This window comes from Eschrichtius robustus, chromosome 16 (genome assembly GCF_028021215.1).
Source record: "Eschrichtius robustus isolate mEscRob2 chromosome 16, mEscRob2.pri, whole genome shotgun sequence".
Taxonomy (NCBI): domain Eukaryota; kingdom Metazoa; phylum Chordata; class Mammalia; order Artiodactyla; family Eschrichtiidae; genus Eschrichtius; species Eschrichtius robustus.
This window is the reverse complement of record NC_090839.1, coordinates 46,101,971-46,169,740: the sequence shown is the minus strand read 5'-3', so window position 1 is coordinate 46,169,740 and position 67,770 is coordinate 46,101,971. Positions and strand designations below refer to the sequence as shown.

The window sequence follows — 67,770 nt, the reverse complement described above, 5'->3', positions numbered from 1 at the left end:
GGTTCCCCTCAGCGATAGTTTTTCCATGTCCAGGGTTGTAAAATCTGAGTCTGGATGTTCTAGCCATGTCCTTCAGAAAGCTGGAATGACACAGAGGACCTCTAGCAGAGTCCTATAGGAACCTGGAGGTGCACGTCATCTCTCATTTTATTTTACATATAAAGTTTCTCTGAAATACATCAATTGAAGGATAATAGAGGAAAGAAAAGTTGTTAAAAAACCACTTTTGTTGGTCCAACCTGCCCTCAAGGTTAGATAGTAAACTATATGAGTTAGGGCGGAGGCAATAATGCATCTTCATTCAATTAACTGGATTTGGAAAAAAACTGACTAGGAGAAAAGGGCTAGAGAGAGGGACGGCAGGAACACAGAAACCAGCCAGGGTGGGGCAGGGCAGGCGGGCAGTGCTAGTGTGACGTTAAGGGGCCTCACAGGGCGTGGACAGCAGCCTGTCTGCCTGAGTCACACACTCTTGCTGCAAGACGGCGGCTTATGGCGCCAAGGACATTGAGGTGACATGGCCACAAGGTGGCAGCCATCCACCAAATTCTGCCCAAGTTGGCATTTTCTCCCCCATCAGTCTCTGGGGTGAAGCTGGAACCCAAGGAGGCCAGTCATGTGGAGTTGGTCCTTTATCACTAACAGTTAACTGAAATGATTGTTTATAAGCAAACTTTTGATGTCATTCAGCCAGATTAGTGGACAGAGCGGGCGCACCCCTGGGTAGCTGGGTGACAATCGCCTGCTGCCCCGTGATTGTGTCCATCTGTACCTCACAGAGGGCAGGGAGGGGATGCGGTGGCCGTCTCTGCTGGGCTCCTGGTCCCCCTTCTGGGTTTGACACCCAGCTCCTCCTAATCGTGGAGTCTTGGTCAAGCACCATCCATACTCTCCAGGCCTCAGTTTCCTGACCTGCAAAGTGGGCAGAATAAGAGTGAAGCGGCACCTGTGAAAACATTTGTATCATCATGATTATTCCTATTATTATTTAACTAACGAGCCTAACAATGAATAAGAAAGCACTGTGCACTCTGAAATGTTAGTTAAATTTGCCACCAGTGTTTTAATTTCTTCACACACGCGGGGTGTGCTGAGGGTCAGTGTGAAACCTCTTGGCACCAACCCTGCAAGCTGGATAGAGCCGTCCTTCGATGGAGAGCCAGAAGCCCTGCATCCTGAGGTCCTTCCAGTGGCTGCCGGGACCAGGGTGGTGGTCCTGCCCCAGGCCCCCTCCCCTGCTGCTCTGCCCTGAGGTTTTCTGGGGGGGCTGTCCTCCCAGGGGCCACCCCAGAGAGTGCCCAGCCTTCTCACTGGTTTGACCACTGACTTTGGGGCAAGGCAGTAGGGAGGGAGGAAGAGGACACAGGCAGAGCCCAGGGAACAGATGAGGGTCCATCCATGCATTCTGAGGACCGTTGTTGCAGACTAGGGGGTACGATGGGGCTGCAGCCAAGTTGCCTCCCTGGTCCCAAGGATGCGAGGGAGACAGGTGAGAAGCCACCTGTGGCTGCAGCAGTGGAGCCGGTGCAGAGCAGGGACCGGGCTCCGCACATGCTGGGCGCTGACTGGGGACCACTGGGCATCCTCCAGCCAGGAGGGGAGGAGGGAATGGGGACAGAGGCTCCTGGGACTTCACTCTCCAACCCAGCTCCTCCTGGGGAGCACCAGCAATGCTTGGAGTCAAAACTAACAGCCCTTTGGGACTTCCCTGGCGGTCGGTAGGTAAGACTCCGTGCTCCCAATGCAGGGGGCCCAGGTTCGATCCCTGGTCAGGGAACTAGATCCCGCGTGCATGCCGCAACTGAGTCCACGTGACGTAACTAAAGATCCCATGTGTCACAACTAAGACATGACACAGCCAAAATAAATAAATATTTAAAAAACAAACAAACAAACAAATCTAACAGCCTTTGCTTCTTGGTAGCTGACGACAGGTGTAGAGTACCTGGTCACTGTGAAAATTAGCCGGACCAAGTGCAAGAGGAACAGCACGAACAACCCTTGGTGCCCCATTCAGAGCAAGAAGAAGCTGCAGAAGGTGTGTGCCCGCAGCTGTCTGAGAAGGCGCTCCAGTCAAGGGGGGAATAAACGTTTTACAAGGAAACATGGACAGGATGTCGGAAGCTCTGGTGGCCGTGTGGCTGGGACGGAGCGAGGACGCAGCCCCAGGGCTGCCTGATGCCACCGGTGGTGCCTGGGGCCGGGAGAGGGGGAAGGGAAGCCCTCTGACTGGGTGTCTCCCCACCCCGCACTGGCACAGCCCTGGCCCCAGGCCTCCCGGCCGCTGGATGCCTCACCCACCTGGCACACTCCCTGGCCCTTAGATGGAAGCGGCTTTACCTTCCTCGGGGACCTTGTTCTGTCTGGGTCTGCACCGCTGGGTCCCTGTGGATTGTCCAGTCACCTCCTTGTCTTCCAACCTATGTCCTCCTCCTGGTCCCTCTTGGCAGCACCTCCTGCAAGCTGGCAGGTGCAGGAGGACTGGGCGGGGGAGCCCAGGGTGACATTCCTGTGCCGGCTCGGCTGACCCTCTCACCCCCAGCATGTGCCAGTGAGTAGATCTGGCCTTGCCCACGTGTCAGGCCAGGTCCAGACTCCCCAGGCAGGGGCTGGGGGTGGGGACAGGAATTTTTGTTGCCTTCAAAAAAAATATTTCCCTGAAAGCTGATTGTCCGTTTCCTTTCTCCTTCCACAGAGTTTCATTTGTGACTTTCTGGTATACACTGTACCCTGGATGAACCATTACCAGCTCTGGAACAACTCCTGTCTGGATGCCTAGGTGCATATGTGCAAAGATCCTTGATGAAACGTTGGACGGTCGTGCTGTGTGCTTTGCATTGTAGAATCTGAAAGGCCCTTGAATCCCTCATCAGGATCTCGGTACACGCTCACACGTACGTGCACACTCACAGCCATCCAAACCTCACACGTGTGCACTCACACACTCATGCCCAGAGTCAATGGTCTTTAGGCGGCTGATGTGGTTTGAGTAGAAGGTTGTTAATCCTTTGGGGGAAGCTCATCACTTAGTTTCTACCTCCAGCCCGCACCTCTGAGGCTTTTCACGCGTCAGGCACATCCTGACTTGAGCTTGGAGAGCCCAATTTCTGTCCCACGCACGTACAACTCTGTGACTGACACCTGTCTTTGTGAGTGTGTCAGGGGTCCCCACACCCACCCTCTGGCTCAGGAATTCACTAGGAGGATTCCCAGGACCTGGCAGGTGTACAGTCGTACTCAGGGCTGTGAATTTTACAGTGAAGGATACAGGACAAAAGCAGCCAAGGGAAGAGGCTCGTGGGGAGAAGTCCCCGAAACCAGGCACAGGATTCCAGGGTCCCCTCCGGAGGCAGCCACACAGGACACGCCTCATTCCTCCAGGAATTAGATAAAGTGTGTGCCAGGGAAACTCCCCAGGGACTCAGTGCCCCGGGATTTCACTGGAGCTGCTCACATAGGCAGCCTCTGCCCAGCATGTACCAAAATTTCAGATTTCTGGAAAGAAAGCAGGTGCTCAGCATAAATCCCATTGTTTGTATAAACATTGTAGACCTAGTGAGGCCCTCTTATCACTTAGGGAAAGTTTTATATCGGGAATGGTTTACCGTCCTAGTTCCCAGACTCCAGCCAAGGCCGACTTTGCAAGCAGGCCTTTCCAAGGACCCCGTGTCTTGGGCTGGCCGTGGGGTGGTCTTCCTGACAGAGAGTTCTCGAGCCCCTCACGGGCTCACTGCTGGTGGAGTGAGACCCACGGTGTCTTCCGTCATGTGACTCACAGTCAAGCAGAGAAGGTGTGCCCTGGACCACACACAGGGAGCGGCTGTGGGCTGAGACGTGCCCCCAGACCAGCTGGTCTCCTCCCCAGGGAGCAGTCCCACCATCAGTCACAATGGCAACTCGAGAGAGTGTTTCCGGAGGGGGAAGAGTAAGCACACAAGCCAGAAACTCACATTTGCCAGAGGGGCCTGAGGCAGAGGGGAGGATGGAGGTGAAGGGTTAAACGTGGTGAAATTCTTGTGCAAAAAAGAGGGAAGCTGGAAGCATCTGGTTTTGCAAATCTGACATCACTGGGGGCTGCCTGGGGGCCTGGTGCTGCCTGCTGCCCTCACTACCTTACTTGACAGCCCTATAAAACGGCAGCTTATCCCCACATCACAGGCCAGGAGCCTCCAAAGGAAACTCTGTCCAGATCCTAACATCCCAGCCAAGGCTGGCCTATTGGCTGAACTTCTAGAAATGGAATGTAAAGGAAGGTAAACTTTCTCTCAAACTGGTAGAATACTGACGCCAGTAGACCAAATTATATATACATAATGTAACATCTAAGCAACCACTAAAAAGGCTATGCAGAGATACACTCAAAAACAGTATAGAGCTTCCCTGGTGGTGCAGTGGTTGAGAATCTGCCTGCCAATGCAGGGGACACAGGTTCGAGCCCTGGTCTGGGAAGATCCCATATGCCGCGGAGTCACTAGGCCCGTGAGCCACAACTACTGAGCCTGCGTGTCTGGAGCCTGTGCTCCGCAACAAGAGAGGCCGCGATAGTGAGAGGCCCGTGCACCGCGATGAAGAGTGGCCCCCGCTCGCTGCAACTAGAGAAAGCCCTCGCACAGAAACGAAGACCCAACACAGCCAAAAATAATTAATTAATTAATTAATTAATTAAAAAACAGTATAGATACGTGCAAGTGGAATTCTTGAAAAAGTGTTCAAGAAACTCACAGGAAGAATAAAGAAAACACAAATAAAAAGCAGAGAGAACAGAGAACAAATAGTAAAATAGACGTAAGCCCTCACATGTTAATAATGTCATGCATGGTATGTACAAACCACATGTAAATTGTCTAAACAAGCCAATTAAAAGACAGATAATGATAGAGTGGATTAAAAAAGTGACCCAACTGTATGCTGTCTACAAGAAACTTACTTTAAATATAACGATACAGGTAGGTTGGAAGTAAAAAAGTGAAGAAGGTTATATTATGCGAACATTAATTGGAAGCAGGAGAGCCTATATTAATATCAGATGAAGTTGACCTCAGGGCAAAGACTATCACCAGGGATAGAGAGGAACATTACGATACATCTACTCTGGAAAAGTTTGGCAGTTTCTTTAAAAAAAAAAAAATCCTAAAATATACTTTAGCGTACAAGTCAGCAATTGCATTCCTGGGCATTTAACCTAGAGAAACGAAACCTTAGGTCCACACATGAACCTTACATGCTTGTACGTAGAAGCTTCATTTGTAATAGCCCAAAACTTGAAAGCAACTAACACACCTACAATAGGTAAATAGTTAACTGTGGTACTGAGGACGCCATGAAATACCACTAAGCAATTAAAAGGCACACACTACCGATACATGAAACAACTTGGATAGATCCCAAGGGCATTGTGACCAGTCTCCAAAGGGCACACACTGTATGATTCTATTCACACAACACGTTTGAATTGCCACAGTAATAAAGATGGAGAAGTGAGTGGTTGCTGGGAGTTTGAGATGGTGAAGGAAAGGTGTGACTACAGAGGGGTTAGTGCAGAATGTCTTTGTCATGGTGGCCACACAAATCAACACATAGGACAAAATGACACACATACACACTGTACGGTGTCAGTTTCCTGCTTGTGATATTTTTCTGTAATTACAAAAGATGTAACCATGGCGGGAAGCTAGATGAAGGGTACAAGAGACCACTCTGTATGCTTTGTAACTTCCTGTGAATCTACATTTCAAAATTAAAAAAAGTTTCAAAAACCCACTGGGCTGAGAAATCCAAAATCAATGAGCACAAATGTCCTACTTTTCCTTTATTCTCCCCTCCAACCCTCACCTCCAGACATAGTAACCAAAGTGCTGGAAGAGAGCTGCATGGCTGATTAATATTAAATTAGGCTGCTAGTGCCCGTATTCTTACGAATCACTGTTTGTTTGAATATCTGCTTTGTGTTAGGCATTGTGTTAAGCAACTTACAAGCATTATCATCACTAATCTTTGCAACTCTTCCAAGAAATAGGTACTGTCATTCTCGTTTAAAGATGAAGAAATTGTAGGTTAGCATTTTCCCAGACAGCTGGCGGGGGGAACTCTCACCTGGGTCCCACCTGAAACGGGGTCCTGAGGACTCTGGAACTTTCATAGGGAGAGTAGAAGTTGAAAAACATTGTTCTTTCAAAGCTCCAGACCTCTCCAGCTGGTGGGGACGTGGGTGGCCGCTGTCAGCTCACGATTCACCTGTCCCTTTGGTGTTCTGCCCGTGCCCTCTCACATCTCATCCTTCTGTGCACACCAACTCCAGATTCCAACACCTGTGCCCTGTCACCTCTGGCTGTTTGCTCTGCCCTCGAGCCACCCCAGGCCAGAGGTTCCAGGGAATTAATGCCCCACAGGAGCTGTCCTGCAGCCAGTAACTGGGGATAAATGCCCCAGCTCCCTCTCTCTGCCGGTCGATGGACGCTGTGTGTGCTGATGTGTTTTCCACAAAGTTCCTAGAATTCCCCTGCGATGTTAAACCCCAAGGCTTTTGCCCGAACTCTTGCGGATGGGTTTGTCCTTTCCCTACTGGATGTGAACGAGGGCATATGTGACCCAGTGAACTGCTGGCACCGTCTTGAGACCACATGGAGGAAGTCGAGGGGAGAGCTGAGCCTGATGACATTATTTGAAACACTGAATCAAGCTGGTGGGTGAGGGATGCTTATTCCTCACTGCTAATGTGACATCCATGAAAAGGGCACCACTTTAATGCAGCATTCCTGGTTTCACTCTGCCCTCGATCATTCCCCTCCTGCAGGAATTCATCAGATGGGTCTGTTTGGGAAGAATAAACGGGGCGTTATACCCACGTCCTCCTCCTCTCACAGGCGCCCACGGTTTCCTTGCCAATTCTGGGAGAGGAATCCCTCTGGGAAGGGACCTGCTCTGGTCCAATGTTGCTGATGCTGGAGGTGTGAGTCTAATTCTGGAGTCTGGTATCAGAAAGTGCACGTGCCTGCAAAAATAAGGCACATCTCCCAACCTAGCTCTTACCAGTAACAAAGGCCCTCCTCTTTTCAATTACTTGCATTATTTCTCTTTGTTTCCCCTGTTTCACACTTTAGGCAAGCAAGATTCATTGGGTCCCTCAGAGATGTCGTCACAGGCATTCTTGCCAGTATCTCTTAGCTGTTCATTTAAGTAATTAGAGCATCTTCCCTCGTTCTCCTTCTCCCTTTTCTCATCTCCTTATTTTAAAATCTAAAGAATCCTACTTGATATAAGGATGAGGTTGAAGGTCTGCTATCCCGCGGGTATAGGCTATAAGGCCAAAAATTATACATGTCACCTCATTTGGACCCCCAAACTGCCCTAGCCCAGAAGACCTTCAGATCATATTATTATGAGTTGAAGAATTTTGGGGAAAAAAGAGTGGAATCATAAACATTCAAAGCATTAAGAGAATAGGCTGACCAACATTTATTTTCTATATTGAGAACTGCTGTTTAATGCAGGGTTCTTTTACACACAGTGACTCTGTGTGGGCTGCACTCTGGGACACCTAGCCATCCGTGCAGTTTTTGGCCAGAACTTTATACTTTTCAAACCAGGGAATAACAAATACTGAGAAGAAGCAATCGATTTTCTGAAAAAGACAAGAAAACAAAATATAAAAAAAGATCAACATGGAAAGAGGAAGGTGTAAGACAAGCAGATGGGGAAAATGACCCTGCCTCACCTGCCTCCAATCCACAGGTGGGTCCATCTTTATTTTGATTTCAATGACTTGAGAGTGTCACTGCTGAAACCACCCCACAAAATGTGCTTCTGCTTGTGGTTAGAATTGGAGACTGGAAATCAAGTGTCCACCCGCCCACATCACCATGGTAACGACGGACTCTTCCTCTTCTTTTCTGCTCAGGTGCTGTTCACATCACACTTACCCTCACTTGGCTCCCTCTCTCTCTCCCTCCACCCACTCTCCCACCTCATCGCTCCTGCTTCCTTTCCCCTTCCTCCCACCCAACCCCTCCCCTCTCCTTCCCTCCTGCTGTCCTTCCTTCCTTCCTTCATCCATCCATCCATCCGTCCTTCCACCCGTCATCACATCCTCTCCTCCCCCTTCCCTGTTCTATTCCAGGATCCCCTTTCTTCTCCACCTCCCTCTTCTCCCACAAGGAAAGATCAATCAACATATTTTGCACATTATTATCATTTCGTAGTGCGATTTTGCTTTCCTGCTCTTCGCTGGAAAGCCAGGGCGGGGACGAGGTGGCGTGGGAGGCGTAAACGTTGACATTTCTCCTAAAGTAGAATTCAGAATATTAACCCCACAATTGAATCTCTCACAGTGATGAGACTCTCTAAGTTTACCTCACTGTTATCGTCAATTAGTCTTTTCATAGATTTCATGATCTTCTCCAGGGAAGAACCAAAAACGTCTAACTTGCTAGATTTTGCAGACTTCTCCATGGAGGGGGGAGCCCGTGGATGGACATGTGTTTATCTTGAGAACACCTAGGCCATTAGAACTAGGGTGACCATGGAATCTATGAACCAAACCAGGACATGTTGTAGGCAAATGGGGATGCTGTTAACAATGACACTAAGAAGCTGGGCACAAATCAGGACTGTTCTAGGCAAGGTGGGTCATGTGATCACCGTCATGTTAGTTCCTTTGGGTAAAGAGCAGAGATTTGCAGGGCCTGTAGGACTTGGGACCTTCAAGGCCCCTGAGCACGTGGGCCCACCTGACGCGTGTGTGTGTGTGATGGTCCACCACTTGCAGTGATGATGGCCCAGCCGGCTTCCCCGATGTGACAACACTGGGTGGGGACGAAGCCACTGTTGGGGAGGTGGGCACGCATCGGGTCACTTGCCTGCAGGCTTGTCCCCTCCCTGACCCACCCCACCACCGGTTGAACTATTTCTGAACGCATTTTCCCACCTCCTCCTCCTCGTCTTTGCTTAAACACTGCTGGATGAAAGAAACAGAGGCTGCAGCCCAGAGACTGTGTCTTACATCAGGCTGAGGTTCAGATATTCAGTGGGTGCACCAACAAGGTCCCCCGGCTGCTAAAATATTATTAAAATCAGCTACTTCCCTCGGGCCCAGAGTGTCCCCCAATTCCCCCGCAGCTCAGCCACCTTGGCTGCTCCCTCTGGACCCCCCAGCTGCTTCATCATTCTTCCAGCGACAAAGGAGCAAAGCACTGAGAAATAAGCTCTTTCTGGGTGACGTGCCCAGTACCTTGTAGAGCTCGCCTTCCTGGAAGGAGCAGTTGTTCACCTCCATCTTGAGGCAGATGGTCCGCCGCATCTCCAGGTTTATGCGATACTCCATGTGGTCGGTCAGCTGTCGGAGGCAAGGACAGGGGAATAAAGGACCTCCTCTCCCTTGTCTGTAGCTTCTGGGGCTGGGGACTCCTAGCGTGGCGCCCCAGGTCGAGGGCCTGCACTGGACAGACCCGTGGCCTCCCCCCACCCCCTGTCTGCCTCCCGTGCCCCTTTCTGCCATCTGAGCAGAATTCCCCAGAAGCCACTCCATGGGCAAAGTCGCCCTCGGGTGACCCACGTGATGCTCACGGTTTGTAAAGGGCGGAGAGCAGCAGCCTAGACCCTGAGGGCCAGCCCGTCTCAGCTGCGGGTCCTGGCGCTGCTGCCCCACGTGGAAACAGCCCCCGACGTGCACACATGTGGTGCGCCTGGCACCCCGGGGACCCCTCACGTGGGGCCACAGGCGGCTCGGGCCCTCAGGCCGGGGTGTGCAGCCCTGGTCCTGGGTATCAGTTAAGCAGCTCCACTTCATCCACTCCAGGGGATTTCTGCTTCTCTTAAAACCTCCACTTTGGACTAAACGAGGCTGAGTTCAGCCTCGGCGTGGCCACCCCGAGCCTGCGGTGCCCTGGCGCGATGGGAGGGGGACACGGACCCTCTTCAGGACCTTGAGGACGCGCACAATCCGGAAGTTGTACGTGTCCTCGCTCTTCTGGTTGAAGTCCTTGGTCACAAAGTCCAGGGTGGTCACCACGACAGGATCTGACACGGGCACCTCGTGGACACTTACGAAGGTTTTCCTCCTCGTTTGGTAGGTGAAGGCCACCAGGGCCCCCATGATGGCCAGCAGCAGCCGGGCGCCCTGCTGGGGTCTGGCCATCGTGGCTCACCCTGCCAAGGCTGCTCCGCCCAGACGGATTTAAGGCAGCCGGGGGCGCCCATGCGTGTCCTCCTCCCTCGTTACCTGCAGCCGAGCCCGCGGGGAGACCAGGGCAGGCTCGCGTCCTCCTCGCAGGCCTCCGCATCTCACATGCACACACACGCCGAGCTCCCCTCTCCCTTGGGGGGGCTGCTCTCCCAGCAGCACAGACCCTCCTCCTGCCCCAGCATCTCTGGGTGGGAGCCAGGCCGGGGGTTTCTGTCCGCTGAGCTTGGCCCAGCCGGGTCGTGGGAGGCCTGAGTGGCAGGCAGGAAGCGATGGGCACCTGGGAGCACTGGATCCCAGGGCGGTGGAGCGAGACGGAGCCCTGAACACCTCGTCCTCCTGTCCCTGTGATCTTCCTCAGACTTTCCTCTGGTCGTCCCCTCCCCGCTCCCCGGGCTGGCTGGGACGCAAGCTCGCCCACAAGCCCAAACCTTGGTATCTTCCTCCTGCTAATATTTCTTAGCCCTGGGAGGTACCTGGGCCTCCCTGGAGAAGCTGATACTCCCCAGAAAACGGAGGGTGTGCCCCGTATGGGAAGCTTGCGGTTGTGGCCACGACGCGGCTCTGTGTTCATGTCCTGCTGTCCCTGTGGATGCACCAGGCATGCTCTCCATCCCTGTGACCCTCTGTGGCACTCGTACAACACACGCACCCTCGGTCCAGTACCAAGGGGCCAGGGTCTTCAGATGCCCAGAGCTTAGAAGGCACTTGGAGCTGCCCTTCTCCATCCTGGAGGTCTGCCTGGAGAGGGAGAGATGGTTTCTGTCATTCTCCCCTGCCCTCTGTCTGCCCTGCCTCCCATCTCACCACCCACGGGTCCTGGACCTTCCTGGTCTGGATGAGGCAAGGAAGGGGAGGGACTGGGAAGGTCCAGCTGCGGGGCTCCCGCCCCGGCGGGATTCTGGAGCTGACTGCCAAGAGGGTCCCTTCCCTGTTCTCCCCCAGCCTCCGCAGCAGTGACCTCTCCTCTCTTGGCACCTGGTTAGTGTCCTGTGGCTGTGGTGACAGGTGACCACCAACGGTGGCTTAAGACGACACACACTTATTATCTCACAGTTCTGGAGATTGGAGGTCCTAAAATTACGGTGTGCGCGGGGCTGCACTGCTTCCAGAGGCGTTAGGGAAGAACATTTTCTTTGCCTCTTCCAGCTTCCAGAGGCATTGCTCAGCCTGGGCCCCCTTCCTCCATCCTCCCAAACAAAAATATCAACATTCCCCGTAGGATGTAAATAAGATATAGTCTCATAACACAATTTTCAAATGTCCCGGATACAATCCAAGATTACTCAGCATATGAAGAACCAAGAAAATTTCTCTCTGTTAAAGAATTCCCTTAGCCCTTCTTTTATAGCAGGTCTGCTGGCAATGAAATACTTTAACCTTTCCTCATCTGATAACATCTTTATACCACTATTATATTTTCCCTAAATATAGAATTCAGGTTTGGCCGTTCTTGTCTTTCAGAATTCAGAATCATGTTCTACTTCCTTCTAGCCTCTGTGTTCCTGGTGAGAAATCTGCAGTCATTCAAATCTTTGTTCTTCTGTAAATTATGTCTTTTCTCTAATGGCTCTCAGGTTTTTTCCTTTGTCTTTAGTTTTCAGTAGTTTGAGTATGATGTGCTCTGATGTGGATTTCTTGGAATTTACTTGTTTCGGGGTTCTCCGAGCTTCTTAAATCTGTGTTTTCGACAAATTTGGGAAAGTCTCAGCCACTATCTCTTCCCTTTCTTCTCCTTCTTCTCCTTCCTCCTTCTCTCCTCCCCCTCCCCCCTTCCCTTCCTCCTCCTCCTCCTCCTTCTTCTTCTTCTAGCACAACACTTTCTCCTCTCCCTCTGGGAGTCAAATGAAATGAAAAACTTTTTGATATTGTCCCATAGGCTGCGGAAGCTCTATTCATGCTTTTTAATGTTTTCTTCCTCTTTAGTGTTCATAGTGGATAATTTCTATTGATCTATCTTCAAGTTCACAGGCCCTTTTCTCTGACATCTTCAGTCTGCTCTTGAGCTCATCCAATGAGATTTTTATTTTGGTTTTTGTATTTTTGCAGGATATCAGTAAAATATCCATTTGGTTTTTATGGATATCTTCTATATCTTACTAATAGTTCCTACTCTTCCAATCTTTGAAGAGTGTTTACCCTTACTAGGAACCTTTTGATAACAGCTGCTTTAAAGTCTTTGTCAGATATTTCCAACATCTGAGTTATCTCAGCATCAGCGTCTGTTGATTGTTTTCTCCTGGGAGAGCTGAGATTTTCTTGATTCTTCATATGCTAAGTAATCTTGGGTTGTATCCTGGGTGTTTTGAAAACTGTGTTATGAGACTCTGTATCTTATTTATGTTCTTTGGGGAATGTTGGTATTTTTGTTTCAGCAAGTGATTCACCCAGCTGCATTCAGGGTGCAAATTCTGATCAGCCTTCTGGGGGTTGTGATTGCAGTGTCAGGTCAGCTCTGCGTCAACCCTCTGCAGGGCTGTTTGGGTCTGTGCATGTGTGTCTTCCAGGGGCTGGGCTGGCTGGGTGGTTGTCTGTCCCTTCCTTCAGTTCACATCTTTCGTGTGCCATTAAGGTTATACCCACACTTGTGCTGTTCAGGGTTCACTTTCCTGAGCTCCCATGATCCCTCTGGTCCTTTCTGGTTCCCCGGATCTTCCTCACGTTGCTCAGCTTTGCAGGCCCACATCTACACCCAATTCTGGGGCCACAGAGTAGGAGGACAGAGATGGGAAAAAGCAGTGGAGGTTTGCCCCACCGTCTTAGAACCACAGCTGCTCTGATCAAAGAGGGAGGCTCCCCCCTCCCCCAATGTTTATGTGGCTGCAGTATCTGCCGTCCCTGTTCTGCTGTCAGTACTGCTGCCATGGATCGCCCAGGGGCTGGGGCGGGAGAGGACTAAGGAGAGAAAAGACAGGACTTCTCCCACTGTCCCTGTGCTTGCGAGCTCCCCATCCTGCTCCTAGAGGGCTTCTCCCAGAGCTGTCTGTCAGCTCAGCCCCAGCTACATACATGGGGATGGGCACGCCTGCTCCACCCCCGGTAATAATGGGGCGTCAGGAGGTATGTGCCAGCCCTCCCCAGAACACTTCCAGAAAGCCCCCATTCTCCCCATTCTCCCCTCACAGGGGGTGGAGCAAGGACACGAGGCTGGGCCAGCACAGCCCTCCTGCCCCAGGGCATTGCCAGGAGAGGGACAGGATCACCCCCCAGGGGACAGAGCAGCAGAGAGCCCCGACGTGCCTCCCAGCAGAACCGGGCCTCCTACCACGTGCCCTGTGCTTTGCCTGAGGCATCTCTGGCCGTGGGCATGTGTGCCCATGGGTGGGGACAGGCCAAAGCGGCAGGCGGTGGGAGCAGCCTCTATACAAGACAGACAGGAGCTGGAGACTTGATAGCCCCCTCAGGTGGGCCCCTTCGAGGCACACACTCCGTGTTGCCTCCCAGGAGCCCTAGAGGAACGGAGCCAGTGTCACCTGCTCGCCAGCATCCCCGCACCGGCTTCCCTCCGCCGCTCTCACTGTGCGCCCTGAGCGCCACCAGCACCGTGGGACCTCCACCTGCCTGAGGAAGGCGGGCCTGAAGCTCTGCTTAGGGCCCCCTCTGATGGCCTCAAACGCTCCCATGGAGCTCTGCTCCCGTCCCCGTGGAGGTGGCGCTGGTCTGTATTTAAGTCACCTCCAGCTGCAACAACGTGTGATTCTGTGTCAGAAGCAGCAAGGCGTGTTCCCGTTGCTGGATCAGGAGCGGTGGTCCCAGCACTGCCCGGGCACACCCCCCATTGCAGTTGGTATCCCCCGGTGCGGGGACAGCCCCATCCTGCTGGGCTTGCCTCCCCTCTTCTGACCCATATCCACATACTGAGGGGATCACTGTGTCTCAGTCCTGCTGTGTTTTCAAAAATAGGTTTCATTTTTAAAAGAATCTCAAACTTAGGGAAATGCTGTAATTATAATGCAAAGAAGTGTTTCCCTTGAAACATCGGAGAGGAAGCTGCCAACGTGTTGCCTATCACCCCCAGCATGTTAGTGAGTGAGGCCCACACACAGGTGGGTCCTCTTCTCCAACTGCAGTGCAACCAAGGGATCCCCCTGCTGGTCCTCAGACCCGTCTGGTGTCAGGGGACATGCATACCCCCTGCCTCAGCCAGTGACCGAGCACCAGAACATGGAAGCACCTTTCCTGCCAAGAGCTCCTATAGAGAAGGATGCGTTGATCGTCTTCCATCTGGGACGATCAGTCTTTCATTGACTTCACGACCTTGATGCTTTTGAAGGGTCATTATTTTGTAGAGTTTCCCTAAATTTTTGTTTCCCTAATGTGGACAGGAGCCCGGCACCATGGCTCGTGCTCTATCAGGGCAGAGGGTGATCCGTGTATCTCTCCTGTCTGTGCCCACAGGTCTCCGTGAGTGCACCCCCTCACCCCCCACTCCCTGACATCACCCAAGACCCCCTCCGGCCCCGCTGACCCGAGAAACGGCAACTCTGTTCTTCCAGTGGGTGCTTGGCCAGCTGTCCTGGTCTCTCCAGATTTCTGAACTAGCAACAATCGGACCCGCTGAGAGATAAGGAGTAGGCATGTCCTGTAGTTGCATGTTTAGTCACAGTTCTATCATCCCAAGGGTAAGGTCGGAGGCATGGGATGAGGCAGGAGAGCAGAGGCCTGCTGGCCTTGGTTTGCTCCTTGGGCTTTTGAACAGCCTTAGTCAACGTCTCTGCTTTTCCAGCCCCCATGTTCCTTTTCAGCAAGGTTCCCTACGATGCTCACAATGGTATTTTGCCAGATGCTGGGGAGAAATGTCACTGGAGAAAAGGCATGTTCTTTGCTGCAACTGGGGGAACAAAACCTGGGGTTCAGAACCTGCCAAGAAGGGCTATGGTAAATATCCCAGGATTTCAGTTGACACCATGAAGGGCTGCATTCTATGAGTGAAAGTCAACTGGGAGTAGATCATTCTCAGAAGCCTCACTTTGAATCTTCAAAGAACTGAAATCAAATAGGTAACAACCTAGAATTCTATAGCTAGCAAAAATAGTCTTCAAAAATGAAGGCAAAATAAAAACATTTCAGACAACAAAAGAAGAAAGAAATCTCAGAAATGTCAAAAGATTGACATGGTTCAGAGTATGTTCTCTGTTCACAGTAGACAACTGCAATAAAAACTTAATGTGAAAACCTCTAGCTGCCCATAAATGTAGCAGTAGCATTCTAAATAATCCAAGGATCAAAGAAGAAATCGTATAGGAAATAAGAAAATACTTTGAATTGAAAGATAGTGAACATACGACATAGCAAAACTTCTGAGATGCAACCAAAGCAGAGCTTAGAGGAAAATTTATAGTCTTAAATTCATATATTAGCAATGCTAAAAGGACACAGAGAGGAGAGAGGAGAGAGACTTGGCTGAACCGCTAGAACAAGGGGCTCCCATAGAAATAGAATTGTTTAGTGAGAAGACAGCTTTTTCCAAAAACTAAAAGATGTATCAATAATATCCAACCCCCCCCCCCAAATCCTTAAGAGAGTTCTTTAGGGGGAGGGGAAATGATCCCTCTGGAAGAAAAGTTATGTTGAGGAAATGATGCCCAGCAGAAGGGTAGGTATGTTGCTAAGTCCAAGTGAATAGTGAATGTGTAAGGCAACAATCATATTGTCCTATGGACTTTCAAATATGACAACAATAACACACAAGGCAGAAGTGAGGTTAAGAGCAATAGTGTTCCTGCCATCCTTGAAATGGTAAAGGTACTCATTTACAGTAGATTCAATTAAGTCAGTGGTGCTCATTACAATCGCTTGAGTTACCACTGAGAGAAGAGAAATAAGGGCAAATAAAGCCATTGAGAGGAAGAAATGGAACAATGAAAAGACCATGAATAATCCAAGAGAACACAAGAAAGGAGAAAAGAAGGAACAGAGACAACTGATATGAAGAGAAAACACACAGTAATATGGTAGATTTGAACCTGAATATACTGATAACAATCAGTAATAGGAGTCATCGCAAACGGGATAAATCCCCCAAATAAAAGAATGTTAGACTGATTTAAAAACCTACATGCTGTTTACAAAGACACATCTTAATTATTAAGGTACCATCTTCGAGTAAAAAGATGGATAAAGATACATAATGGAAACGCTAATGAGAACATTGCTGATGTGGCTACTCTGATGTCAGACAAAGCTGATGCTAGAGCAACAGCATCACTGGGAGGCAGAGGTGTGATTGATGAGGATAATATGGCCTAACAGTTCTGTTTGTACAAGCACTTAATGACAGAGTCTCAAATATATACAGCGAGAATTATGAGAAAAGAAGACCAGACAAATCCACAATCATAATCACAGTGAGAGATTTTAATGCATCTCTCAGAAACGGACAGAACAACAGACCAAAACCCAAACCCAAACCAAAGAAAACTCAATAAAACAAAACAAAGTAAAGAGAATCAATATGTGGAAGGTTTGGTCACATGGGCGACCTGAGATACGTCAATACCTAACTCTGCACCTGAAAAATGCAGAACATACAGTCTTTTCAAGAACATGTGGGGACTTCCCTGGTGGTCCAGTGGCTAAGACTTTGCCTTCCAATGCGGGGAGTGTGGGTTCAATCCCTGGTAGGGGAGCTAAGATCCCATGTGCCTTGCCCCCAAAAAAACAAAACCTAAAACAGAAGCGGTATTGTAACAAATACACTGAAGACTTTAAAAATGGTCTACATCATTTCTGTCTGAATTAAAAAAAAAAAAAAATCCCACAAGGACTCAGAGGCAAAGAATATACAAATCAATTTTCACTGCAAAGTAAAGGAGCTGTTACAGTGGAGGATTACTGGACTGAATGTCAATATTATGACATAGTATGAGTGTGTTTCATGTTTGGTAATTGCAATCATTGTTGCTTTTGTTGTGGTCATCCATGTACAATGCTTGGTGTCAGTCTATTTATCTCTTGTAAAAATAAAATACAGTGTGTGTGTGTGAAAAAAAAAAAAAACAAAAAAAAAAAACCATGAAACAAAAAAAAAAAACAAAAAAAACTGCCATCTCAAGCATCACCCATCAAGGTTCAGAGTTTCAGCAGCTTTGATCCTCTAGAAACAGGGCCACATTATGAATTCTGGTAGCCTGAAGCCTTCAGGAGCCCCTCCTCCATAAAAAAACATTAAAAATTATCTTCGAAGACTGTGTTGTTATAAAGGTAAGTATAATCCAGTCTGGATTGTATTCATTTTAAAATTCTTATTTTAAAATATATTAAAACATTTTCATGGGTCCCTGAAGTCTGATAGGCTCTGGGCACTGTGCCTTTAGAATTTAATGGAGAAATTAGTCGTTCTTTGAAGGCCTGGGTAAAGTTGAGGAGAAAGCCTTCATGAAGTCTTTTATTTCTGGGAAGCCATATTACTTTTTGCTTTTATTGTTCCTTTTATCAGGAAAACAACATAGTTATAAAGAAAATTTTGAGAAAACAATCGACTCATAATCTCATAGTCTAACACAACCCTTCATTTGTAATTCACTTCCTTATCCAGATGGAAAGCTATTTTATACGGCTGACTGTTGTGTTTATGCAGTTCTGTATTCTGCGTATTCGGTTTCATATTATTTTATTGAAAACATTTTCCATGTTTCTACAATAGTCTTCCTAACCATCAATTTGACTTATGGTGATTGACTTACTTTTTCCCTCTGTTGGTTTCCCAACCTTTTCAGACTAGGATTTCTTTGTCTGTTTTATTGCTTCCTTTTTGTCCTTTCATGGATTTAGTCTGGGCCATCTGATTATTCTGTATATCCTCCCCTGCCTCCCTCCGCCCCAGGTAGTCTGATTCATGGCTTCATCTATGGGCTTTATTGGGCTGAGGAGAACGGGCTTTGCAGGTGGTTCTTCCCAGTGGCAATTAGTGTTCAATGATCTGTGTACATGACCTGCTCAAGCCCTTTCACACTGCATAGTTTGCGTTTGAGAGCCAGCCAGGCCATGGGGCATGGTCTTGTTAAATTCTACACTTTAGTAAAGGGATCAGAGTGTCAGAGCCTGAAGGTAACTCAGAGATGATTCTGTCCAACTTCATTATCTTACAGATAAGGAAACTGAGGTTCAAAGAGGTCAACAGACTTGATCACGGTTCTGGAACCAGGGAGCAGGGATTTGAAACTTCATTCCTTGACCTCAACGTTTCATGCTCTTTCTTCAATAGCATCCATTCTAAATTTGTTGAAGAGGAACTTTATTTTACACTGCTGTACCATTAGAATGGGAATTTACACTGTGGAATTAAATTTACAATAATTTTGTTGCCAAATTTATCTGAATATTGTCTAATGGGAAGAAAAAAGAAAAACTTCATAACATAATTTTCAGTTAGGTCCATATTTTGAAATTACCTGGACTATTATAGGAGAAATGTTTAAGTGATTCATGTTCCATTGAATGGTACCTTCACCTGTTTTGTTTCTGTTCCCTTGTCTCTAAGGTCTGTTGATTCACTTGTTACTACCAACCAACAGTCACATCAACTGAGCTTACCCTTTCAGAGATAAAGAGCAGATCAGTCTTTGTCCCAAAATAGCCAGGGCAACATTGGTACTAGCAACCTGCAGAGAACAAAAGCATACATTAGTAAGATGAGTGAATTTATCCATTTTGGCCATGAATATCATTACCTATAGTAGAAAGATAAACTTCACTTTCACTCTCATCTCAAAAAATATTGGAAAGAAATAGCTCTAAAAATATTGTCTTGCAGGTAGGGAAACTAACTATAAAGACTTTTTGTTTGAAGATCTCCTTTCAATTATTTTTCCTTTTCTTCTAATCTCTCTTTTGCATGTGTGGGGGGCAGGGCGGGGAGAGAGAGGGAGAGAGAGACATCTCACTAAGGTTCATTGTTCAGTCATTTTCTCTCAGATTGCATTTGGCCTTCATCTACTCAAATAAACTTGAATTCCACCTTGAAAAAAAAAAAAAATGGTCTACATCAAAAAAAAAAAAAGAACCTGTGGAATATTGGCCATAAAACAAATCTCAACAAATTTCAGAGAAGAGACATAATAGTATATTCTCTGACTGTAGTGGACTTGAGCTGGAAGTCGATAAGAGAAAAGACAATTAGGAAGTCAACTATGGTTAGTAATTCCTGTCAGGACAGTGATGAGGACAACTCCTCCTAGACACCTCCACTGCTGGCTGCACACCCCGTACTCCCCTGTGCCCGGCTGGTGGTGTTGGCTCCAGCCAAGGTCATAGGCAGGCTTGGCTTCCTGGAGCTCCCAGGAAATCACAGGACTCTGGCAGTCCCTGCCTGCACAGTCCCCAGGGCAAGCAGGGGGCATGCAGGGCCCTGCGGAGTGGGACCCTGTCAGGATGAAGCCCTGAAAACAAGGGGGACAGAGCCAGCTCCGTGCGTGTCCCTGCGTCCAGGCTTTCTGTGATGAGGCGGGGATGTAACCCCCTGCTCTGCCTCTTTAGTGCCGGCAGGAGGGACAGACAGGGGATGCAGAGGAGGAGCTGGGCACAGGCGTCTTCAAAGCGGGAGGCCAGAGCGCAGGGCTGCGTGGGCTGTGGGCTGCGGAGGGCCACCCCCCCCCCCGCCCCCCATCACCTGCCTTTTGTGCTAACTCTGGACAGCATGTTCCCAAAGGCAGCTCTGCTTCTGGGGCTCACTGTCGTGGGCATTCACGTCCGGACCATTCAAAAGGAATTTGTAGACATTAGTAAGGACCACGATTATTTTGCGGTGTCTGTGGAGTTCGCCGTGGCTTGGTTCAACAGTGGCCATGAGGAGGGGCACGCCTACAAGCTGCTGGAGGTCAGGCGAGCCCAGCAAAAGGTGAGTGGCAGTCGTGGGCCCAGGCTGCCGGATGGCCAGCCCCGAGCCGGCCCAGGTCAGTGAGGCTGTGATGTGAGGGTCCCCCGCTGCACACACTCCTGATGGGACAGGAGGCTGGCCCCCTCCCTGCACAGACGGCCCTGGCTTCCCTCATGGGCCCTCATTTCCTGACCGGCTGGCCCTCCTCTGGGCTGCGTCGCAGCCCTGGACCTGTGGAGGCTGAGGGCCCCTCGAGCATCACTGCGGACTCAGCTGCCACCCCTGCCCTGCCCTAAGCCTGTCCTCGCCCAGGGTCCAGCGGCAGTGCAAGGGGCTGGGCATGTGTGTCTCTGTGTGTCTGTGTGTCTATGTGTGTGTGTGTGTGTGTGTGTGTGTGTGTGTGTTTGGCTGGTGGCATCAGCTGCAGGCATTCCTGAGCCCCTAAGGAAGCCAGCTTCCTAGACAATTCCAGGTCAGGGCCGTGCCCCTCCCTATGGAAGTTTCTGGTTACATTCCTCTCCGTGTTGGAGTTCTTCCGAGTTTCCACGACCTCTCTGTAGGGGATGAAATCCTGTCTTGTGTTAACTTCTTAGAGAAGCTGATGAACACACAGAGCAGCACCCGGTTCACAAACATCCACCTGATGAAGGTTTACAAGGTGAGCCCTTTGGTGCCGCAGCTGCCCCAGGAGAGACAGAGCACCCAGCCCCCAGCCCCCTGTCCTGGTCTGGATGCTGCCCCCGAGGGACAGGGCAGCTCTGAGGGCGGCTCAATGGAGAAGCGCCCCGTCCGCCTCCCTAGAAGGAGCCGTGCGATGCCCTCCGTGTGTCTGGCTGATGCGATTGAGAGCTGGGTCTCGTGTCAGGTGTGCTGTGCGTGTGCTCTCAGCGCTGGGGCCCTACCTCCTGTGACCACCCCCCTCCCCACCGCCATGTACTCGTGACGCGGCCCCTGGGTAGCAGCCATCGGGAGGGCGGCAGGGAAGAGTCCAGGGCTGCTGGAGCTGCACTCAGGGACATCTTTTTGTTGGTTATGTGCTTGCAGAGAAATTGCACATGGTTTGTGTGTCCTATTCATGTGCCTATTGTAGATTTTTGCCCACTTTTCTACTGGATTCTCTGCCTTTCTGTTTTCTAATTTCTCCTTGAGAGAACTGGACGATGATATATTTAATGGACCTGGAGCTGGGCCGCACAATTTGTAAAAAATACGATGGAGACATTGACAACTGCCCCTTGCAAGAAGGCCCGGAAGAGAAAAAGGTTTGAGAGTAAAATCAACCCAAAGCATCACAAATCTGAGAAGGAAAAATCATATTAAGGAGGGTGTATTAGGAAAACACATAGTTCCCGTGCATCTCCTTTATTCCCCACACCGAACACCTCTCTCCTGACCCTTCTGGTCACCAAATGTGTGGGGATTTTCCCCCCACTAAACAATTCTCGGGGACACCAGTTACCTACCTGGAGGTGGCATCAAGTCTCACAGGTTAAGGGCTCAGGCCCACGAGACACCCCGACCCATTCAGATGCCAGTCGCAGGGAGTAGGTCCCCAGGCTGCCCACAACTTCTGTCCAATTGACCACAAATCGGAGGTTCCCATCTCCCCCTCTTCAGGGTTGATTAATTTGCTAGAGTGTCTCACAGAACTCAGGGAAATACTTACGTTTCCCATCTTATTAAAGGATATGGTAAAGGATACAGATGAACAGCCAGATGCAGAGATACACAAGGTGAGATGGGGGAGGGTTCTGAGCACAGGAGCTTCTGAGGATCGATGTGTATATCACCCCTCCCCCCAATATGTGGATGTGCTCACCCACATGGTTGCTCTGAACCCCACACCATCAGGATTCTAGGGAGGCTTCCTCACGTAGGCAAGACTGTCCCGAGCCCCATCTTTGGTCATCATTGGTCTTTCTGCTGACCAGCCCCCAGCCAGGAGCCCACCCAGAGTCACCTCAATAGAACAAAACATGCTCCTGGTGTTCTTATCACTTAGAAATTTACAAGGGATCCAGGTGTTCTGTGCCAGGGATACAGGCAGAGACCAACATAAACATTTCCTTTATCTCACAGCATGCCGAAGGGAGGGTGTTTAGCGAAGTCCTCAGGGATGACCGTGGGGCAGAATGACAGGTCCTGGCCCCTCCCCGCCAGGTCCCAGGGCTCCCCCTGTACAGAGATGCTCCCAGCACAGCAGCAAGCTGGGCCCTGTGCTCACAGCCCGGCTGGCCCACCAGAGAGCCCCACAGACCCCCATGGGCCCTTCCCTCTTGGATGGAGCCTCCCCGGGTCCCAGCCTCCAGCTTCCTGAGAACTCGGGTCCAGGAAGACGCTGTTCTCCCTGTGGGCCTCTCCTTCCTTTGCTCCGATTCTTCTGGACGGGAGGACAGTTTAGTTTGCTGGTCGCCCCACCCCTCCCTCTGGTCTCCTGGGCGGCAAGGAGGAGTCCTGGTCAGTCAGACCTCTTGTCATCACCCTATGAACTGACATCTGGTCTGTTGGACTGATACCTTGGGGATGGGCCTCAGTCAGGGCGATGCCCTCAGTGGGGCTGGGGTCTCCCCGGACACCAGCCTTGGGGCAGCCTCTCCTTGGGGTGGCTTTGCAGCTGCAGCTGATGGCTGGGTGGGCACCAGCTGGACCATCTCCTGGGCAGTCTGCTGGCTCCCCCAAGAGCTCACGGGGCAGAGACCCTTCAGGCAGCGTCACGTGCCCTGGGTGGAGGGGACCCTGAAGGGCAGGTGATGGCCCCACCAGGCACCCTCTCAGGAGCCCCTGCCTTGATGCTGGAGACTTGAGCTCTGGAGCCCAGCCCCAGGCCACTGTTTGTTTCAGCTTTTCTTTCCTCTTTAGTTTTTAATGCACCTTGAGCTCCTGGTAAGTCCGTCCTGCTAAGCGCTCTCATTGTTACATTGTTCTGACTTTATGTCTTACATAAAATTACTTTTTTCAGGTGAGCTGCACTTTCATTGTGGACTCACGGCCATGGTTTACCCAGTTCACCCTCCTGAACAGCACCTGCCAGCAGAAATGGGGGGAGGAGTTCCCGGCTCCCACAGCAGCTCCTTTTCTCCTGAAGAATGAGGGTCTGGAGTCCTAGGTCTGCATGGCACCAGAGCAATTAAAGGCATCTCAGAGCACATTCTGGGTCCCTGTCAGTTTTGCATTCTCCCTGTTGGTTTATTTCCATGGATGTTGCTGCCAGTGACAAGCGATGGAGAATTTACCATTGTTGTTCTCACCTTGGCTGTGGCTGCAGGGTGCTGAGTCAATCAAACTCCTCAGCTCATGGGAGGGTGCCCTTCCTGGTTCTTGCAGGGTCCTCATGATTGGTGTGTGTACTCATTCATTCATTCATATATTCTCCATTTGTCCATCATCTGTCCATCCATGCATCCATCCATCCTTCCATCATCCATGCATCCATCCATGTATCCAGGCATCCATCCATCTTTCCATCATCCATTCATCCATACATCAATCCATTTATCCCTCCTTTCATCCATCCATCCATCCATCCAAACATGCATCCATCCATCCATCCATCATCCATGCATCCATTCTTCCATTCTTTTGTTCCTTCATTCTCCAATCTCTCCAGGCCCCCATCCATTCCACTCAAAAGGAATCCAGACGGTTTTGCCAGGCGACAGCCACCTGTGTCCCTTCTGTGTCCATTTCTGAGGCCAGATTCACAGTGAGTGGCCCTTCTGCGGTGGTGGTGTTGGGTTGATGCCCAGGCACAGGGGTGGGAGGTGGGTGACAAAGATGACAGAAGGCTCTGTCCTCTGTGGATCCCCATCAGGGCATCTGCCCTGGAGCTGCCTGACTGATGAGAAATCTTCTCAGGGCCTCTGGGGTCAACTCAGAAGATGGCAGCTCCAGTCACCCCCTCCCCTCCTGCTCCCTGACCCCTGTGTTCCCCCATCGGCACCCAGCCTGGCCTCCATGGCCCTCAACACTGATCACTAGCCCTGGGACAGGCCCTGAGGTGACAGAGACCCCCATGAGCACCCCTCTCTTCCCAGGTCCTGGTGGGGGCAGCCCTGGAGGGGCCGAGGGATGGGGGCCTGGGACCCTAAGTGGGACAGAGAGGCCATGGGACGCTGTCTGGAGGAGGACTTCAGAGGGAGGGGCTGAGGGGTCTTCCCTATGCCTTTTGAGTTCGGGGATCTGATTTACGTGTCCCCTGGTTGGCAGGCTGTCCCTTTCCTGACTGACCTATTGCCATGATGTGGCCATAAGCACTGGTGAAACAGGTCTCCCCCTCCCTGCCCCCCAGCTCCGGGCAGCTCCATGAGCACAGCTGGCCTGAGCCAGCTTTGGTCCTTTAGTACCCGTGATTGGGATTTCTAACATCTCCCCACACTTTGATAAGGGCAAGTACAAACTGATAAGGGTGGCTGTGTGGTCAGCCAAGCTTCCTTTGAGGGCACTTGGGCTCAGAGTGGTGGAGCCATTGTTCCTGGGCCCTGTGCCGGCCAAGGCCAGACAGAACCCCCTGAACAATAGTGGCCACCTTCACCTCAACTCCCGTTTCCCATCGGAAGGCCTGTGTCCTGCTCTTTTCAATTCTTCTGTGGTCTGACCTCAGGTGCGCTTTAACTACACCGGGGGGCTTTGCACGTGTCCCCCAGCATTCAGACCCAGTCATGGGGTGATTTGAAACCCACCACGAGCCTCCCGTGGGGCACCAGGGTATGAATGCAGGTGCCAGAGGCTGACTGCAGCCTCCGTCTGCTGGCTGTAGCTCTAAACACATACAGGATTGGAAACGTGGTCTTTGGGGAACTGACTGTCACAGCTTCCCTTGGTTAAGGAAGTTACAACAGGTCTCTCAGGGGGGCCACCTCTTCTCCTGGTCTCTGGAGAAGTAAAGTCACACGTGAAAGGACCAGGGGGAGAACAATCAGATGTCTGGCGCCGGGGGGAGAGTGAAAGCACCCTCTCAATAACTGACAGAGCCCACCAGGTGAAAATCAGATGATATTTACAAAAACATAAGAATTCATTTAACAAATTTGATTTTGATTACTGTGGAGAGTTTAACTAAGCTACTCCATGGGGCGTCCAGTTTGTATGGTCAGGTGGCTTGTGGGGACCTTACACTGACACCAACCCCTCATATGAGCAGGTGCCCGAGAGAGCAAATAAAAGGCTTTGTGTGACTTCCCCCAAAGGCTCCCCTGCCCCCCAGGGCCCGCCCCTGTCCCGCCCTTAGATAAGACCCCTGCGGAGCTTTTCAGAACCTGCTTTCTTGGCTTGAGTTGACCAGTCTGGCATTACCCGGGAGCCCAAGGCCTCGGGTGAGGGCACGTGCCTCTTGGTCTCTGTCTGCTTCCGGCTGTGACCACCCCCAGCCCACACCACGTGGAAACTGCCGGTACCTCCTCCAGGGCCTGTGAGCAGTAAACGTCTCTGTTTCACTTTCTCTGTGGTCTCTGCTGAGCCACGGCTCACCACCAAGCGCCCTGGGCTGCACCTCAGTGTTGATTTGACAAATTAATAACAACTACGTAGAACATTCACCAGCAGCTGCAGAACATGTATTCTTTTTGAGCTGATAGAACACTTATCCAAATTCAGCACATTCTGATCCAAATTTCAGTGGATTTCGAAGAACCTACATCATATAGAATGAGTTCTCCAGGCACAGTGAAGTTTAGGTTGAAATTAAGGAGGAAAGTGAAAATTCAGCAACACACCCCTAGGTAACATGCGGGCTGGAGAAGCCCTCTCGTTTCAGGCTGGGGTATATGTTTAAAGTAAACGATGAGAACCTTTATGATGAAACATACTCGAGAAGCTGCTGACGTCTGGGTCCAAGGAATGTGAGATCTGGACATCGCAGGCGCCCGCGGTTGGACAGGGCTATGGCCGGTGATCTGTCCCTCCCTCAGTGGGAGGAAACTATCACAAGGAAGCAGAAGGAACGGGAAAGAAAAGAGAGCCTGTTGGAGACAATCGAGGAATCCAACAGCCGACCCTTCGCAACGTCTCATGAGGCTGCTCCTCCAGCAGGAGGTATCTAGACGTGGAGAAGGTGGGAAGGAGAACGGGGCCTCCTGACAGATCCTGCAGATCTCGGAAGACTACAGATGTTACAGTCACCGCTGCCGGGGGTGGGGAACCAGCATGGGGGCCGCAGCTTCTCTGCGGAGGAAACGATCAGGCCCGCACACACCTCGGAGCAGCTTGCTGCATCCTCATCGGGATTGCCCTGACGGGACCCTGCCGTGTCTCTTAGACCCCAGGCTGACAGCCGTCCACTGAGGCGTGACCGTGAGGGTGGTGACGAGGGTGTCCCCACTGTGTCTATACTCCCCTCTCTTCCTGGGTCAGCCCCAGTCCTGTCCTACAACCTGTCCCCACGGCGATGGCCCAGACCCCGCATCCTTTCTGGGATCATCATTAACATACAGGAGTCCGTCTCCCTCCTCACCTCCACAGGCAGCACATCCCACTTTCCCGGCCTGCTTGCTCCCACGACCTGGTGTGCATCCCAGGCAGGGCACATCAGTAACACGGTTCCCGTGAGAAGAGCCTGACACGGCCACACGGCAGAGGCCACAGCGCCACAGATGGCAGATCTGCGTGAGAATGCACATTGGCTGGGGTAAGGCAGGGCCTGACCTTCCCCAGCCCTGGAAAGCCTCCTGCCCATGGCTACTACTCACATCCATTCCAGCAGAGCCCCTGCCTTGGCTGGCTTACCCCTTGTCCCCTGCACACTGCCAAGCACGGCCAGGCTTCCTGTCATGTAGGTCAGCAGGTGCCAGCGGGGGTTGGGAGGATGGTGCCCCAGCCCCCCGTGCTGCCCCTCACTGGACCTTCCCGTTCTGCCCTGAGGTCATCGGCTGCAGCCAAGGTCAGAGATAGATCTGGTTTTCTCCTCGGCTCCCGGGACTCAGGACCCACCAGCATTCCTAAGTGCCCATGACTCTGCCTGCCCAGGGAGGCACTGCCATGAGCGCAAAGCCCAGTGGGCTTGAGACCCTCACCCAGGCCCTACCGAGGCTGGGCTGGGGATGCCCTGGAGAAAAGGGGGAACGGCGCCTGCATGTCCTTGGGCCCAAGGCTTACGTGATGAGGGGTGGAAATTGGGACACGCCCTCGCCACCGCCTCCCGTCGGGTGATGATGGGAGGGACAGAGAGGAGGAGCCGGGCAGAGGGCCTGGCCAGTAGCACAGGGCTGTGCAGGGCAGGGCGGCGCTGGCTGGGGAGCTGAGGAGGGCGGCCCACCGAGTACTGCTGGCCTCCAGGTCGATGCCGAACAGCATGTTCCTGAAGCTGTCTCTGCTCCTGGGGCTTCTTGCTCTGGGGCCTCATGTCTGCAGCTGGAAGTTTGAGGACATCAGTAAGAGTACGCCAAACTTCCGCTTGTGTGTGGAGTTTGCTGTGTTTCACTTCAACGAACACGAGCCAGATGAGTACGCTTACAAGCTGCTTTGGGTGGGGCGGAGCCAGCGCAAGGTGAGGGGGATGGGAGTGGGGGATGGGGATGGGGGATGGGTGTGGGGGTGGGAGTGGGGGATGGGTGTGGGGATGGGAGTGGGGGATGGGAGTGGGGGGTGGGGGTGGGAGTGGGGGGTGGGGACCGGAGGGTGAGGCAGTCTCCCTGTCTGCGGCTCCACCTTCTCCCTGAAGCCGGGACCGCGGTCGGGGGAAGGGGCAGTCTGTGGTCTGCAGGAAAAGGTAAGGGATGTTTCATTTGGTCAAGGATGTTTAAAAATACAAGGTACCAGAATAGAAGGGCTCCAAGTTTCTGATGTGTTAGCTTTGCGCTTGGAACAGGGAGAGAAGGAGAGGGAGGCAGAGGGCAGGTGAGGAGGGAGACGGAGGGGAGGCAGCGCCCCAACATCAAAGCCCAGGCAGGACAGGCAGCGCAGAGTGGAGCCGATCGCAGGCCTCAGCTGCCAGGATCACTGCCTGGATGCTGGGCTGAGGCCCCTCGTGAAGTGAGCCGGCCTTGGCCACGTGGCTGCCGTGGGTCAGGCCTGGCGGGAGGCAGCGGAGGCAGACAGGGCGCGATCTCGTGGGGCTGTTACGCTGGTGGTGAGAAGCACGCAGGCCCCAAGTTCTCGGGTGAGATAGTGGAAGACCTGGACAAAAGTGGTCAGTGTAGGGCCCCAGGGCTGAGGGGAGGGGTGGCCAGGGGGGTGGGGAAACGCTCTTCATGACGGGCACTCCTGGAAGGACCCGGCCACGTGCAGGTTTGGGGACAAGAAGGGCAGGCAGCCCCGGAGAGGGCCCTGGACCAGGCTGAGCCGCGAGTTCCCGGCAGGGCCAGCCTGAGGGCTATGGGCCCGTGTCTCAGGAAAGGAGGTTCAGAGAGACGGGTGTGCAGGGTGGGCGTGTGCCAGGTCTGGGCCAGGTTGTTATACTCGGAGGAGCGGGGACTCACGGGAGGCGGTCGCTCAGCTTTGTCCAGCATCTCTCTGGACCCCGTGGGGGCAGTGGGCTCCACAGCTTGGGGGCAAGTTGAGACCAGGGTGCAGGAGCTGGGCCCTGGACGCCAGGAGGCAGAGGAAGAGCTGGCTTCTGAGTCAGCTTGGAGGTTGACGTGGCGTGTAGGGGGGCGGGGGTCAGGCACAGACCCCAGGTCTTTGTCCTGAGCAGGTGGGCAGACAGCAGAGTGCAGGGCGGGGGAGACAGGAAGATGGCCGGGCCGAGTCCATCACAGTCAGTGTTCCCGAGGCAGCTCTGGGAAAGAAGGCTGTGGGTTACAGAGCATCAGGGTGGGGAAGAGGGGGGACCCGATGGGAGTGTGGGTGTCCTTAGCACCTGGCTGTGCAGCGCTTTCCCACCAATGCTCATACCTCCCCCGCCCCGGATACTTTGTCTGGATTAGTTTTTGTCCAACAGTCCTGAGCCCAGACCCATTCTTGGCCCCGGATGGCCAGCCCCAAGCCAGCCCAGGACAGCGAGGCTCTGATGTGAAGGTCACCCGCTGCACACACTCCTGATGGGACTGGAGGCTGGCCCCCTCCCTGCACAGATGGCCCTGGCTTCCCTCAAGGGCCCTCATTTCCTGACCGGCTGGCCCTCCTCTGGGCTGCGTCGCAGCCCTGGACCTGTGGAGGCTGAGGGCCCCTCGAACATCACTGCGGACTCAGCTGCCACCCCTGCCCTGCCCTAAGCCTGTCCTCGCCCAGAGTCCGGTGGCAGTGCAAGGGGCTGGGCATGTGTGTCTGTGTGTCTGTGTGTGTGTGTGTGTGTGTGTGTGTGTGTGGCTGGCGGCATCAGCTGCAGGCATTCCAGAGCCCCTAAGGAAGCCAGCTTTCTAGACAATTCCAGGTCAGGGCCGTGCCCCTCCCTATGGAAGTTTCTGGTTACATTCCTCTCCGTGTTGGAGTTCTTCCGAGTTTCCACGACCTCTCTGTAGGGGATGAAATCCTGTCTTGTGTTAACTTCTTAGAGAAGCTGATGAACACACAGAGCAGCACCCGGTTCACAAACATCCACCTGATGAAGGTTTACAAGGTAAACCCTTTGGTGCCGCAGCTGCCCCAGGAGAGACAGAGCACCCAGCCCCCAGCCCCCTGTCCTGGTCTGGATGCTGCCCCCGAGGGACAGGGCAGCTCTGAGGGCGGCTCAATGGAGAAGCGCCCCGTCCGCCTCCCTAGAAGGAGCCGTGCGATGCCCTCCGTGTGTCTGGCTGATGCGATTGAGAGCTGGGTCTCGTGTCAGGTGTGCTGTGCGTGTGCTCTCAGCGCCGGGGCCCTACCTCCCGTGACCACCCCCCTCCCCACCGCCATGTACTCGTGACGCGGCTTCTGGGTAGCAGCCATCAGGAGGGCGGCAGGGAAGAGTCCAGGCTGGAGCTGCGCTCAGGGACATCTTTTTGTAGGAAGAGTAGAGAATTAAAATGGAAAAGTAAAATAATACATAAATTAAAAATAAGAAAAATGCACCTAGGTTTGTCCCAATTTATACACATGTGCACATTCATACCCATTTGCCCATTTTCTACTTTGTTCTCTGTGTTTCTCTCATTACTGCAAAGTAAGTATTTCACAGAAGTTTCTACAATCTCTCCTTGACAGAAGTATAGGTGGATATATTTAATGGACCTGGAGCTGGGCCGCACAATTTGTAAAAAACACGACGAAGACATTGACAACTGCCCCTTGCAAGAAGGCCCGGAACAGAAAAAGGTTTGAGGATAAAATCAACCAAAAGCATCACAAATCTTCAGAGAATGAAAAATAATGTCAAGAAGGGTCTATGAGAGGAGGCTTGGAAGTTGTCAGGGATGACCGTGGGGCAGAATGACAGGTCCTGGCCCCTCCCCGCCAGGTCCCAGGGCTCCCCCTGTACAGAGATGCTCCCAGCACAGCAGCAAGCTGGGCCCTGTGCTCACAGCCCGGCTGGCCCACCAGAGAGCCCCACAGACCCCCATGGGCCCTTCCCTCTTGGATGGAGCCTCCCCGGGTCCCAGCCTCCAGCTTCCTGAGAACTCGGGTCCAGGAAGACGCTGTTCTCCCTGTGGGCCTCTCCTTCCTTTGCTCCGATTCTTCTGGACGGGAGGACAGTTTAGTTTGCTGGTCGCCCCACCCCTCCCTCTGGTCTCCTGGGCGGCAAGGAGGAGTCCTGGTCAGTCAGACCTCTTGTCATCACCCTATGAACTGACATCTGGTCTGTTGGACTGATACCTTGGGGATGGGCCTCAGTCAGGGCGATGCCCTCAGTGGGGCTGGGGTCTCCCCGGACACCAGCCTTGGGGCAGCCTCTCCTTGGGGTGGCTTTGCAGCTGCAGCTGATGGCTGGGTGGGCACCAGCTGGACCATCTCCTGGGCAGTCTGCTGGCTCCCCCAAGAGCTCACGGGGCAGAGACCCTTCAGGCAGCGTCACGTGCCCTGGGTGGAGGGGACCCTGAAGGGCAGGTGATGGCCCCACCAGGCACCCTCTCAGGAGCCCCTGCCTTGATGCTGGAGACTTGAGCTCTGGAGCCCAGCCCCAGGCCACTGTTTGTTTCAGCTTTTCTTTCCTCTTTAGTTCTTAATGCACCTTGAGCTCCTGGTAAGTCCTTCCTGCTAAGTGCTCTCATTGTTACATTGTTCTGACTTTATGTCTTACATAAAACTACTTTTTTCAGGTGAGCTGCACTTTCATTGTGGACTCACGGCCATGGTTTACCCAGTTCACCCTCCTGAACAGCACCTGCCAGCAGAAATGGGGGGAGGAGTTCCCGGCTCCCACAGCAGCTCCTTTTCTCCTGAAGAATGAGGGTCTGGAGTCCTAGGTCTGCATGGCACCAGAGCAATTAAAGGCATCTCAGAGCACATTCTGGGTCCCTGTCAGTTTTGCATTCTCCCTGTTAGTTTATTTCCATGGATGTTGCTGCCAGTGACAAGCGATGGAGAATTTACCATTGTTGTTCTCACCTTGGCTGTGGCTGCAGGGTGCTGAGTCAATCAAACTCCTCAGCTCATGGGAGGGTGCCCTTCCTGGGTCTTGCAGGGTCCTCATGATTGGTGTGTGTACTCATTCATTCACTCATTCATATATTCTTCATTTGTCCATCATCTGTCCACCCATGCATCCATCCATGCATCCATCCATCCATCCATCTTTCCATCATCCATGCATCCATACATCCGTCCATTTATCCCTCCTTTCATCCACCCATCCATCCATCCATCCATCCTTCCATCCATCCATCCATGCATCTATTCTTCCATTCCTTTGTTCATCATCCTCCAATCTCTCCACCTCCCATCCATACCACTCAAAAGAAATCCAGACAGTTTTGCCAGGCGACAGCCACCTGTGTCCCTTCTGCGTCCATCTCTGAGGCCAGATTCACAGTGGGTGGCCCTTCTCCAGTGGTGGTGTTGGGTTGATGCCCAGGCACAGGGGTGGGAGGTGGGTGACAAAGATGACAGAAGGCTCTGTCCTCTGTGGATCCCCATCAGGGCATCTGCCCTGGAGCTGCCTGACTGATGAGAAATCTTCTCAGGGCCTCTGGGGTCAGCTCAGAAGATGGCAGCTCCAGTCACCCCCTCCCCTCCTGCTCCCTCACCCCTGTGTTCCCCCATCGGCACCCGGCCTGGCCTCCATGGCCCTCAACACTGATCACTAGCCCTGGGACAGGCCCTGAGGTGACAGAGACCCCCATGAGCACCTCTCTCTTCCCGGGTCCTGGTGGGGGCAGCCCTGGAGGGGCCGAGGGATGGGGGCCTGGGACCCTAAGTGGGACAGAGAGGCCATGGGACGCTGTCTGGAGGAGGACTTCAGAGGGAGAGGCTGAGGGGTCTTCCCTACGCCTGTTGAGTTCGGGGATCTGATCTGCGTGTCCATGGTGGTTAGTCTATCCTTTCCTGGCCAGTTGGTTCCCTTGAAGTGGTCATCAGTGCTGATGGGACAGCATTTCCCAGGACCACTGAGGACAGCTCCACTGGGAAGGTCACAAAGACAGTGGTCTGGGTCAGTTTTGGCTCCTTGTGCAGCCTGTGTGTAGAGTCTTAACATCTTCATGCCCTGATAGGGGCATGTACACACTGACAGGGTGAGTCTTATGGTCAGCAGAGCCAGCCTGTTGTCCAGCCTTGGCTTAGAGCTCTTAGTTCTGAGGGTCGTTGCTCTGGGCCGCAGGCTGGCCCAGGAAAAACAGCCCTGCCCTGAGGGCCGGCGGGCTCTGCTCACAGGTGAGCACCTTCAGCCCAACCCCCATTCCCCTGGGGAAGGCCTGCCATCTACTCTGTTTCATTATAAGTCAGTCGTTTTCTACCTTGGAAACCCCAGTGGCTTCATTTCACTCACATCCTAGAGACCCACTCCCCCCATCTCTGCTACCTGATGTCAGAAACACACAAAGTCCCCAGGTGGTTGGCACTTGTGCCCAAGATTAGGAAATGGTTTCTAAGAAAGCCCAATATTTCGAGGTGTGTGAACCGCAGTGAGGATATTTTGTTTGTGGCTTGCATCTTGCCTCTGGATCCCACTCTCTGGGAATATGGGGTTAAAACCATGGCCCATTCACCGAGCTGAGGCTCAGGGTCCTGGGCCGTGTGAGGGTCTTGGTGGGGCTGGTGAATTTTATGCCCACCACTGTTGTCACTGGCGAACCCACGTTAGCAGGTTGCGGATGATGGCCCACTCCCTAAGGTCAGTCACAACCAGGAGTGGCCTGTCCTGTGTCACCGTGTCCTGGAGGAACCGCTCCAGATTTAGCCTAGTCAGTAGTCGTCCCAAATCAGTAGGGAGTGAAAATATACACACAAGCACACAATAGAAAAGTGGACACATATTTTAGAAATTCTTGATTTCCACAAAACCCAGAATGTTTTCTGGGATTACCTGGTTTGGAGAAGCAGGGCCCTTTGGGATACCCATGCTGAGACTCCTCCTTAATCCAAGTCTCAGCACTGGGGAATGCGTGCAGAGGCAGCAGGAAAGGATGAGGAGGTAAGAGAGAGAAAAGTCGGGTGATTTAAGGGTAAAAGTTGAAGTATAAACATCTGTAGAACTGTGAACCTAGGAACACCAATGGAAGAGAAAAGGAAAAAGATAGAAATATTTGAAGAAAGAATGGAGATACACTTTCCAAAATTAAAGGAAGACACAATGCAAAGATTTTGTATCAATTAGCTCTTGCTGCATAAGAAGCAGCCTCAAAATATCAGTGACTCATAGCAGTAAGCATTACTCCTTCCTGACAGGCGTGCAGGATAGGGGGATTATTGTGTTCAGAGCTGCCCAGAATTAAACTTTTCTAGGTAATATCAACATGCTGTTGGGGTGTGTGTGTGTGTGCACATGCTTGTGAAGTTCAAAGGCTTATGAGAGTGTTAGGGGCATAATATTTGGTTCTTTTACAAAATCAACAACAGTAACCACATATTTCTACAAAATATCCAAACCCTAGAAATATCGCTTCAGTTTGGTGAATTTTGGTGTACTGATCAGCTCTTGGCACAGAAATGCTGCACTACAAACCCCTCTTGACCACAGCAGTGCGTCACAGCAAGAGTCCATTATCAAGTCATGGGTCTGAGGCTGACCCGGAGGCGTGGCTGTGTGGCTTCCCTTCAGATCAGCACAGCTGGGCTCACCCTGGAGTGGGGACAGGTCTGTTCCACCTGTTCTGGGGCTCCGACTAGGTGTCTCCAAACAGCTGGACCTTTAATAGTTCCCAGACCAGGTTGCCGGACGCTAGGAGCTCCCACACCACGTGTTCTCAGGCTAGGTGCCACCAGGGCACCCCTCACCTTGAGAGACCACCCGAGAGCAGGAGGAATCTTCACACCTCGTCCTGACGCTGTCAACTCCACCTCCACAGCACAGGTGGAAACCAGCCATGTGCCAGGCCCACCGCAGTGGGAGGCTGGGAAGTCAGGGCAAAGTGTGCAGATGAGCTAGTCTTAACCAGGGAGGGCTTGAGGACCACAGTGATGCTTCCGTATGCAACAGTTGGTACCATAACCTTGAGTGGACAGCCCAGGTCCCAGGGCTGCATGTGCCATGATGGATACTCGTCTTTTCCCAAAGTACAAAACCCGGCAGAACTGGGCATGTCAGGGCTGCGGACACTGGTGACGAAGCTCTGAGTAAAGGCAGGGATGAGAAGCACAACATCCAGAGTGGGGTCACAGGGCAGCTGAGGACTACATGTCAGAGACTGATAACATTCCAGCTCTCGGCTTGGGTGATGGATTCATGGGTATCCACTGCGTCATACAGCTATGCGTGGACCAATGCCAGGAGTGCCACAAACCAAGACAGATGATGTTTCAGCTGACTTTGGGCAACTAGGGTTCATAAAAGAAAAAAAAAGGCGAGCAAACAAAAACCTCAAACGCACCCTAGAGTCAGACAAAAGTCCAGCAGGTGCTTTGAACTTGGTAGTTCATGGGGAAAGGGCTGAGGGGCAGCTGGTGGGGTTACTCCATCAGCCCAGCCTTGGAGGACATGGGGGTGGGGGACTCCGTGCACTGATGATCCTCGAAGAGGGCTCTGCATCTGCCGGGTTGGGTCTTGGGGTTTGCCCTCCATGACCCCCCGGCCTGAGGGGCCCAGTAGGGCCTCGGGCGCCTGCCAGCCTGCATGGGCTCCCCTCCCAAGGGCCCTCCCTCACCCCTGTTTCCCTGGGTCGTGGGAACCACTGAGCGTAGGAGATGGCCTGTCTGCTTTACATTCTCGGCCATGACAGAACTGGGAGGGGGACCAGGTGCCCCGATCCCAGGAGGCACGTGGAAGCCCAAGGAAGAGGCCGCTGTGGGCTCTGGAGCTTAATCTGCCCCCAGAGCGGGGTCTCCCCTGGATCAGACCTTGTGCTATGGTGCCTGAGGCCTCCTGATCCCAGGAGCAGAGGGGCATGTGTGGCTAAATCCCTAGAGGTGAGAAATTGTCAGGCCTCAGGCCCGGTTCCTCTTCGATCTTCTGCCATGAGCACAGGAACTGCCCTTCGCTCTAACCCCGTTTTTATTTACGTACCATCATACCGTTGCTAAGGTTATTTTCCTTTTTTTCCTAATTATTGAAGTAATGCATATATAATATAGAAAACGTGAAACAATATAAAGAAAAGTCAGAAATGAATGTTTTTTCATCAAAGCAAAAGCATTTCTCACTCAGTCCACAAATATTGACACGTTCTCTCTGTGTCCAGCCTGGCTCCAGGCTCTGGGGGCGTCGTGATGAGTGACAGGAAGAATTCCTTACCCTTAGAAAGTCTGTTTTATTTCTCGTGGGGAAAGACAGGCAATAAAGATACTCACCAGTAACTAACTGCAGGTTGTGATGGGTGACACAGAGGAACAAACAGGGAGATAAAAACCAGAGCTGGGGAGAGGCCCTGGAGATTTGGGGGGTGTCTGTGGTGAGACTTGCAGGGGGATGAGCCGGGATGAACAGCTGTGTGGAGGTGAGGGGGGAACCCCAAGCCCCCGAGAGAAGGCTGTGCCCGGCAGGGCAGGTGGGGTGCCAGCCTGGTGCTCGGTGCAGTGGGAGGGGCTGCCGGGGATGAGGGTGAAGCGGTGGCACACACGACAAAGTGTGGTCAAGAGTCTCCTACATTTTTTCATAACACATTTTTATTTATGAAGAATTGGATCATATTTAGTGTTTTGCATCTTGTGCATCACTTTTTTTGATAAGCATTTTCCAACATTGTTGAGAATTCTTTAGTTTTTAAGTCAACGTAATAGGCTTCTTTTATTCATATCATAATGCATTTGTATATTTACTAAAGGTGGGAACCTCTTAAACTCCCCTGGTGCTATTAATATGCAGCAAAATTCAAAAATCATGAATACATTAGAGTTGACCTCAGAACAACACGGACTTGAACTGGGCGGGTCCACTTATAAATGGATTGTTTTCAATAAATACATATATGGACTGTAAATGAATTTCCCCTTTTTCATGATTTTCTTAATAACATTTTCTTTTCTCTGGCTTACTTTACTGCAAGAATACAGTATATGATACATCGAATATGAAAAATATGTGTCAATCACCTGTTTAGGATATTGGTAAGGCTTCTGGTCAAATGTAGGCTATTAGCATTTAAGTTTCGGGGGAGTCCAATGTTACACGTGGATTTTCGACTGTACTGGGGCTTGGCGCCCCTCACCCCTGCGTTGTTCAAGAGTCAACTGTACTAGTAAGTGACTGGCAATCAGCCGTTTATACTAAATTTAAATTCGTATAAAGCTTTTGCATCAATTCTCTCTCTGTCTTTTTTTTTTTTTTTTTTTACAAGGAAGTTTTTGTTTTCTTTTTAAATTAATAGACTTTTACTTTTTTTTTTAAGTATTTGTTTATTTATTTTTTATTTATGGCTGTGTTGGGTCTTCGTTTCTGTGCGAGGCCTTTCTCTAGTTGTGGCAAGCGGGGACCACTCTTCATCGCGGTGCGCGGGCCTCTCACTATCGCAGCCTCTCTTGTTGCGGAGCACAGGTTCCAGACACGCAGGCTCAGTAGTTGTGGCTCACGGGCCCAGCTGCTCCACGGCACGTGGGATTTTCCCAGACCAGGGCTCGAACCCGTGTTCCCTGCATTGGCAGGCAGACTCAACCACTGCGCCCCCAGGGAAGCCCTCTCTGTCTTTTATTATACAGAAATACTTGAATAATTTTTCAAAGGTATTGGAAAAGTGTTGTCCACTACAGCACTGTTTGTAGCAGCTGAAAATGAGAAACAACCAAACCTCCAATAGTTTAAGTACAATGTGGAGGAAGGGTTCCCACCCAGCAGTGGTTCCAGCAGCTGGATGTATGCAGCAGGGCTGTGGTTTCCCATACATGGCCCAGTGTCAGGAGCCCATCAACCTTCACATCCTGCGACCAATGCCCACCTCTCTGTCCCTCCAGGAACGTCCAAGAGCCCAGGGGTGCCCACGCCCCCTCCCACTAAGGTGCACGCCTGAGCCGCAGGGTGGGCTGTGGTCACTGCTCCCCGGAGGACGGGACAGCAGAGGGCGGTGCTGGGGCTCCAGAGGAGGGAGTCAGAGGCCAGGCACTTAGGAAGCCAGGGTCACGGCATGGGTGGGCCCTCCGCCCAGAGGGCAGAAGCAGGAGGGGCTTGCCTGCTGTGTGAGCTGCCAGGACCACGGGCCAGTGGCCGGCAGGGGAGAGGTGCCCTCACCGAGACAGGGTCACCGGTGTGGGATTACATCACAAAGTGGGACCTCCCTGCAGGGCATGGACTCAGAAGGTGACCACACACCAGGGCTCAGGAGCGAGGAGGCCCCAGACCAGGGCATAGATGCAGCTGAAAGTGCTGGGTTTGCAGGAGAACCCCGGGCTGGGGCACCCAACTCCACAGGAGGGGGAGCAGACTGGAAACAAGGCCAGGGCAGGAGACCTCAGGGCAGCGACACCCTTCACAGCCGCATCTTACAGGCCTGAGACACAGAAACAGGAGTGGGCGGAAAGGCTCGCAGGGGAGGTGCGGGCCCGCCAGCTCTAAGTGCTCTCCCTGGAGCCACAGAGCCACCCAGGAGGAGAGAGGCTGGTGGGGGGGGGCACTCCTGAACTGGCTTCTTGTGGGCAGGGTTCCTTGGAAGACAGGGGGAGCCCCACCAGGTGACCCTGACAGTTCTGTCTTCATCCAGCTGGGCTGATGTTCTCAGGGTAAGATCTCTGGACCTGTAGTGGCACCCGTGGCCACCCCACCCTACCCACAGCTCCAGCCCTGGGAGGACGAGGACCTTCACTTGTGCCCCCGGAAGGAGGGACCATGACCAGACTCTGGGGGTCCTGCCTGCTTCTGCTAACCATCCTGGTGGTCCTGGTGGATAGCACATTCCTATACAAGAACACAGGCAAGGTGTTGAGGGAATTAAGGGCCATCAGCACCTCAAGTGGCAACGTGAAACAGTGTCTGCGGTTCGCCATGCAGGAATACAACAAGGAGAGCAGGGATGAGTTGTAAAGAGAGTCGGCAGGCAGGCCATTGAGAAAGACTTACCCCAGGTGTTGGACTCCACACTGCCTCCGTTGGCAGGAGCGGGGCCAGTCTACACGTGACTCCACGTCCCGGCACAAGTGAGCCATCAACACGGTGTTCCCAGCACACGAGGCTGATGGCCGCACACTCCAACAGGGGCAACCCTGCCACCCTTTGAAGTTAAGGCTCCCGGGTCCTGTAACTTCCACACCCCCTTCACAGTTCTCCCCTTTGGTACCCATGCATCATGGGCATGCAGCCCTTCTGTGCCAGCCGCTCTAGATGGGGCTGAGATGGACACAAGCGATCACAGCCTTTAGGGAGCCAGGGGACCAATTAGAAGACAAACCGCCAAGCCAGGCCTGAGAGCTGGGATGCTGTCTGTGGCGTGGTGCTCGGGGCCAGGCGTCAGGGGGCTTCCTTAGACAGCTGGTGGGACCTGGGTCCCCTACACAGTCATGGTTGAGCACCACCTCCCCAGGGAGAGATGAAGGTGCAGCCCGAGGGCAGATGGGCTGCAGGGGAAGGAGGCTGGTGGGCAGTGTTTTCTGGGGGGTCCCCAGAAGCAGACCCTAGTGCTAGTGTTCCAGTGAAGTGGTTTATTTGAGAGGCCATCCAGGAAGCACCAGGCAGCCTGGAGAGGATTGAGAGGGGGCAGGGAAGTGGCCAGTGGGGGAGCCACTGAGCAGGTGACCACCAAGGGCATCTGGGCTCAGGGTCCCTGGGGCCTTGGGGAGAGGGGGCAGCACCGCCGAGCTGGGCCACCTGCAGGAGAGGAGCTGGGTTCCTCATCCACAAACTCTCACCTGTCATTGGCTAAGAGCTGCTCCAGGAGCCCTTGGCTCCTGCTGGCAACAGGGAGCCCCGGGAAGTGACAGCGTGGGTGGGTGCCTGGGGCCCCACCCATGGCATCTGCTGCAGGAGGGAAGTGGGGAGGGTTTAGGGGTGCGGGGGAGGGGAAGAAGGAGCGTGGCCCATTTCAGCAACCCTAGGCAGCCAGTGTGAGCGGCCAGACGGGTGGGCAGTGACCAGGCCAGGCCAGGCCTCGTAGGCTGTGGGCAAGACTTTCAGGCCACCTTAGGAGGATGAAAAGCCAGAGAAACATTAGGTCAGGGAGTTCTTGGGATCCATATGATCAGATACGGACTTTGAATCTGTCACTCTGGTTAACTCACCTCCAGAAAGGGGTGTGAGTGCTCAGGTTCCCGTTTCCTTGGAATCAGCACACAGCCATCCTCTTCCTTCCTGTGGCCGGATGAGCAGAGAGGCCGGGCCCTCTGGGAGGTAGGAGGAGTGGGGACGGCTGTTAGGGGTGTGCGTTCTAGTGCCCGACGCCCCCGTCTCAGCCCTAGGTAGGCCGCCAGCTGGCTAACCAGCTTCTCCCACTACAGTCCAGTCACCCTTGTTAGTTCTTTGGAAAGAAACTAAGATGTCATATGACCTCGTTAAAGGCTGGAGTTGGCAGTGAGGGAAGGCCTGGCAGAAAAGCGTGAGTACAGGTGAACCTGGACCCAAGCTGCAGACACACCTTTCATCTCCTGCTGTCATCTTCTTTTTGACCTCACTGGTCATCAGAATCACCTGGAGGCTTGTTCAAGCACAGACTGCGGGGCCCACCCCTGGAGTTTCTGATTCAGTAGGTCGAGGACCTGCATTTCCATCAGGTTCCCTGGTGATGTTGTTGCTGCCGGGCCAGGGACCCCACCTGCGAAGCCTGGAACACCGCTGCGGAAGGACGGCCCTTATTCCTTCTATGATTCCAAGAGCTGATGGGAGAAGGATTTTCTGGGTGGCGGGCTTGGCCATCTCTAAATCCTGCTGTAATCTTTTAAAACCAGATGGGAGCAGATTTTAAACGGACATATGAGCAGCCTTTACCTCACTCAATTGTTAGCAAATTGTTAGCAAATTGTTAGCAAATGTTAGCAAATCTGTCAATCACTGCTGTTCTGCTTCCTAAACACTTAGAGAACAGGAAGACAAACCCTGGCCACATGGGCCCCTGGGGTGGTGGGAGGGGCCTTGGGTGGGGAAGTCCCAAAGGATGGGGGATTTCAGATGACAGAATCTGAGGGGGTTATGTGTGGGAAGGGACAGGGAGGGGGTCCTATGTGGTCAAGGGGCCTGTTCCCATGGGGCACACGTGAACTGGTAATATCCCGGGCCCAGGAGAGCCCAGGACCTGGAATTAGAAGGTCTTGCCTTCAAGAAAGCCCCAGGCTGGATGGAGCCTTCCCCCGGGCATCCAGCTCCAGGTGGTGGTATCAGCGTGTGGGGCATTATAGGCCATCCCCTGAAGATAAGTTTGGAGAGGGGGAGAGGGGAGGAGGAGACAGGGAGAGAGAATGAGGGTGAGAGCAATTTGTTAAGGGTTAGCTGAACCTTTTAAAAAGTAGAAAAAGCTTTTTTGAACAAAATTGCATGATTGCTAATCAATAGGTCACAGATCGTCTGGAATACTTTATTGATGCTGAAATTGCCCGCACCAACTGCAGAAAGCTTCCAAACGGTAATGAAAACTGCATGGTTAAGGAAAACTTCAGACTGGAAAAGGTAGGTGACAAACCAACTATCTGCGATGGTCTTGGCTGCTCTGAGCCCCAGGCAGAACTTGGGGTACACAGACCCTCTCCTTGAGGTCGGCATCAGTCCCAGTGTTTCGCCCCAGAAGTGGCCAGCCCTGTGGCCTTCAGAGCAGAGGGTGCAGGGCAGCAGGATGTGGAGGACCCCTTGTCCTAGGGACAGGATGCTGTCAAGGTCATTCTTACTGCAAGGACTCCATCCCTCCAGGCTCCTGGTGCAGGAAAACTTGCTAACACACATTCACTGGGAGTATGCCCTCTCGGACCCTGATGCACCAGCCAGCTGTTGCCAGCCCCACAGTCGTTCATCCTTGTGAAGGCACAAAAGGGAGTCCATTCACTCAGCCGCCCATCAAAGCTTACTCGGCGCTTGGCGCTATTCTGGGTGCTGGAGATTAAGCAGTGACCAGGCCAAGTGGTGTCCCCACCCTCCCAGGCTCAACCATGGTTTCCACAAATGTCAGGGAAGAGCCCCAGGCTCTCAGTAGAGGGCTGACCTGGCCTGGGGGCTTTTGGCCTCGAGCCTGTATTTCTGACTCAGGGTGGGAGTGCCCGGGGCTCATCCAAGGGCTTCCTCTGAGGTTGGTGAAAGCCCCGGGCTCCCTGAAGGTGGGCCCCTTCCTTCACACCCAGTGGTCCTCCACGTGAGCCATGTCAGAATCACCTGGCGGCCTTGACACACCTGGATGGCGGGGTTTCCCCCTGCAGAGTCTGATTCAGTAGGTCTGGAGAGGAACCCAAGAACTGGCATTCCTCACGAGCTCCCCAGGCTGGGGGTCCGGGGCTGCTGCTCTGGCCTTGGGACCATACTCAGAACCGCTGCTCCATGCAGCCACTGCACGGGAACCACAAGGGCCCGTTGACAGGAGCCTAAAACTGCCTCTGTGAGCTCGCCATGAACAAACTCCATCATTTCCAGCAGAATAGAGGCCCTTCAAGGACAAACATTCAAGCAGGGGGCGTGTCTGATGCCGTCTTATCTTTTATGTTAGTTTTGTTTATCTTTTGCTGGTAGTACAAGTATGGTCGGTTGAAGTTTATATTTTCTACTGGGAGCATTGTGGATGAGGGAAAGTTGTCGCTTTTTACCTGTTTGTAGAAAATACTAAAGAGAATTAAGGAAACTTGTCTTCAGGAAGCTCTTTTATTCTCTGTAAGGTTTCCATGGCCCATCTCAGTTTTAAAGCACACGTTTTAAAACACGCATTTATCGATAATGAAAACTTTGTTCCTTTCTTTCCAAGTGTTTGGTATAATGCTGAAGAGGAGTAATGCTGGGCATTCTCTCTCTTATTCCTGGGGGATTTAATGGGATTCTTTTCAGTATTTATACCTCATTACTAAATATTGTATCGAGTGTTGATTTCTGAAGCTCCTCCAACTCCCTCTTTACCAAGAGTTTTTAAATTAAGAATGTTTTCTTCTATCAGTTATTCTTTCAGTATCTACCAAGTGTATTGAATAAGTTTTTCTTCTTTGACCCATAACTATAATAAATTCAAATAATAGATTCAAATAATAGATAATAATAAATAAAATCAAGGTTACATCTGATCTCCCACCAAAATATGATGATTATTAATATTTGCTGTCTATCCGTGGGTGGGACGGGGACAGATACCCCTCCAGGTACCTGCTGGTGGCTACAAAGGTCTGCAGCCTCCAGCCAGCAGATTCCTGGGGACAGTCCTTGATGGGTGATGACACGTCTTCCAACACATTCCTAAGCTGACACTTAGCATCCCAAGCTGACACCTGGCAACAGAGCCATTTTTTTCTCTTCCTCTTGGCACACTGCTGACTTTTGCTGTGGTGGTGGTCTTTTTCAGAGACGAATGTGCACCTTTCTGGTGGGCGCACTCCCGTGGCACGGCGATTTCACCGTGATGAAGAAGAAGTGTGTGGATGCCTAGGGGCTCTGGAGCTCCTACCACCATCCCTTCCTTTGTCTGTGAAACAGCAATGGCCTGTGAGCCGTCACCAGCACGCTTTCCTCATACCTGTCACCTTGCTTGCTGTTCTGCTTTCTAGATTCAGGTTAGGTGGTAACGAAAGATGGGCGGGACCAAGTCCTCCTTCCTGGCCTCACGGGAGGCCACTTGCCTTTGTCCGGCATGATGGCCCGCCCCCAGGAATAAGGAACATTTGTCACTGAGCACAGAGGGTGGGGTGAGGTCTGATTCCATTTCCCACCACACCCCTGGGAAGGAATCTCCTTTTGATCTGGTAATCCACACACCGCCTCCCCCCCCCCCCCCCCCCCCCCCGCCCCACAGAGGGCTGAACGTAGTGGGTACTCACAGGTTCCTTCTGGAAGCCTCCTTTGGCCTGAGGCCCCTTTCTCCCTGGGTCCCGAGTGGATGGGTCACCAGTGGGAGATGAGGGGGACGCAGCTGGGAGACCCCCTGGCAGAAGCAGCAGTCTTCCCCTTGGGGGCTCTGTGAATTGGGAGAATTTGTGTTTCTTTTTATGTAAATGTCAACAGTGGTCACAGATCTAGAGGGGTGAGGACAATAAGGCCTTCAAAGGAAGCTGCAGTGTTCACATGTGTCTGTGGGTGCACGTGTGTGCAGGTGTGTGCTGGTGTGCATATGCAGGTGTGTGTATGGAGAGAGATGGAGGAGAGATGGGGGAATGTGGAGAAGGAAGTACACAAATAGAGATGATAACAGGAGATAAAACTCCCTCAAAGAAAGTAATCATTAAAAATAGGTGTGTCTGAGGGGGCATTCTTTAATGGATAGAGTTTTAATTTCACAGGATGAAAAGCTTGTGGAGATCAGTTGCACAACATTGTGAATATACTCAACACTACTGAACTACACACTTAAATGGTTTGGATGGGAGTGTTATATGTATTTACCACAGTTAGATTTTTTTAAAATAAATAGGCTGTTTTAAACGTGGTGTTGGGTACAATTTGGGAGACCAACTGTTTTTCCAACGTTCAGGGCTTCACCTCAGGGCCTGGTGGGTGGCGGGGATTCAACATTCCTGCCCCAGACAGAATGAGGCCTCAAGACTCAAAGGCCACTTCTTTTGTCTCTGGTTCCTCCAAACTAAGGTCTCATGGTTGGAGACACCATGCCACCTGGGGTGACAGGGGACAAGTGGCATTCACCTTGCAGAGCCCTTGCCTCTCCTCTGATTGTCTCTTCCCCCCTGTCAGCCCCCCTAGTCTCTCTTCCCAGCCCACCCATGTGTGCCCCGCTCTCCTCCGACACAACTCCTGCTCTGCCCCCAACCCCAGGAGCCTCCGCCAGGTAAGGGCCCAGGATTTGGATCTGAAACAGGCTTAACATCACTTGGACCTAATACACTTATCCTGATGAAAAACTACTCTTCCCCTCAGGCCAGGAGGGCTGCATCCAAAAGTGCCCCCCAGATACCCTGGTGGGATGCCCCCTGCAGGAGCAACAGACCCACTGCCCAGCCCTGGTGCCCGGGTCGGACCACAGCTGCACATCCCCCCCTGCTCGCGAGGCACGTGTAGGCGCCTTAGGAAAGACAGCCTTTTGGGACCAACCTCTTGGGATGGTCCTTCCTTCCAGACAGTTGGGTGGGAACTGCAGGAATCTGGTGTCTGCAGCAGGCGGGCAGGGGACAGTGCGGGGCTAGCCAGACATGCTGGGGGGGGGGTGGTGATTGCCGTGCGGCTGGTACAGGTGTTCCTCCCACGTGGACAGAGATACCCCGAACAGGCCTATTTCTAAGTGTGTGTTAAGTTATATCAAAATTTAATCTAATTTCACCTCTTTTCAACCTGTCTCTCCAAGTCTCTTCTTTTCATTTTCTCTTTCTTCACATGAAATAAGATGCCAGGCTGGCCTCACTTTCCCTTGCTGGGTTTCATGTCCTTTCTGCTGAGATGTTACTGGAGTCTCTCTCTCTCTCTCTCTCTCTCACACACACACACACACACACACACACACACACACACACGTGCTCATTTCCCCGGTGGGAGGTCAGACCCATAGCCTCTACTCCATTCTGCTGAAGCCCCCCTGCACCCTGGACCCAACACTGTCTGCCTCAGTCTGGGACGCAGGAGCAAAGGGGCCCTGGAAGGCCACAGAGATCAAGGAAATGCCGCCCAACAAGACTGGCCACGTGGCCTCGGAGGCTGCCCAAGCTCCGGACTGGTCTGGGGGTCCCGCCCTCTGCCCTGCCCCTATCCTTGTGGGGACCCAAGGCCTTTCCAGCTGGTGACCAGTCACGGCCATCCTCTGCGAGAACGAGGAATACATTTAGCCCAATCCTGGACCGGGTTGTGGAGACGCCACAGGCCAGTGGGAAATGAGGCCAGAGCTGCCAGGACCAGGGCTGGGTGCTCCGGGGATCACCTGGGTAGCAGCAGCAGGGAGCTCAGGGCCTCCAACCTGGGAAAGGGCCAGGTGGGCTGTGGGGAGGGTGCAGGCTGGTCCTGGTCTCAGAGATGTAAGCCCTGTCCCAGCTCTGCCGTGTCCACTGGGCGCCGCACCGCTGACCACACCCCAGGTCTGCTCGCCTTGACCCAGGCCAGCGTGGGGACCGCCTGGCTCCCAGGCCCTGCTGGACTGAGAGCCCACGGGGAGGGGCACAGACTCATAACCCGCGAGCGCCTAGCGGGTGGTGTTCCCTTTTCTATGTGGTAGGTACATGCAGACACAGGAGGTGCATTTCTAGGGTCTCCAGAGGAGTCAGGGACAAAGGGTCAAGACGCGGGCACTGGAAGTGTGCGGAGTGGCCACCAGTGCCCACCCTGTGCAGGGCATGGGGGGGGGGTGGCTACGTGGGAGCTCTAGGATGGTCCCAGGCCAGCAAAGTAGCGGTTCCCCTCCGACCCCGGGAATGAAATAACAAGGCCGATCTGTTTCCAAGGCACATGCGATAAAGATTTGGGTCCTCTCCCGAGACCAACGGACTCAGCCAGGGGAGAGGAGAGTAAGCAGAAGCGGGGCTGCAGCCAGAGCAGAGGCCCAGGGGGTGAGACGGGCCTTCTGCGGTCCAGGGGTCCCTTGCCCGCAGGCTGCTTTCCTTGGTGAAGGGCACTCCTGCCAGCTCTCCTGACGTCCACCGTGGAGGGCTCCCCGATTCATTGGCAGGTCCTGGACGGAGGCAGGCCGCTGCACTGGCCTGCCAGGGCCACCCTGCAAGTGTTGTCCCAAAACCAAGCTGAGCAGCACATTTCCCTCCTCCCGTAGTCAACGGCCCGTCAAGTGCACTTGAACATACCTGGCACAGAAGCCCGTCTCTGCACCAGTCACCAGGCTCCTGCTGGACGTGCAGGGCCAGGTCAACGCACTGCCGTGGATGTCACCTAGGGCCAGCCAGAGGCTCTTCAGCTCCCCCCGGGGGAACCACCCTCTCCTGCAGACTGACTGGTGTGGATCCTCTGGAAGGAGAGGCAAATTGCAGGGCCTGGATGGCCCCTCTACAGGCTGGTGACCATGCCGGCAGGGACCGGACAGTGCCCTTGTGCGCCCACTGTGCCCTGAGCATTTTATGCCCACCTGCTCTGCCCACCCATGGCCCACCCTGGGCCCCCTGCCCACCGGCGGAGACTCCACATGGGCACTCACGCACCATGTCCCCACCCTCAGTGGGGCTGCCCCCCGTGACGGGCAGCCTCCTGACTCCTGGCTGCATCTGTGGGCCCAGCCTGGGCCGTGGAAGGATGGGAGCCCAGGAAGCCACGGGGAACAGAGGACAGAGGGGCCCAGGACAACAGGGCACTCGCAGGGGAACTCGGGGCCAGGCTTGGCAGGGGGCAGGCCCTCTCCCCACAGCGTTTTACGGTCTCTGCGGGCAGATCCTGGCTACCTGGGTACCAGTCCCAGCTAACAGCCTCCCTTCTTGGGCATGAGCGTGTCTGAGCACGAGGAGACGAGTCCTGGCTGAGTCACGGAGCCCCCCAGCCAGGGGAGTGAGGCCAGGTGCAGGGTGGGCTGTGTGACCACCTCCCGGACACCAGCATGTCTGAGCCGTAGGCTGCTGGCACCTCGAGGGCAGGGGTACAGCCACAGGCCAGCACAGAAGATGGAGTTCTTGTCCCAATGCTGCCACCTTCTAGTTCAAAGCCCTCACGGTGTAGCTGGGCCCTCAGTCCGCTAGCCTTCATCTTGGAGGACAGAATGCCTGCTGGCTCGGTAGGACCAGGCGATGTGCTGGGTCAGCTGCATGTACGTCCGTTACAGCGGGGGAGGTTGACGGTTCTGCTATCCATGTGCCGACACAACATTTGCAGGTTTCTGCTGGGGTCAGGCCAGCTAGCGGCCTTAGGGAGATTTGGCAGCAGAGACCTGAGCCCTGGCCTCTGTTGCCTCCTCCCACTTTTCACTGTCAGCCTTGTGCCACCAAAGACTTGAAAAGCATTAGTTCTACGGTCACTTTTGTTCTTGGGCTGACACAGAGTTTAATTGTTGCAACTTCAAAGTAGGCCAGGGACAAAACAGAGACTGCAAGGCTCTTGCCCAAAGAACAGAGGGTCCTTGGACCAGAGGATGGGGAGGGCTTGGGTCTGCGCGTCCCCAGCTCTTATCTGGACACTAGGTGTGCCGGCAGCGTTTACCCTTCCCCCCGTGAGGACAGGAATGTGAACCTGGGGGCCTTTCTCAGGAAAAGAATTGTCAACGGCAATGAACTGGTCTCCTGTTCCACATGGTCTCCCACCACGGACACTGCAGGGACAGGCCCCCGCGCTGTCTGACTTGATGGGCTCAACCCGAGGTGTGCACATGCCCAGTGCCCAGCTTGCTCTGCTTCCAGAACCCTGACTACGCCTCCTGGCCGGGAACCTCAAGGCCTCAAGGTCAGCGCCCTGGGCACACGCAGAGAAGCCCCTTCTGCAATCACTCTCTCACCCTCACCTTGCCCGTGGAAAAAGCAAGAATGTGGGGCTGTGACCATTGCCAAGATGGAACTGGCTGTGTGGTGGACCTAGCTTCACCTTGCTCGGTATCACAGCAAACTTCACCCATGGGAGAGGCCCAGAGCCAGGCCGCAGATCAGGGGATTGCTCCAAAGTGCTGGGGACTGGACCATGGCCTTCCTCGTGACGAAAGGGGATTTGTGATGAAATGAGGGTGATTTCTGCAGGATCTTTCCCAATTCAACCACCCCTGGAGCAAGACTGAAGGGCATTGCTATAAGAACTGCCGACTGAGATGAACCAGGCGGGAATTATGTCACACAGCCTGGCTGAGTGCCGGTGAGGACGGGCAACTTCCCCAAGCTAGGACTGGAGCCAGGTGTCTGGCCCTCGGCGGTGCCTCCTGTGAGCCCAGATGGGCTGGGCGCCGTCCTAGCTTCTGCTGCCCTTGCTTAGCACCTGCCTTGATAAGCGGCCAGCAAACGTGGATGTGGAGAAAGGTGATGGGGCCTTTTTCCTTCCAGACTCTTTGCTTTCGAGGGTGTTGGCCTGAACGTAACAGGGCTCCCTCATGGCGGAGTTCCGGCCTCAGCTGCACAGCCTTTCATGGGGGCCTCTCCTAGGGAGAGATCTCGGCCTCCCCGCCTCCGGCAGACCCTCAATCCTGCAGGTCGGGAATGACTTTAGGTGGACGGTGGAGAGCTTTTGCGGGGTGGTTCAGAGTGGAGGGACAGAGGCCTGCAGAAAGGGGAAATAAATCACCAAACAACTTATTTCAGTAACGCTATCTGGCCCTACAGCCCGAATGGCTCCAGAATTTCTGCCGAGGAGGGTTCACCTGTATCGATCCGGGTGGAAGAGGAGTCCAAGACTTGTCTTGATCTGCTTCCCACGGTTTATACAAGAATGACAAAGACGCAATGGTCCACGTGAAGAAGTGGAGAAGGTGCTGATGGCCGGAACTGTGGAGCGACAGGGGCCAAGGCCCTTGGCTGACCCCTCAGCCCCCCCAAGCTTCTGACTGGGACCCGTGTCAGTGTGATCCCCTTCCCTCCCCAAGCACAGCCTCTGATACAGGTTGTGAAGCTCCCTCCACACCAAGTACCCACGGGGCGTCCCTCCCCTCCACCTAAACCCTGCCTAGGATGTCGAAACTGATCTGTGCTGACAAAGTTGGTGAAGATGCCATTTTGTAAACAGATGTGTTTTTCCTCTGTCCAACCCAAGCCTGCTCTCTCCAGCTGAAGGTCCGGGATAGGCGCAGTCTATAAAGACAGAAAAATTTAGGTAGTAACTACTCTACTCCAGCCAAGAAAAAACTGTGTCCCCATGCCCTTTTGTGCATGTAGGCAAATATTTCTGTGGGACAAACTCCTGCATGTGGATGTGTTGAGGGCTATGTAACTTTTAAATGTTTAACAGAGATTGCTAAATCACCCTGAGCAAAGACATTGGATTCCTACTCTACCAATGCTGATGAAGGCGCCTTATCAACCAGACACTGTCATTGTTTTTTAACTTTTTTCCAAAGTGTAGGAGAGTAGTGACACTTCATGGCTGGGTTCATTTGAATTTCTGTTGTTAAGGAAGCTAAGCATATTTTCACACATGTATTAAAGACATTTATATTTCTTTTTCTGTGACTTCTGTATTGATTACTTTTCTCCAAGCTTCCTGTTGGGTTTTTGTCTTTTTAAAAATTACTTGCAAGAGCTCTTTGATATTATGGAAATTAAAATGTTCTGAGTCACATTTGTCAAAGTCTAACCACTTGTCTCCCTTCATACCCACTAGGCTGGCGATCATCAAAAACAGAGATAGTGGGACTTCCCAGGTGGTCCAGTGGTAAAGAATCTGCCTTCCAAGGCAGGGGACGCGGGTTCAATCCCTGGTCAAGGAACTAAGATCCCACATGCCGCAGGGCAACTAAGTCCACGCACCACAACTACTGAGCCCGAGCGCCTCAACTAGAGAGCCCACCTGCCGCAAACTACAGAGCCCATGCACTCTGGAGCCAGCACGTTGCAACTGGAGAGAAAACCTGCATGCCACAACTAGAGAGAAGCCCATGTGCTGCATTGAAGATCCCACCCATCCGTCGCAACAAAAGATCCCACATGCTGCAACTAAGACCAACGCAGCCAAAATGTAAATAAATAAATAAATACAGAGATAGTAACCAGTGCTGGCAAGGATGTAGAGGAATGGAACCCTCATACACCGCTGATGGGAAGGTAAAATGCTGCAGCCACTTTGGGAAACCATCTAGCAGTTCCTCAAAAAGTTAAATACAGAGTTCAGGTTACCCAGTAATTCCACTCTGACCTGTATACCAAGATAAATAAAAGCATATGTCCACACAAAAGCCCAAATATGAAAGTTTGTAGCAGCGTTAGTCATAATAGCCAAAAAGTAGTCAAAACCCCCATGTCCACTAATTGGTGAATGGATAGATGAAACACAGTACACACATACACGAAGGAAAGTTATTCAGCAATAAAAAGAAATGAAGTAGCAATTCATGCTGTAACGCAGATGAACCTTGAAAACATGCTAAGAGAAAGCCATACACCACAAGACATATACAGTATGATTCCATTTACAGGAAATGTCCAGAATAGGTAAATCTATAGAGAAAGCAGATTCGAGGTTGCCTAGGATTGGAAGGAGGCGGGGAGATTGGGAGGGTATTGGTTCAGCCTTGCTGGGAAAGCCGATTGTGGTTTTGGATGTAAAACTCTGTGAAGATACTAAAAGTCATTGAATCGCACACTTAAATGGTTGAATTGTATGGCATGAGAATTATATTTCAGTAAAGTTGTTTAAAAACCACCCTGCCCCTGCAGTGAGCCCCGTGCGTCCCAGCTGCCCTCTGGCCGCATCCCCTAAGGCAGCCGGGGTGAGAAGCTCCAGCCGGCCCCTCCTGTAATCCCAGTTGCCACCGTCAGGGGCAATCGCTTCTGAACAGTCAGTATCTGCCATTGCTGATGACCCCAAAGCAGCTGGGGTGAGCCCGCTGTGGGGGATGGAGGGGAGTGGGGCCGTGCCCAGAGGGCCCGGGGGCTGTCTCCCCTCCGTACTCCGTCAGTGGAGGCCTGAGCACCAGCCCAGGACTCAGCCCCCCGTGGGTCCACAGCCATCGCAGCGTCGGCACCCCACCCCCGCCCTTGAACTTTCCCCGGGACCAGCTGGGTGGGCCCGGGCCGATTCCCAGGGAGAGATGTGGGGGCGGGGGCGGGGGCGGTGGGGGGACGGCGGGTCAACCAGGGTGGCTGGAGAGAGGCCTCAGCCCAGGCCACAGTTTTCAAACGATTCATGGGGCCAAGAGGGGAAATGGACTCCCTTCTGGACATATAATATGCTCATATCTTTGGCTCCCTTTCAGCGGAGACAAGTGAGGAAATTGTCTTTTTCTTTCGGATTTTAAAAGCAGCCACATAGCACAGGGAGATCAGCTCGGTGCTTTGTGACCACATAGAGGGGTGGGATAGGGAGGGTGGGAGGGAGGGAGACGCAAGAGGGAAGAGATATGGGGACATATGTATATGTGTAACTGATTCAATTTGTTATAAAGCAGACACTAACACACCATTGTAGAGCAGTTATACTCCAATAAAGATGTTAAAAAAAATTAAAATTAAAATTAAAAAAAAAAAAAGAGCTTTTCCCATAAAAGGGAACTTAACCCTTTGCCAAATATCTTCCAGATAACGTATTGTGTTCCCATTTACCTGTTGACTTTGGGGGGCGAGAGCATGTGAGAGTATGTGCGTGTGTGAGCGTGTGCTGTACAAAATGTGTGGCCAGATTGATGGTTCTTTTCCACCTGGCTTCTGTGTTTTCTACAAGCTCAGAAAGGGCTCCTGATTTCCAGCCCAGGATTCTGCCTCACACATTTGACCCTCCAGCAGGTGACTCTCAGGTCTCACAGGCCTTGTCTGGATTTTATCTTATGGATCTCAGGTAGGAGCCTCCTTGGGCGGATGTGTATTTTATCCGGGAAAGAAAAGTAGTGATTTCCCAACTTCTGAGTTCTTGGGAGCCCCTCTCTGTGGCCGAGCCAGACCCCAAAAGCAGAGCGGGATGGAGTCCCGACCGTCAGGGCAGCCTGGTGTGGGACGAGAATCGCACACAGGAGAGGAAACCGGACAAGGGCAGCCTGCCAGGGACAAGGCTGGAGATGGGGAGGAATGGCTGGCGGGCCAAGGGGGATCTGCCCTCTGTTCATCCCACAGAGGCTTATCACGCCTGAGTCTGTTGCCAGCCTTCTACTTCGTGTCCTTGGCACCACCCCTGGCCTTCCGACCTGAGGGCCTCCGGCCCCAGGTCCCCTGAGCCTGGCTGTTTGGTGTCTCTAAGACTGAGGGGCCACATGATGAGACACTGATGGAAACAGCCCTGGAGGTGACTTCACTTCCAGCTGCCCATCCAAAGCGCAGAAATTTAGAAAGTCAGGAGCCAAGGGACGGGAGCTGGGACTCAGCACGTGGGGCAGATGCTGGGGGCTCCTGGCGAGCCTGTGGACTTCTGAGGGCGGAGGGTCCCCTGACAGGGGGGCCGGTCACTTAGGCAGCATCAGTGGGGCAGGGCTTACATCACAAAGGGGCAACAGAGGTGACCACTGGCAGGGAGGGCAGCTGAGGGCAGACACACCCTGACGCCGACAGACACCCTGAGCAGGCGCATGGCTATGAACTGAGCGTGCCAGAGGCAAGCGGGCCACGGGCAGGAGGCACCGAGCTCGGGTCCTGAGGAAGGAGAGAGACCGCCTGCGGCCGGCGGCCGGCTCACGGCTCAGCCGCAACATCGTGGAAAGGAGCTTGGTGCTCAGGTGGGTCCCAGGTTTAGCCGTGCTGGGTGGAAGACGGCCCAGGGCAACCGCCCCGTGTGTCTGGGCAACTGCTCCAGAGGCCACGGAGCGGGTCTGAACCGCTCCAATCCCACGCGTGTCACGTCAATGCTGCCGTCGAACGGAGGCCGGGCAGGAGGGGACAGGTTACCACGGGCCAGGCCGGCGGGCGGAGGGGACCCGGTGTCCTCACGCATCAGCCTCCCCACAGGCCCGTCTCTGGGAGGCACACGGGAAGGTCACCTCCCGTGGCCTGGGTTTGGCTGGCGATTCCTGGCAGAGGGCACGTGGGCCAGAGTGGTGTCCTGGGTGGGCAACCAAGCTAAGACCCCGGGAGTGTTCAGTGCTGGGTGTCTGTATCTAGAGCCTGATGGACACCAGGCATCTCTTGGTTTGGCCATCACGTCCTCCTGTTCAGCTTGGACACTCTGTCCCCACTTCTCTGTGGCGAACACAACCCACGGATCCTGCTTTGTCTCGAGTGGCTTGCTCCTTGTCTGCATCTGACACATTAGCCGCTGCCTCTGCCTCGTGAGCCAAATCCTGGTGAACTTCTGTGGCAGAAGGGATTCCTCTAAAGCAAATGCACTTTACAAGCCGTGATCCCTCCTACACGTGGGTGAGACTGAGGCAAGGCAGCCCTGGTCTGAAGCAGACACGCAGCCCCGTGGCCGTTTCCTCCTGTGTGAAGGGTTTCGCAGCCCCATGGGGCTCTGGTGATGAGAGGTCACACAGCACGTGCAGTGCCTACCACGGGGCCCAACCCAGCCGGCCGGAAGGACAGGCATGTGTGTGTGTACACGTATGTGTGCATCCTGCCCACACGTGAGTGCACAGAGGTGTGTGTCCTTCCAGAAAGGAAGCATCCAAGATGGGAAAATGGACTGAATTGCACATTTCGCAGGCGGCTTCTTTCTTGGGCAGACGATGTTAACCGCTGTTCTCCCCTTTCTGCCCGCAGCAGAGCTGGGAGGGGCCGGGTGCAGAGGTAGCAGGACCCTGCCAGCCTTGCAAGGACACGAGGGACTCGGCCGTGCCCCCTGGGCTGAGGTGCCATGGCCAGGCTCCGCCCCGGCCTGCTGCTCCTGATGGCCACAGTGGCCCTTGCGTCCAGAGGTGTCCAGGCCTGGGGTTCATCGAAGGTGGTGAGGAAATTCCAAGACGTCCCCGAATCCTACGTATACGTGCAGCAGGCACTGTGGTTCGCCATGAAGGAATACAACAAGGCCAGCAAGGACATGTACACCTTCAAGGTGATGCAGATTCTGAAGTCCCAGGAGCAGGTTAGTGGCTTTCACTCCCTGTTCTCTGTACCCACACTCGCCCTTGTGGCAGGGCTGTCGTCCGTGGAGAGCAGCTGAGAGACACCTGAGCCAAAATTTATGAACTTTATTTTAGGGGTCTTTGGAAGAAAGTTAATTAAACTTCCTCCTTTATCTTTCTGGGATAAAACATAATATATCCATTCAAATAACTTAAACTTAGTTATAGTCACATCAGAAAACACAGGTAAGAGCCCAGAAGGGCTCCTGAAGGGGTCAAGTTTGAGACAGTTTGAGCTGGTATCATCTACCTAAGTGGCTACAGGGATGGATTATAACGCAGTGAACAAGTGAACAAACTCCACATCCAGCTTTCACTGTAAAAAGGAACCAGGGCAGAAGGGAAGGCTCTTTTTTACAGAAAAATGCCTACTTAGAGATGTGAAAGAATATGAAACTAGAAAATCACCTTTTGCAACCACTATGGTAATAACTAACTCAGGCGGAAGATCAGCAATGAATCCTCCACCCGGTGTAGGGGGAGAGGGGGAGGGGGAGGAGGAGGGGGGGGTGGACCGCTATAGAGATTGCTTGTTAATTAATTACAACCAGGACACATGGGACAAACTGACACTGTGTGTCTCTGATGTGACATCACTGCAGGGACACAGCATCGCCTGTGTACGGTGTTCCTGCCCCAAATGCCTGAGGGTGATCTTGAGGGACAATTAGGCTAGTCCGTATTATGCAGCATTCTCTAAGACCGCTTAAAAATATCAGTGCTGTGAAAGACGGGGGAAAAAGCAGGAAACGGTTCTCACTAAAGGAGGCTTAAGAAACATGACGTTAAATGCGAGATGTGATCCTGTATTGTCTCTTGGATTTGAAATTATACTGTAAAGGATGTTCTTAGGGTAGTTGGAGGGATTTGAACACGGACCATGTCTAAGAAGAGTGCATTGAACCAGCGCTGTGTTTCCTGAGAAAGAGGGTTGTCCTGAGGTTTATGCAGGAGCCCGAGATGGGAGGTGGTGGGGTGAGCAACGAGAGGGGTCGGCAGAGGGTGAGGGGGCCCCACTGGGCCCGGGTTACGTGTGACGCCGGCCTGACCTACACCTCTGCTCCTCTTCCTCCTCCACTCGCCCCATCTTCCCTCTAACCTGTGCTGCCCACCCTCCAGCCACCGTCAACCTGCCTCTGTTTCCTGTTTTCTTATGTGGGCAGAAGTTTCACTCAGCGTCTGGATCCCCTAAGAGGCTGGGACACCTGGCTCCTGGCCACCTGCACAGGCCGTGGGCCCCGGGCTCCTGCTGGTTCTCCGTGTGGCCCCAGTTGTGTGGTTTGTATTTTTAGGCAGCAACACCTGGGCCAGGATATGCGTCCCCATTGGGTGGCTGAATTAAAACCTCATGGATGTCGACACCCCAGGGGGCTCAGATTTGGTACCTGTTCTTAGTGAAGTTCCCATCTTTCCCAGGATTAGTCCACTTTCTTGGACGTTTTAATCTGCGCTCTCCATCTACACAAATAGATATAGATGGTTCTGCTTTAAAGGCAGGTATTTAATAATAAAATAAACCAAAGACCCACATAGCTCAAGACTAACGTATCATTTCATAGTGTTTGCTACTTCATTTCACGAATGTATATTTTTTGTGTGTGGTATTCTTTTTTTGTTTTTGTTTTTTAACCAAATAGCACCATTTGTTAAAAAGAGCATTATTTCTACACTATACCACAGTGTCACCCCTGCCAAGCATGAGGTAGTTCTGCAGATGTAGGACTGTTTTCTATTCTATTAAGTTTTTTTTTCTGAATTTTTGAATTTTATTTAATTTATTTTTTTATACAGCAGGTTCTTATTAGTCATCCATTTTATACACATCAGTGTATACGTGTCAATCCCAATCGCCCAATTCATCACACCACCACTCCCACCCCCACCCCCACCCCCGCTTTCCCCCCTTGGTGTCCATACGTGTGTTCTCTACATCTGTGTCTCAATTTCTGCCCTGCAAACCGGTTCATCTGTACCATTTTTCTAGGTTCCACATACATGTGTTAATATACAATATTTGTTTTTCTCTTTCTGGCTTTCTTCACTCTATATGACAGTCTCTAGATCCATCCACGTCTCTACAAATGACCCAATTTCGTTCCTTTTTATGGCTGAGTAATATTCTATTGTATATATGTAGCACATCTTCTTTATCCATTCATCTGTCAATGGGCATTTAGGTTGCTTCCATGACCTGGCTATTGTAAATAGTGCTGCAATGAACATTGGGATGCATGTGTCTTTTTGAATTATGATTTTCTCTGGGTATATGCCCAGTAGTGGGATTGCTGGGTCATAGGGTAATTATATTTTTAGTTTTTTAAGGAACCTCCATACTGTTCTCCATAGTGGCTGTATCAATTTACCTTCCCACCAACAGTGCAAGAGGGTTCCCTTTTCTCCACACCCTCTCCAGCATTTGTTGTTTGTAGATTTTCTGATGATGCCCATTCTAACTCGTGTAAGGTGATACCTCATTGTAGTTTCCATTTGCATTTCTCTAATAATTAGTGATGTTGAGCAGCTTTTCATGTGCATCTTGGCCATCTGCATGTCTTCTTTGGAGAAATGTCTATTTAGGTCTTCTGCCCATTTTTGGATTGGGGTGTTTGTTTCTTTAATATTGAGCTGAATGAGCTGCTTATATATTTTGGAGATTAATCCATTGTCCATTGATTCATTTGCAAATATTTTCTCCCATTCTGAGGGTTGTCTTTTTGTCTTGTTTATGGTTTCCTTTGCTGTGCAAAAGCTTTGAAGTTTCATTAGGTCCCATTTGTTTATTTGTGTTTTCATTTCCATTACTCTAGGAGGTGGATCAAAAAGGATCTTGCTGTGATTTATGTCAAAGAGTGTTCTTCCTATGTTTTCCTCTAAGAGTTTTATAGTGTCTGGTCTTACATTCAGGTTTTTAATCCATTTTGAGTTTATTTTTGTGTATGGTGTTAGGGAGTTTTCTAATTTCATTCTTTTACATGTAGCTGTCCAGTTTTCCCAGCACCACTTATTGAAGAGACTGTCCTTTCTCCATTGTATACCCTTGCCTCCTTCATCATAGATTAGTTGACCACAGGTGTGTGGGTCTATCTCTGTGCTTTCTATCTTGTTCCATTGATCTATATTTCTGTTTTTGTTCCAGTACCATATTGTCTTGATTACTGTAGCTTTGTAGTGTAGTCTGAAGTCAGGGAGTCTGATTCCTCCAGCTCCTTTTCTTTCCCTCAAGACTTCTTTGGTTATTCGGGGTCTTTTGTGTCTCCATACAAATTTTAAGACTTTTTGTTCAGTTCTGTGAAAAATGCCATTGGTAGTTTGACAGGGATTGCATTGAATCTGTAGACTGCTTTGGGTAATATAGTCATTTTCACAATATTGATTCTTCCAATCCAAGAACATGGTATATCTCTCCATCTGTTGGTATCATCTTTAATTTCTTTCATCAGTGTCTTATAGTTTTCTGCATACAGGTCTTTTGTCTCCCTAGATAGATTTATTCCTAAGTATTTTATTCATTTTGCTGCAGTGGTAAATGGGAGTGTTTCCTTAATTTCTCTTTCAGATTTTTCATCATTAGTGTATAGGAATGCAAGAGATTTCTGTGCATTAATTTTGTATCCTGCAACTTTACCAAATTCATTGATTAGCTCTAGTAGTTTTCTGGTGGCATCTTTAGGATTCTCTATGTATAGTATCATGTCATCCGCAAACAGTGACAGTTTTACTTCTTCTTTTCCAACTTGTATTCCTTTTATTTCTTTTTCTTCTCTGATTGCCATGGCTAGGACTTCCAAGACTATGTTGAATAATAGTGGTGAGAGTGGACATCCTTGTCTTGTTCCTGATCTTAGAGGAAATGCTTTCAGTTTTTCACCATTGAGAATGGTGTTTGCTGTGGGTTTGTTGTATATGGCCTTTATTATGTTGAGGTAGGTTCCCTCTATGCCCACTTTCTGGAGAGTTTTTACCATAAATGGGTGTTGAATTTTGTCAAAAGCTTTTTCTGCATCTATTGAGATGATCATATGGTTTTTCTTCTTTAGTTTGTTAATATGATGTATCACATTGATTGATTTGCATATATTGAAGAATCCTTGCATTGCTGGGATAAATCCCACTTGATCGTGGTGTATGATCCTTTTAATGTGTTGTTGGATTCTGTTTGCTAGTATTTTGTTGAGGATTTTTGCATCTATATTCATCAGTGATATTGGTCTGTAATTTTCTTTTTTTGTAGTAAATTTGTCTGGTTTTGGTATCAGGGTGATGGTGGCCTCATAGAATGAGTTTGGAAGTGTTCCTTCCTCTGCAAATTTTTGGAAGAGTTTGAGAAGGATGGGTGTTAGCTCTTCTCTAAATGGTTGATAGAATTCACCTGTGAAGCCACCTGGTCCTGGGCTTTTGTTTGTTGGAAGATTTTTAATCACAGTTTCAATTTCATTACTTGTGATTGGTCTGCTCATATTTTCTATTTCTTCCTGGTTCAGTCTTGGAAGGTTATACCTTTCTAGGAATTTGTCCATTTATTCCAGGTTGTCCATTTTATTGGCATAGAGTTGCTTGTAGTAGTCTCTTAGGATGCTTTGTATTTCTGCGGTGTCTGTTGTAACTTCTCCTTTTTCATTTCTAATTTTATTGATTTGAGTCCTCTCCCTCTTTTTCTTGATGAGTCTGGCTAATGGATTATCAATTTTGTTTCTCTTCTCAAAGAACCAGCTTTTAGTTTTATTGATATTTGGTATTGTTTTCTTTGTTTCTATTTCATTTATTTCTGCTCTGATCTTTATGCTTTCTTTCCTTCTGCTAACTTTGGGTTTTGTTTGTTCTTCTTTCTCTAGTTTCTTTAGGTGTAAGGTTAGATTGTTTATTTGAGATTTTTCTTGTTTCTTGAGGTAGGCTTGTATAGCTATAAACTTCCCTCTTAGAACTGCTTTTGCTGCATCCCGTAGGTTTTGGATTGTCGTGTTTTCATTGTCATATGTCTCTAGGTATTTTTTCATTTCCTCTTTGATTTCTTCAGTGATCTCTTGGTTATTTAGTAACGTATTGTTTAGCCTCCATGTGTTTTTGTTTTTTCCTTTTTTTCCCCTATAATTGATTTCTATAAATTTATTTATTTATTTATTTTTGGGTATGTTGGGTCTTCGTTTCTGTGCGAGGGCTTTCTCCAGTTCCGGCGAGTGGGGGCCACTCTTCATCGCAGTGCATGGGCCTCTCACTGTCGCGGCCTGTCTTGTTGCGGAGCACGGGCTCCAGACGCGCAGGCTCAGTAGTCGTGGCTCACGCGCTTAGCTGCTCTGCGGCATGTGGGATCTTCCCAGACCAGGGCTCGAACCCGTGTCCCCTGCATTGGCAGGCAGATTCTTAACCACTGCGCCACCAGGGAATCCCACGAATGTACATTTTATTTCCTAGTTGACTGTCAGCTCAAATTCAGGTAAGGATGCAAAAGAATCAGGTAGAAACAGGTTCAAAAAGAGGCTAGAACAGAAGTGTTTAAAACTCCTTGGCATTCCAGCTACAAACTGCTGGAAAACATATTGAAGAAAGGGGGTAAGAAAGAATGCACCACCCCCCAAACAAAAATAACTCCTAACAAAAGCGAACAGAAAAAATGCTGGGTGAAAATTCAGATAAAAATAACATATGCCCAGGCGCTATAGAAAGAAAACTGCTCTATTCCATTGGATGATTTAAGTTAAAAGTACAAAGATCTTTATCAGCAGTGGCCACTAACAGCCTGAAGCCAGATCTGGCCCACTGCCCATCTTTGTACATCCCGTGAGCTACAAATGATTATAAGAAACAAAAGAAGGAGACTATTTTGTGACATATGAAAATTACATTACATTGAAACTTCAGTGTCCATAAACACAATTTTATTAGGACACAGCCACACACACTTTTTGAGGGTCCTCTGGGCTGTATTTGTGCTGCAAAGCCTGGAATATTTCCTCTCTGGCCCTTGAAGAAAAAGCATGTGGTCGCCTGCTCCAGTTCATAGCTGGCTGGGGTTCTGCTGCCGATTTCACACACGGCGAAGGCTGGTAGGAAAGACCGCCAATGGCAGCCTGGAGCCATGTTTACTTTGTGCTAGATCCAGTGGCTTTCCGTAGGTGCACTCAGGTTTTCCAGTTCACATAAGAGGAAACAGGCACAGAGAGGTTTAGTAACTTGCCCAGGGTCACACAGCTACTAAGTAGAAGAGCCAAGATTTAAACCCAGGCTGCTTGCTCTTAATCCGCCCATGCTACTGCCTCTGAGTGATGCTGGATGGAATGAAGGTGATGGGACATTGCAGCCAGCCAGGAGGGGACGGTGTCACAGGAGGCCAGGAGAGTCAGAGAGGCCTGGCCATGAAAAGAGTGAGGGGCTGCCTCCGTAGCTGGATCCCCATCTGCCTCCCTTTCCTGGGCAATTGGGGGTCAAGGCGGGGCTGGTGGTCGGTCAGTGGTTGTTGAGTGTGATTTGGGAAAGTCTGTTTTCTTGATAATTTTCACTTGGAAATATAACTCAAGGCTAAAGCACTCCTTCTCAAATGGGCATGGATTTTGCTCCACAGGACATTTTTGGCAATGCCCAGAGATGTTTCTGGTCATCACAACTGAAGGGGCTGCTACTGAGATTGGGGGGGTGGAGGCCAGGGATGTGGGTCACCACCCTCCAGGCACAGCAAGGCCCCCCGTGGCCAAGAAGGACCCAGCTCCAAATGCCAACAGTGCTGAGGCAGAGAAACTTAATATCCAGTCATGAAAAATGCGCTAGGGGTACATTTGGAGGTAGTTGAGGTAAAAAGTGAAAGTGACCACTGATTTCTTCCATCCCCCATGGACTCATCAATCCTGGGGGCACCCCACAAGTGTCCTTTCAGACACTTAGATGCATAACTGAAAATTTTTAAGTATACTTTATATTCATGAAACTGTACTTAGAATTCTGCCTACACGCATTTTGTTCAATGCCCAGGTGACTTTTCTAGAACTTCCAAAATATTTACTGTATTTTCCGAATTATCTCTTATTCTTCTGGGCTCAGTTATGGTGTTTAACTAACTTGGTCATTGTCATTCACATGTTCTCTCCCTGACGTCTAGTAAACTTTGTTTTCCTGTTCATTCTTTAATCATGAGAGTGGACATTTGCCATTGTTCATCTGCATTTCCCTGTGAGACCCTTCTTGAGTACAGCGCTGACGGGAGCTCTGCATGGGGAGGGGAAGGGAGGGGAGATGCCCAGAAATTCAGGGATTTGGGAGGGTGTATGACGTGGAATAAGGCAAGGGTGACTAAAACTACCAAAGCTTTAAAGGGAATTGATACACTCTCAGTGGATTTCAATGAAAATGCTGTTATTTCCCAAGCTCCAGTGAGCAAACCATTAGTTTTCCCAGGAAAATGGTCTTTAGGGAATAGTTTTCTTGCTTTATTTTGGTGACAGTTGTCATTACTTTAAAATTAAATACCATAATGAGAGAGACTGAGAAACAGAGAGAGAGAGAGAGAGCAAGGTAAGAACCACCTCCGCGTTACTCCAAAACTCTGGTCAGAAAAAAAAAAAAGCTGTAGGAGGGAAGGAGGTGAGAAGACATCTTTTGCCCTAAGCTGTCAGTGACATGTTTGTTTATCAGAAATGACAATTGATACCACATATTCTTTTATGATCTCTAACTTTAAATTACTCATGGACAGGTCACGGATAGTTTGGATTACCTTCTTGAAGTCAAAATTGCCCGGACAATGTGCAAGAAAGCTTCAGGGGAAAATGAAAACTGCTTAGTACAACGGGATCCCAAAATGCAGAAGGTAGGTGCTAAGACAGAGTTCAACAGCCTTGGATCATCTTGCTCAAAATCACATGTTACCCTCCAAGGATTCCTCCCAGTCTCTGCCCTTGCACGGATCATGGAACTCCTAGAGAGTCCCCGTTTCTGACCTCCTATAGATTCGAGCTTATCTGTTTTCTTTATTTATTGAGACTTAGAAAGGAAGAAAGGGTAACTATCTGAGCTCCTTGGAAAATAAATTTTAAAACCTGATACTGTTTTAAATAGTAATAGGCCCGATTCACTTAAGGTAGAAAATTCAGAAATTTTCCGAAGTATTAAGTAGCTTAAAATCAACTACAGAAGAAAAAAACAATCAACTAAAAATATCTTTATGGAAAGTTTACTGCTGTCAACTTAAATTTATACATCCCAGTTTTTTCTACATTTTACATTTGTATTTTTGTGTAGTGGGGATCACACTGTACACTGTTCCACAATTTAGATTTTTATTTAATAATAAAATCTAAGGATTTCCAAAACCGTAAAATTATTTGAGGGCATTATGTAATGAAACTATTTGACTTCGTTTAATGGTGTTTCCACATATTATTTAGTCAGCCCCTGAGAATTGATTATTTAAGTTTTTCTAATTTTTAGCTATTATGAACAGTGCCATAATGAATATTCTTCTTTATTTCTGTTTGTGTGTATATCTGATTGTTGTTGCCTTGTGGGCAGAGTTCCAAGAAGTTGAATTCCTCGTCCAATATTTTTTCACCTCTTAAAGATTTTTAATATGTTAATACAGTGCTAAAATATCCTCTATGGTTGATTTTAATAATTGGGTTTTCAATCCCTTTATTTCGCGATTGCTTCCCGTCTACCCTGGCGATCACAAGTTAAGCAATTAGTTAACCCTCTGATAAGCGCACTACCTGCCCTCCCTGCCCTCCCTGCCACTGCCAGGAACCAGCTCCACCCATCCTGATGCCCCTCCGGCCTGGACACCCCGCCGACCTGGCCTCAGTTCCTCCGTGGCCTGTCTGGGTTACTGGTCACTTGGTCCTATTTCCCCCTCAACCTGACCCCTCTGTCTGTGCATCTTATGCAACTTCACTTCTACTGGGTGTTGCCATAAAGAGCTATTCGTACTTTATATTTTTACTCTAATTGAATAAAGATTTTAGGCGAGAGGAGGGACACAGTGATCTCATCCACACCAGGAGCCTGGAGCCCTGCTCCCTCTGCAGGCCCTGTGTCTCCTCCCAGCTCCCCAGCTGCAAGCTTTCCCTGGTGGAATCTGGCCAGATTCTGACACCGCTTTCCAAGGCGCGCAGGACCCTGGCTATTTTTGTGGTGCTGCCTCCCCTGGGAAGGACCCACTGGGCCCTCCATGCTGTGTGGGGCCTCCATGGGCTGCAGGAAGTTGGCGAGTCTGGCGAAGGGCCAGAGCTGGACATGAGGACTTCTTGAGGATAATTGGTCCTGGGCTCCAACTCTTGCTCACCTGGAGCAAATGGAGCCACGATCGTGATGGCTTCAGCTCTCAGGGAGGTGAACCCATGGGGGTCCATCCCAGTCATGAGGCTGGCTGCTCTGCCATTGGGCCAACAGCTTGGGGGTCTGTGGAGGCGTGGCTGGTTCAAACGGCCTTTTGGCCCTCTTGAAGCCAAATCCTGGCACCTGGAAATAGGAACTTCTGGGGTTTTTTGACTTCTGTTTTTTGCAATTTTTCTTACAAGCTGGTTATTGTTTTTGTCTCTTTTAGATGTTTCATTGCACCTTTATTGTGGCATCCAAACCCTGGAACTTTGAACTCACTATGCTGAAGAAAGAATGCCAGCCTGTCTAATGGTCTTCTAGCACATTCTGCTGCTCTCATGAGCATTTAAAGAAGCAAAGACACTCGCAAAACATTTAAATAACACATCTGACCTATTGACTTCATTTTGTAGCCTTCTTGCTTTTTTGTGCATTCTTCAGGCGTGCAGGCTGAGAATGTGGTGCCGGGCTGGGTAGTGTCTTCTGCTTGGTCAACGCATTTACCAGCAGGTGCAGTCTGCTCCCAATGAATGGAAGAGAACACGAACCTGCTTCCGTATTTCACCAAACTCTGGGCACAAGTTACTTTTCACTGACAGCTCTTTGTGTGGAACTAATAGGAAGACCCACCCCTCCGCTGCTTCAGCCTGGTGGGTAGTTTCTGCAGGGCTCTGAAGATGCGTTGAGAATGTCCATCCATGGATTTCCACAGAAATCTCCCTGCCCAGGACTCTGCAAGACACAGCGAAATGGCTTTAGAAACAGTTTTAACCCCCCGATCCAACCTGGGAGCTAGCTGTATCATTTGGAGATTTGTGTTTTACTTTTGGTTTTGAATTGAGGCAGAAAAATGCAAGAGTGATGGTACACGGAGAGTAGGCTGCATTTGTGCACGTGTGTGTGTGTGTGTGTGCACGCGTGTGTGTGCTCGCACAGGGTAAGAGGTATAATCTAATGCTGCGTGACTGATCACCCTGCCCTTGGTGCTTAAGCAATGTATTTATGTCTCCGCGGTGTCTGTGCACCAGGGGTCTGGGGTGGCTTGGCTGATGTCACCTATCCTGAGGTCACACTCAGGCTCTGACGGCACTGCCCTCGTCTGAAGGTGAGTTTGGCCCCGGAGAACCCCCTCTCCGGGAGGCTTGCCCTCCTGGGTGCTGGCTGGCGTTGGCTGTCGGCAGGTGGTCTCTCCTATCCTCAGTGCGGGCCTCCCCACTTGGCCTCTCTGTGCGCTGGGTGAGGGGGATGTTTTCCTCTGGACAGAGTGTCCAAGAGACAGGGATGGAAGCCACAGCGCCCTCGGTGACCCAGCTTCAGATGTGACACACCATCACCTCTTTGTGTTGTTGGTCACCTAGATCAGCTCTGGTTCAGTGTGGGAGGGGAGGCTTAAAGGTGTGATGACCAGGAGATACGGTTCAGCAGAGGCCATGGAGGAGGCAGGCTCTCGCTGTGTGTGTGTGTCTGTGTGTGTGTGTGTGTGTGTGTGTGTGTGTGTATGTGTATGTGTAAGGCTGGGCTGAGATGGTGAAGCGGGTTAATATGACAAGGAGAAAGCATGTTCCAAAACGTAGGTGTGGCAACTCCAGCACTGGTGTACAGGTGAGGGCCAGCCAGGTAAGTGTCAGTAACCACACAGGAGCAGGTCGAAGCCCACCTGGCTGACAGGTGAACCCTCCCTGGACTTGCCTGAGGTGAGCATCTGTGAGGGGCGGGCTGGACAGCGGGGTGCCTGATGCTCCTGAGAGGAGCCCTCAGCCAGTGCAGGACTTGGGGGAGAAATACCTCAGTTCTTTTTTTATAAATTACAGTGTAATTGACCTACAACACTGTTAGTTCCAACTGCGCAACAGTATTCCTCTATGTTACAAAGTGATCCCCAAGATAAGTCTAGTTACCATCTGTCACCCTATTGATACAAAGTAATTACAATATTATTGACTGCCCCCATGCTGGACATTTCATCCTTGTGTCTCATTTACAACTAGACTTTTGTACCTCTTTATCTCCCTCGCCCTTTTCATTCACCCCCCCTCCCCGCAGCATAGATCATCAAGAATTTTGGGGGAAAAAAAGGAGAAGGTGCATGTTGCTTTCCCGGGCTGACCACCGCCACAAGGAAACCAGCGTCCAAATCCCACGGCTGTTCTAGGTCCCTGGGAGTCTGGGGACCAGGGTTGGGGGAGGTGCAGACGGGGGAGCAGGCTGAGGAGCACACAGGGAAGGGACAGCCAACTGCTGGGTGCGTCCCTGCATCCATCACCTGACAGCCCTGCCCCTTGCTGTCCACCGGAGAGGCCCGGGCAACTGCAAAGTCCTCCCAAGGTCTCCACTTGCTTATTCCTTTGTGTTGAGTCCTTATTTATTGAGCCCCAGGGCTGTGCCTGGACGCTGACACGTGGAAAAGCTGAGGAAATTGTCCGAATGTCCCCCTGGCAGATGGGAAAGTGGGCACAGAGCAGAACACAGGGTCTGGAGGCAAGGCATTTGGTCACTGATGCTGCATTTCCTTTCATGGCCCTCTCGAGGCCCAGCTGCAAGCCTTGGTGACCCAGAGCCTATAGCCGACAGGTCAGTAGCTGGGAGGGCAGAGTCCCCACTAGTCTCTTGTTTCAGGAGAGGGGGGTGCCTGCCTGAGCTGTGGGCTGCGCTTGGAGCCCAGCAATCCTGCCTCTGCCTCCGGCGGGGTGTTGCCCAAGGATGGACAACAGGGCCAGAAACCCACTTCCCTGATTCTTCAGCGCACAGATTCCAGTGGGAGGAAGGGGCCCAGGACACGCCATTCCAGGCACAGGTGTGCAGGGTCAGGGAGAAGGCTCCTCCCACCAGGACACGTCCCTCAGTCCACACCTGTGCTCACCAAGCTAAGCAGCGCAGGTGTCCTACCTTCTAGACTAGTGAGGGATAGTTGGGTCGGGGCAAACCCAGGCTCTGCAGCTCCCCTCCAGGGGCAGATCCACTGGCAAAGCCCCACGCGTGTGGGCTGACAGGCAGCACACCATCCCTGGCAGAAGCCGGGTTTGACGCCCCTCCCAGGGTCCCTCCACAGCCCCAGGAAAGGGGTGAGCTCATGAAGGGCCGGGCAGCTTCCCCACACTGGGGTGACCTCAGAGGAGACCCTTTCCCAGGAGTTGCTTGAGGAGAATTGTGGCGTCGATTCCTTGGAAACACGATGGGAATCACAGTGCGTAAAGGATCCTTTAAGCTTCCTTTGGCGGAAACAGCCAGGAGTCAGGAAAGGCCTCAGAGGGAGAAGGAGGAGGGGTGGGGGAGGGTCTTGGAGAGCGACTTGCCTGGTCCAGGCCCAGGTGGCAGGGGGACAAGAGCACAGCTGTGCCTATGCTGAGCAACGCCCACCAACAGCGAGGATGCCCGTGTCTGGGTTCCCCTTGGCTCTGCCGGAGTCAAGGGCCTGGGAAGCCAGCCAGGTATGTGTGGAGGACGCATCCTGAAGAAGTCCTCACACCACACAAAGGGATCTCTCCCCAGGAAACCCTGCAACACACACTTGGGAGCAGGTTTGGATTCAGGAGGTGATCGCGGGCAGCACAAGGAGAGGAGGCAAGGAGGGAGAAGGTCCACGTGGCTGCCACCAAGAGTCCCAGGGCAGCCACGGGCTTCTGCACACCCACCTCTGAATGGCCGCCCTGGGGCAGGGATGCTGAGCCCGGAGACACAGCTCAGACGCACCCGTGCTCCTAGCTTGTGCCACCTGCGGCTGGCTTAGGTGTCCACGGGGGAGAGACCCACCCCCTGGGCCCAGCCGGCTGCCCTGCTGGCAGGACGGCCTCAGCTGCCCAGCCCCCAACCTCTGGAACCAGGCTGCACAAAGCTGCTTGCAATGCTGACGTTTAATGACCAATTCTATGGGAGGAAATGACAGGGAGGAATGTCCACTTTGCCCAGATGTGACACCCAGACACCTGCTCATACAGAGGACAGAACCAGAGCTGCTCAGCCACTGAAGGGCCACGACAGGGCGTCACTAGTGCCCAGGAGGAGGACAGCGGAGCCCAGGCTGGTACGTGGTCTCAGTCAGGGGAGCCTTCCGAGCAGGTGTTGTTCAAGAGTTGAAACTTTGTTCTCCATGGGTCAGTGATGATTGTAAAGAAGCAGGTGATGGTCTGCGGGACAAAGCACAGGGACAGAGTGGGGGGAGGGGCCTTGGGAAGCTTGTGGCTCCAGCTCTAAAGCCACATCCACCCAACCTTGCCTTCCTGGGGTGGGCAGCTGGGGGTGCAGGCTCTGGCCCTCAGTCCTTGATCTTCCTGACCTGGGACGCTCTCCTGACCCCAGAGGCGCCTGGGTCATTCTCCCCTCTCCAGCTCTGTGGTCTCCAGGGACCCCTCCCCCAGGATGTCCCAGTGTGACCCATGCCCCCAGTGTCCCAGCAGGGCCTCTGATCCAACTCGGTTTGTCCCGGGGCGGGACTCACCCCCCTTATCACCAGGGCAGGGCCTGGGAGGGAG

General features: G+C 51.7%; 7 protein-coding genes across 7 annotated transcripts in view; 5 read left to right on the top strand and 2 right to left on the bottom strand.

The window, feature by feature from the left end:
- Positions 1-2,779, top strand: part of CSTL1 (cystatin like 1) — a 3,266-nt gene extending 487 nt beyond the window's left edge. The window contains exons 2-3 of the mRNA XM_068525221.1: positions 1,925-2,038; positions 2,696-2,779. Of these exons, the coding sequence (XP_068381322.1) occupies positions 1,925-2,038; positions 2,696-2,779 (198 nt within the window). The remainder of the gene's footprint in view (positions 1-1,924; positions 2,039-2,695) is intronic.
- A 4,758-nt stretch (positions 2,780-7,537) lies between these two features.
- On the bottom strand, positions 7,538-10,132 carry CST11 (cystatin 11). Its single transcript, XM_068524954.1, has 3 exons — positions 9,908-10,132; positions 9,227-9,331; positions 7,538-7,621 (listed from the first exon to the last, which is right to left on the bottom strand). Exons 1-3 carry the CDS (start codon positions 10,130-10,132, stop codon positions 7,538-7,540), a joined length of 414 nt encoding a protein of 137 aa, XP_068381055.1.
- A 9,682-nt stretch (positions 10,133-19,814) lies between these two features.
- Positions 19,815-23,100, top strand: LOC137750587 (probable cystatin-16). Its single transcript, XM_068524959.1, has 3 exons — positions 19,815-20,015; positions 21,146-21,256; positions 22,954-23,100. Exons 1-3 carry the CDS (start codon positions 19,815-19,817, stop codon positions 23,098-23,100), a joined length of 459 nt encoding a protein of 152 aa, XP_068381060.1.
- Positions 23,101-27,267: 4,167 nt separating this feature from the next.
- LOC137750562 (probable cystatin-15) lies at positions 27,268-31,246 on the top strand. Its single transcript, XM_068524933.1, has 3 exons — positions 27,268-27,474; positions 30,048-30,158; positions 31,100-31,246. The coding sequence occupies exons 1-3, from the start codon at positions 27,268-27,270 to the stop codon at positions 31,244-31,246; spliced, it is 465 nt and encodes a 154-aa protein (XP_068381034.1).
- A 6,941-nt stretch (positions 31,247-38,187) lies between these two features.
- Positions 38,188-42,892, top strand: CST8 (cystatin 8). Its single transcript, XM_068524757.1, is given in 3 exon segments — positions 38,188-38,375; positions 40,794-40,950; positions 42,809-42,892. Coding segments are annotated over 3 exon segments (429 nt in total).
- Positions 42,893-53,733: 10,841 nt separating this feature from the next.
- On the top strand, positions 53,734-63,611 carry LOC137778372 (cystatin-13-like). The gene is made up of 3 exons (XM_068565382.1): positions 53,734-53,961; positions 61,683-61,796; positions 63,528-63,611. Exons 1-3 carry the CDS (start codon positions 53,734-53,736, stop codon positions 63,609-63,611), a joined length of 426 nt encoding a protein of 141 aa, XP_068421483.1.
- A 3,721-nt stretch (positions 63,612-67,332) lies between these two features.
- LOC137750578 (cystatin-9-like) overlaps positions 67,333-67,770 on the bottom strand; it is a 2,199-nt gene continuing 1,761 nt past the window's right edge. Inside the window, exon 3 of the mRNA XM_068524944.1 lies at positions 67,333-67,425. Coding sequence (XP_068381045.1) covers positions 67,333-67,425 — 93 coding nt within the window. The remainder of the gene's footprint in view (positions 67,426-67,770) is intronic.

What these genes read in the sequence shown, in the direction of transcription:
- CST11 (XM_068524954.1), bottom strand. Translation starts at nt 10,132, where the DNA reads ATGGCCAGACCCCAGCAGGGCGCCCGGCTGCTGCTGGCCATCATGGGG. An exon ending in TCCTCAAGGTCCTGAAGAGG is followed by an intron (nt 9,332 to 9,907) that starts GTCCGTGTCCCC and finishes TGCCTCCGACAG; the next exon opens with CTGACCGACCACATGGAGTA. An exon ending in AGGAAGGCGAGCTCTACAAG is followed by an intron (nt 7,622 to 9,226) that starts GTACTGGGCACG and finishes TGTCTTTTTCAG; the next exon opens with AAAATCGATTGCTTCTTCTC.
- LOC137778372 (XM_068565382.1), top strand. Translation starts at nt 53,734, where the DNA reads ATGGCCAGGCTCCGCCCCGGCCTGCTGCTCCTGATGGCCACAGTGGCC. An exon ending in TTCTGAAGTCCCAGGAGCAG is followed by an intron (nt 53,962 to 61,682) that starts GTTAGTGGCTTT and finishes ACTCATGGACAG; the next exon opens with GTCACGGATAGTTTGGATTA. An exon ending in GGGATCCCAAAATGCAGAAG is followed by an intron (nt 61,797 to 63,527) that starts GTAGGTGCTAAG and finishes TGTCTCTTTTAG; the next exon opens with ATGTTTCATTGCACCTTTAT.
- LOC137750562 (XM_068524933.1), top strand. Translation starts at nt 27,268, where the DNA reads ATGCCGAACAGCATGTTCCTGAAGCTGTCTCTGCTCCTGGGGCTTCTT. An exon ending in TGGGGCGGAGCCAGCGCAAG is followed by an intron (nt 27,475 to 30,047) that starts GTGAGGGGGATG and finishes TCTCCTTGACAG; the next exon opens with AAGTATAGGTGGATATATTT. An exon ending in AAGGCCCGGAACAGAAAAAG is followed by an intron (nt 30,159 to 31,099) that starts GTTTGAGGATAA and finishes TACTTTTTTCAG; the next exon opens with GTGAGCTGCACTTTCATTGT.
- LOC137750587 (XM_068524959.1), top strand. Translation starts at nt 19,815, where the DNA reads ATGTTCCCAAAGGCAGCTCTGCTTCTGGGGCTCACTGTCGTGGGCATT. An exon ending in TCAGGCGAGCCCAGCAAAAG is followed by an intron (nt 20,016 to 21,145) that starts GTGAGTGGCAGT and finishes TCTCCTTGAGAG; the next exon opens with AACTGGACGATGATATATTT. An exon ending in AAGGCCCGGAAGAGAAAAAG is followed by an intron (nt 21,257 to 22,953) that starts GTTTGAGAGTAA and finishes TACTTTTTTCAG; the next exon opens with GTGAGCTGCACTTTCATTGT.